At 41.3% G+C, this 72,089-nt stretch overlaps 1 pseudogene; it reads right to left on the bottom strand.

Moving 5' to 3' along the window:
- Nucleotides 1–47,988: 47,988 nt before the first annotated feature.
- LOC123862891 (ATP synthase membrane subunit K, mitochondrial-like) lies at nucleotides 47,989–48,175 on the bottom strand (annotated as a pseudogene).
- Nucleotides 48,176–72,089: the final 23,914 nt, after the last annotated feature.

Here is a 72,089-nt window from a genome sequence, read left to right as displayed (position 1 = left end):
CTGGCCTCCAGTCTGATATGTGGCCAATATGTTCATTTAAGTTTTTGAATATATAATAATATAGTTCAACATTTAAAAATTTTTACAGTGTCTCCCATCCCCAGCCATGCAGTTTCCCTCTTTATAGGCAAACAAGGTCATGGTGTTATCTCCCAGACAGACAAGCACTTGTGCATCTAGATTAATACTCTTCCTCCATTTTCATACAAGTAGTAACACAGCATACATACAGTTCAGCACCTCGTGTCTTCCTCTGACATATTTCAAACGCCTTTCCACATGAACACATAGACAACTGCCTCCTTTCTTTCGGGTGCTTAGTATTTCACTGGACAGTTAGTTCTCTATGGTGGACACGGAGGCTGTTCCCCATCTTTTCTGTGTTGCAGGCTGCAGTGAATAACCTTGTTTATACACCACCGTACTGTGTGTGAGCACAGGTGTGGTTGGCAGTACATGAAGTGGAATTTCAGGGTCAGACACCAAGTAGAGACAGCAGACAAACACATACTAATTAGATGTGTGAACTCGGGGAAGGCACTTGCTATTTCTGGGCTTCATTTTTTTTTTATGTGTAAAATAGGAGGGTTGGCCTCAGTGACCTGCAGGTCCTTTCCACCTTGGGAGCTCCTGGCATTCAGTACCTCCTACCTGGGAGGAATTTGGCAAGAAAGACTCTTGTGATCTGCCCACAGAAACAGGGTCCCTGGGTCTAGGCCACCACCACCACCTGGGAGCCAAAATTCATTCTGTGCACAGCCAGCAGAGCAGAACTTGAAGAGACAAGTCCAAGGGCCAGGACTGATGTCATTTGTCCTCAAGTCTCTCTTCTCTTTTGGCCTCTTTAAAGGTAGCTGCTTTGGTAGACTCTCTTGAAATCAGAGGGGACATGGAGGCATTTTGCCTTGACTTACTAGATTGAGGGAAATGAAAGGGATAAATATACTTAAGATGAACAGAGTGAAGTATCACCAGAATACTAGGGGGCGGGTAGGAGGATATTAAAGAGATATTTAGCATAAGATTATTCAACAGTGCAATCAACCAAGCAATGCATATTTTGTTGGTATATTGACTAAAAACAAGCCTGTCTGATGGCTTTGCCTTCACTGAATATTGAAATTATGTGGCTGCTAGGCTAAGTCTGAAGATAGCCACAGCCAAGGTATGGGCTTTCTGCATGTGCTCTGATGCTGTTATCATCAATCAGATTTGAGAATCAGACAAGATACTGACAAGACATTTGTCCCCCAAGATGCCCTAGGATCACTCAAGCAAGCCTTTTTGTCATGTGCAGATGAGGAAATGGAAAATAGAAATGGGTAAATATACCAGGACTGTGGTAACTGAGAAGAAAAGTGTCCTGGAAGCAGACCCAGACACTAGATAGGGTGGTGAATGGAAGGGGCAGTGGAATGTCCATCATGGTGGGTATAGCAAGGTATCTGAAAGGCGTAGCAACAATAGCACAGCTGACATGTGTGAGGGGCCCAGCAGTGCATTGAAAGTGCAGTGGTTAATTGGGGAGCAGGTGGACTCAGAGATCCAGGCAAAAGCTTTGGGGATCTTTGATAAAGGGAGGAGGACTGTGAGGACTCCCATCTCGGAAGGCCTGGGCAGGTTGATGAGACACAGATGTAGGCATGAGGGCAGGAACAAGGCAAGAACACAGATTCTAAGACTGAGGCCTCTCATGGGGACAGGACAGAGTGCATCTGTCAGAATTAGGACCGTACCAAGAGTGATCTGATTTTGAGCAGAAGCTCCTCGTATCACCCTGTCTTGGTTCATGATGAGCTCTAAAGACTTAGAGAAGTAAGCTTGCAGATGGGAATACTCCATCCCAGAGTGGGGAGAAGGGAATCAGGAACCAAGTGGTTCTGATTGCCTCCTAAACAAATCCCCCTTGAATCCTTCCCTCCTCCCTCTGCAGATCCACCACTGCCCTTGCTCAGACTCCCATGTCTCTCTCTAGGACTAATGCAGTAGCTCAGCTGCTCTCCCCTCCTCCATCGTTGCCTCCCTCAACCTGTTCAGCTGGCAGCCAGATCTGACCATATCCCTCCTCTGCCCCAAATGCTCAGTGGCTCCTCATGGCACCTCGTAGTGGCATATGAGCCTTAGTGACTGGTCTCTCCCTCCTTTTCAGCCTCACCTCGTGTGTTTGTGTTCTAGGAATATTAAAACATGCCATGGTATGTCTAGCCTCTGAAGTTGTGTTCACATTATTTCCTTTGCTTAGAACTTCCCTCTCTGTCTTATTTACTTGGATGACTCTTACTTTCAAAACTCAGTTTGCCTCCTCTAGAAACCTTTCCTCTTTCCTAAGAGTGGCCTGGTCCCCATAACCCCTCTATTTCATGGCTTCTCTGAGAACTTTGGAAAAACTTAGGCTGTATGTCCAAGGCCAGGGCCCCACTCCAGACCTATTAAATTACTAGGTCTGTCCAATGCATGCTGATACTTTTAGCTGAGGTCATAATGTCTGCATCTTATTTCCCAATGGTTCAGAAATGGTGTGTGTGTGTGTGTGTGTTTATATTTCTCTATTATCTATCTTCTATCATCATCATCTATCTCTATCTATCAAAATGTGTATAATTAAGCCTTTCTTGTACTGTTATCCTACCTTTTTGGTGTTTGAAAATTTTCAAAATAAAAAATTGAGAAAAAAATTATTAGTTCCATCCAGATTGGTCAGGCCATCTGTCCTTTTACAAAGCTCCTGAGTGGCGCTTCTGCCTGGAGCCGGTGAAGACTATGGCACTCATCATTTTGCCACATTTTTGACAGGCTCCTTGTTGTGACTCTGACTTGCGTAGGAGATGGCCAGACCCTGAGGGCAGGGGCCTCTGTCTTTCAGATGTTTGCATCCCCTTGTTTTCCAGCTATAGTATGTGCTTGGCATGTCTCGTGGGTATTTAATATGTGTTTGTTGAATGTAACTAAAAGAAAATTATATCCAAGGCAGATAGGTAATTATAATATTTCTTATTCATTTACTCAATCAATCTTTCATCACTTATTGAGCACCTATTGTTTCAAGCATGTCTGAGGCACAATGGACCCTACTGACATTTTGACCAGATAATCCTTTGTCACGTGGGCTGTCCTGTGCATTGTAGGATGTTTAACATCATCCTTGACCTTTACCCACTAGAAGTCAGTAACACCCCCACCCTGCCAAGTTGTGACAACCAAAGATGTTTCCAGATGTTGCCAGATGTCCCTGGAGGAAAAATCACCTTCAGTTGAGAAGCACTGATCTTCAAGACAGTCTGCCTTTAAGATGCCTGAAGTGTGAGGAAGGAAATAGATGCATACATGCAATGAAAGACAAGATTTGTAAGGACTGTGATGTATCACAGAATGCTGTGAATCACAAGAAGAGGAAAACATTAATTCCATTTGGGGGCATTTGGGAAGACACTGTAAGAAAGAATGGGCTCTGGATTTTAATAGCTTTACGGATGGGGAGCTCTTTCAGTGTAATTGCCTTTCCAAAGCTTCTGCCATCTGACAAGTGTACCATCAGTCTATGGTCAGCCATGTCTTCTTCTGGTCCTCATCACAGTCCCGGAAGGTAGACAGAACAGAGTTATTAGCTCTATTTTGTAGATAACAAAATTGAACCCAAGCTAGTCTGCACAAGTTGAGAGGCAATGAGGTGGTTCACAGCACTGACCCTGGAAACAGCCTGCCTAGGTTTGAATCCCAGCTCCACACTTCTCATCTGTGATCTCTGGACTTGTTTCTTTTTTACTAAAAAATATTTTTCTTGGGGAGCCTGGGTGGCTAAGTCGGTTAAGTGACCAACTCTTGACTTCAACTCAGGTTATGGTTTCAGTATAGTGAGGTTGAGCCCCATGTCAGGCTCTGTGCTGGGCATGGAGCCTGCTTAAGAGTCTCTCTCTCCCTCTTCCTCTGCCCATCCCTGCTCATGCTTTCACTTGTGTGTGTGCACGCACTTTCTCTCCCTAAAAAAAAATTCTCTATTATAGTTGACATGTAATATTAAATTAGTTTCAGGTGAACAACATAATGATTGAATAATTATGAAATATTCATCATGATAAGTGTATTACAATATTATTGACTACATTCCGTATGTTTTATTTTTCATCCCTGTGACTTATTTAATTTTTAATTGGAAGTTCATAGATCTTAATCTTCACCCCTTCACCCATTCTGCTCATTCCTTCACCCCTCTTCTCTTTGGCAACCACTAGTTTGTTCTCTGTATTTATAAATCTGTTTCTATCTTTATTGTTTTTATTGTTTATTTATTTGTTTTGTTTTTTTAGATTCACATATAAAGGAAATCATAGAGTATTTCTCTTTCTCTGTCTGGCTTATTTCATTTAACATAATACCCTCTAGGTCCACCCACGTTGTCAGAAATGGCAAGACCTCATTCTTCTTTATGGCTGAGTAAAAGTCCAGTGTGTGTGCGTGTGTGTGTGTGACATCTTCTTTACCCATTCATCTATTGATGGACACTTGGGTTGCTTCCGTATCTTGGCTATTGCTATTGTAGATATGGGCTTGTTTCTTAACCTCATCACACCATAGTGTCCTTATGTAGAAATCAGAGCAAATAATAGTTCCCATCTTATAGAATTGTTGTGAGACACTGACACGTGTCAAATACTTAGAATGTTGCCTGAACAATAAAAACTATTGTAGAAGGGTTTGCTACTATTATTATCATTATCAAGGCCATGCAGCAAATTGATGACTGATGTAAAATGACAATTTGGATCTGTAGTCTCTTTATCCAGTGTTTTCTCTATCTCAAAGTCTTCTTGCTATTTGAACAAGAAGAATCAATTACGGATCCACCAGCATTGCTAGAAAAAGCAGAACCCCTGACACCATCCCTTATCTAAACATCACCATCTAATAAAAATATCAGGCAAGCCACAGAAGCAGCAGTAGATTTTCTAGTAATCATATTTTAAAAAGCAAAAGGAAACAGAACTAATTTTGATAATGTATTTTATTTAGTCCAATATATCCAAAATATTAGTATTTCAATTTGTAACCAATAAAAATTAATGATATATTTACACTTTTTTTCCATGGTAAGTCTGAGAAGTCCAGGGTGTACTCATACAGCACATAGATTAGCCACATTTCAAGTGCTCCATATCCACACCTGATTTGTGTCTACCGTATTGGGAGAGTACAGGTGTTCTAAACACAGCCAAGGGCTTTTCTTTTCTTCTTTTTTTTTTTTTGGTGGCTGGATACTCCTATTATTTCAGACTGTGTCCTGGAGATGGCAAACCAGAGTAATGAAAGACTTCCTGAATTTTACTTGCAGGACACTCAATCATCTCCTTGCTTGCTTCTATCCTAACTTCATCAAAATAAGCCAATTATATATTTTTAAAACTGTGAGTTCAGTAATTAATCTTTTCATTCTTGATTTAACTTGAGTATGGCTTTCAATAAATCATGCCATAACATTCCAGATGCTACCCTCCAGGCAACTCATGAGAGCACACACAACCTCTGGGAACCCCAAGCTCCCACCCAGATGAAGCCTTGAGTGGCCTTCTGTGATCAGGCTGCCTTGCCATCTCTTTCCATGGCAAACACAGAGCCACCTGCCATGACTCTGCTGGAGATGACCTCATATCACCTGCCAATGCCTCTTGAGCAAGCTGGCATCACCCCTCCTCTGCCATCCCCGAACTGGGGAATGGAATGGAGGCTGAGAACAATGAGTGACTTGTTTGAAGCCAGGCAGCAATTTGTCACCGCAGAAGGGACACAAGCTGTCAGACCCCATGGGTGGCCTCTAAAATGCTCTGCAGTGCAAGCATTGCCTATTCCCAGCGCTTTAATAAGATTAGCATCCAGGAGGATGATAACTAAATTCTTACCATGCTTGGTGCCTTACTTAACTGATTTCACCTTCACAGGGGCTCTCTGAGGCTGTTACTTTTATTACCTCCACTTTGCAGATGAGGAAACTGAGGCACAGAGACTGCATGGCTTGCCCAAGGTCACAGATGTAAGAGGCAGAAAGGAGTCAAACTCAGTCTGAGCCCGAGCTCCTCACCTCACCACAGTGCACCTTTTAACTTGGGTTGACCCACCAGCATTTTCAGGGAATAGAGGGTCCTTCTCTGTCCTCAGTACCTAGAAGTGTGCAGGACACTTACTAGGTGCTCAATAATTGTCCGTTGATTGACTGACTGTCACCTATTTGCTGCTGGTAATGTCTCACCATAGCTCTAGAACACAATTCAGGCCGATGGTTGCTCCACTTGGCACCTTCTATCCTGCACTTGAACTGAATTTGACTTCATGCCTTGCCTCCTGGGTTGCACTTGGCTTATCTGTGGCCTCTCTGTAAATGATCTGAGTCCTGCTTTAAAAAGCCAGAAATGCAACTTGCAACTCAGGTTCAAGATAAGCCTAATCTTGGTGTAAGCACCATTGAGTCCCCTTTTCCTACCTGCTGAATGATGAGACTATGCCAGAGGATCTCAAAGGAGTACTAAGCTTTCCACCCCTTCCCTCTCAGCAGGTGGCAATTGAAAGGCTGAGGGTTGGAAGTGGACATAGGGTATAGGCTGATACCTATATGCCAGGATTTCTGTGTGCAAGAAAATGTGCACCCTGTCAGCCTTCAGTGCAGGGAGGAGAGCAGGCATGAGCTCTCATCCCATCCACAGGCCTTTAAAATCAAGCCTGGAAGTAGCAGGTTCCCATTTTCCTTCCTTTTCTCACCCCAGACCTAATACAGGTCTGCTTAACTCCAGGATCTATTCTGTCCATTTTGTTTCCATCCTGGCTGATGGCTACAGGCTATCTTGAGAGAAATCATCTTGTGCTCTCTTTCCACTCACTCACCAACACTTCATTTTCTGCATCTGAATGCTGGGCATAGTGATCACCAAGGGTTTCCTTGAATGGAGGAGGGTGTTAAAAGGTGCAGCCTTGGGCACCTTGGTGGCTCAGTTGGTTGAGTGTCTGACTCTTGGTTTTGGCTCAGGTCATGGTCTCCTGAGTTGTGGGATTGAGCCCCACTTCAGGTTCCCCAGTCAACGGGCACTCTGCTTGAGATTATCTCCTTCTGCCCCCTCCCCCAACTTGTGCTCATGTGCCTACATGCACTCTCTCTCTCAAATAAATAAATAAATCTTTTTAAAAAATGGTGCAGCCTTGGGAGGGAATGCAGGAAGTCCCTTGTTGTTTGGAAAACTGTAGCCTGGTTGCTCTATATCTCTCCCCATGCAGGTTGAGACTTCTGTCCCACAGGTGCACTCAGGTCTGGAGTATCCTGCTCTTGGTAGGAATAAGGAGACCCGAGAGAGAAGGCCTTGGACTTTGTGGGAAGAAGCCAGAGAGCTGGGCTGTGTGTAGGGAAGGGATGCAGGGCCAGCTAAACATAGGTCCATGTATAGGTTTTTTCCCTGAAGTTTGATATCTTTGGATTCTTAAATGGGGATGTTTCCGTGATACCACAGGAGAATGTTTGGCCAATTTTCCCTCTCTGTCACTCTGTATTTCTCTCTCACACACATACCCATACACACATATCACATCAAGCCCCAGATCTGAGGTCTTCAAAAAGAACATGAGGAATATTATTCAGCCATGAAAAAGAAGGAAATCCTGCCATGTGCAACAATGCAGATGGATCTTGAGGGCATTATGCTAACTGAGTAAAGTCAGACAAAGAAAGACAAATACTGTATAGGATCACTTATATGTGGAATCTAAAAAAAAAAAAAAAATCAAACTCATAGAAACAGGGAGTAGAAAAATGTTTGCCAGGGGCTGGGGAGTAGGAAGTTAGGGAGAGGTTCTTTAAAAGGTACAAACTTTCAACTATCAGATGAATAAGTTCTGAGGATCCAATATAAAACAGGGTGACTGTAGTTGATAATGCTGTATTATATAACTGAAATTTGTTAAGAGAGTAGAACATAAATGTTCTCATAATAAATAAATAAATAAATAAATAAATAAATAAATAAATAAATAAATAAAGTGCTGATATGTTAATTAACCAAGTGGTGGGAATCTTTTCACCATGTATATGTACATTAAATCTCCACAACAGGGGCACCTGGGTGGCTCAGTCATTAAGCGTCTGCCTTCAGCTCAGGTCATGAGCCCAGGGTCCTGGGATCGAGCCCCGCATCGGGCTCCATGCTCCACAGGAAGCCTGCTTCTCTCTTTCTCTCTCCCCCTGCTCGTGTTCCTGCTCTCACTGTCTCTCTCTCAGTCAAATAAATAAACAAAATCTTTTAAAAAAAATAAATCTCCACAACATACACTTTACATATCTTACAATTTTATTTGTCAACGATACCTCAATAAGCTGGAAAAAATAAAGGGCATGAGGGAAAACCTCTCAGCGGATTTAATATCACAATTCCAAACTTGATTAAACAAAGCCATCTGGAAACTCTATATCTCTCAAAGGTTGTTATTCTTTAACTTACTCAAAAGCAGGGGTTAGTGGTGCTAAATGCAGAATGACATTTAGCTAACTGAGTAACAGCAACCCTGGGGATCAAAGGCCTTAGTGGAACAGCCAACTTTTATCCCAAGCAATAGCAGTTCTGTGGTTTGTGGGACGTGGAGAGCTTTGGCTTGCCAGGTGCTACCAGACCTTCTGGGGACATCCTGGTTGATCAGTATACAGACTTCACACAAGTCCCTCCTTCACCACAGCCTGACAGTTCAATCTTTCACAGGGCTTCAGAGCTTTCATCGTCCCCCCACAGAGATAACAGAAATCAGGAGACTCAGACACATCCCAGACGAGAGAGACAAAGTGCAAGTCCCTCTAACAGGTTGTGGTGGGCTGGAGATGGAGGCAGGCCTGCTAAGGGGGTTGGGGTGAGGACCACCTACCACAGGTGGGGAAGCCAGGGCTGGGCTCCTGGAGAAGGTGACTCCTCATCGAGTAGGTATTAGTCAAGGCATCCCTAGCAAAGCAGACAGCCAAGTGTGTGGATGTGGTCAGTGTTGCTGGTGGGTCCAGTAGGACCCCCTCGGCAGGAGATAAGCTGCAACCCTAGGAAGCTGGTCATGGAAAGTCTTGTGTGCTGTGATCGGCTACTTGAACTCCATCCTGCTGGAAATGAAGCATCAATAGAGCATTTTAACTAAGGCAATAATATGGACAAATAAGAGTAATAGCTAACATTTACTGAATGAATACTTTTCGTCTTGTCAAGTGTTGTCCTAAGTACTTCTCATATATGTATTAACTCATTTAATCCTATAGCAGCCCTCTAGGGCACATACTAATGTTATTCCCTCTTCACACCGAGGAAGTAGAGGTATGGAGTGCCCACACAGTCACATGGTTCCTAAGTTATGGAGCTAGGATTCAAACCTAGGAAGTTTGGTTCTTGAGCCCACTCTCTTAGCCGCACTGCTATTACTTATCTTACAGTCATTTCTCTTCAAAAGGGATTTTAGGAGATTTATAATAAAACTACACCTATACAGAGTAAGCAAATTCACAATGAGATTGAAAATGAAAGAGAAAACAGATATTGAAAAGCAAGGACGTATTTACAAGAGTCAGGGTGGGTAACCACGCAACTTGAGCCCTAACCTCCATCTGAGCTCTCTGAAGAGAGAAATGCAAAACATGGCAGGACGCAACTCTCTATCTCCTTGCTGGGTGAGGGTGAGCATATATATTCATCTGGAGAGACACACTGATTCCTTGGACTGAATTCGAGAAGGAAATTTGTTGTTTAATCCCTGACATAAAGTGTGATATAAGATACCAAGTGTCTTAGTTTTCTGGGACTGCTGTAACAAATTCATTGCAAATTTGTGGCTTAAAACAACAGAAATTTATTTTCTCACAGTTCTGGAGACTCGAAGTCCAAAATCAGGGTGTTGACAGGGTTGGCGCCTTCTGGAGGGTCTGCAGGAGAATCCTCTCTTCTAGCAACTGGTGGCTGCTGCCAATCCTTGGCGTTCCTTGGATGCACACTCCAATCTCTGCTTCTGTCTTCCACGGCCTTCTCCCTGTGCTTCCAGACTCCCTCTCCTTTCTCTTGTAAGGACACTACTCATCCAGGATGATCTCATCTCGAAACCCTTAACTTAATTACATCCGCAAAGGCCCTATTTCCAAGTAAGGTCACATTCACAGGTACCAGGGATAGGACTTGAACATACCATTTTGAGGGGAAACTCTTTAATTCACTATACAAAGCACTCAACAGCAATTTTGCAAAATAATTAGAAGGTTTTTTTTTTTTTTTTAAATGGCGGTTTCTCACAGTGATAAAAGCCAAGGATCGAGTTTTGATTGCAATTTAGTCCACTCAAAATAGGTAGCTCCATTTAATTGGGCCACCAAAGGGGTTTATCTGTCTTTCTGAAAGTGTCCCTGAATAGAATGTCTTGTGAGTTACATGTCTTTGGTGCAGAGAACTTCACTGTGGATGAACTCAGGTGATAAACAGGACTCTCAGTGTGAAGCAAAGTTTTGGGCCAGAGCCTATTTGTAGAAAGTAAAGAAGTTCCTAACTAGGAGCATACATGAAGAATCACCAGGGAGATTTTGCAAAATACATGTGCCCCAATCCCACCCAAAGCAAATAATTCAGAATCTCTATCGTCCTTTCTCTTATACTGACTTTTTAATGGGAATCTCGGTTTGTGATGGAATAGGTGGGACAACCTGTTCCAGGCTGCAGCTGATTTACTTTCAGTCTAATGACGTGGGTGGGGGGCATGTGTGCTTTACATACTTTACTTTGTTGTTGTGTTAAAATACACATAACATAAAATTCACCGTTTTATAGTGTATAATTCAGTGGCATTTAAAACATTCAATATTGTGCAACCATTGCCACTATCTAGTTCCAGAACATTTTCAACATTCCAAAGGGAAACCCAGTACTCATTAAGAAGTCACTCCTTGGGCGCCTGGGTGGCTCAGTTGATTAAGCGACTGCCTTTGGCTCAGGTCATGATCCTGGAGTCCCTGGATCGAGTCCCGCATCGGGCTCCCTGCTCGGCAGGGAGTCTGCTTCTCCCTCTGACCCTCCCCCCTCTCATGTGCTCTCTCTCTCATTCTCTCTCTCAAATAAATAAATAAATAAATAAATAAATAAATAAATAAATAAATCTTTAAAAAAAAAAAAAAGAAGTCACTCCTCATTCCTCCCTACTCCCAGGCTCTGGCAACCACTGATCTGCTTTTGGTCCCTGGATTCCCTATCTGGGTCACTTTGTATAAATGGAATCATACAGTATGTGGCCTTTTGTGTTTGATGTCTTTTGCTTAACATGATTTCGTTGTTCATCCAAATGATAGCCTGCATCAGTGCTTCATTCCTTTTTATGGCTGAATAATACTCCATTGTATGGAAATACTATATTTTGTTTGTCCATTCAGTGGTTGATAAACTTTCAGGTTGTTTCCACCTTTTGGCTACTGTATATAGTTACAAAGATTTGTTCACAAGTTTTGTTGGCATGCCTTTTTCAACTCTTTTTTACATACTTTTTAAGGTAGATTTATTAATATCTTATTTTACAGATAAAGAAATTAGGCCTTAGAAACCTTATTTTTCCAGTCATGTATCTAGTAAGCCACAGAGGTGGAATATAAATGCTGGTTTCTGCCTCCATATTCTGGGCTCGCTCTACTGCACGTGAGCTGATCCTGAGAAGTCAGACCTGTGGTCCCCTGTGGTCACCTTGGAATTACACTTCCTTACTCTCTGCTGTCAACTTTGAAGAACTCCTTTTCAGGCACCTGAGACATGTTATGTCTGATGTGTACTTGTTCTCTCTTTGATGTCTCCATCCCAGAAGAGCAGCCAGGTCTTGAATTTATCAAGGGAGGAGATTTGTGTAAACAGCTCCTTGGACACGTTATTAGAAAGGATTACCGGAAGTATAGTTATTCTTTTAAAATGTGTAAATAAACACCCTGAATTGCTATTATGATAGAGTTCCTCCCTCATCATGATAAATGTACCTTATCCTCCTGGAATCAGCTCTTCATTATGCTTGTCAGTGTGGATGTAGGATTTATAGATGTTCACTTTCATAATCAGTCAAACATTAATGACAAAAGAAGACACTGGAGTTACTGTCATGTTGAGACTTGAGGAAAATGATGGGAAATGATGGAAAAAGGAAGGAAATGTGAAACCTCTCAAGAAGGAGCCAATGGGAAAGGATTTTTGAGGTGCCTAACATTTATTGGAAGCAAAGAGAGAAAACATGGTCCCTGCTGAAAAGTGAGAGTTTCCTTGTGATCTGACAAGGGCCAGCAAAGTTGGGGGCCAAGGCTGGAGTCATCCATGATGCTTCGGTCTTAACTGCAGGAACAGGAGCTTGGGGTTTCGGTATACCTCCAGGAGGAAAGTTCCCAGGTGGATTGAGGGAAGTTGTGTTTGAATCCCTGCCAGAAAAAATTCCAATATTCTCAAGAACCAAGTAGCCACTTAAGGCTTGAGAGGGTGTGGACCAGAATAAGTCAGACTTGGTTGTTGTTTGCCAAAGAGTTTGTTCAGTTGCAATATGGCTACAGAAAAAAAAAAATCCCAGAACAGTGGCTTAAAATGAGAACATTGATTGTTTCTCCTAGTTTCTGTGGGCCAAGAGCTGGGGGACAACTCAGCTAAGTGGTTCTGGCTCAGGGTCTGTCATGCAGGAGTGGTCAGTCAGCTCCCATTGGAACTGGAGTGGGAGGTAAGGTGTTGGAGCAGCTGTGGCCTGGCCAGTATCTTTTTCATCAGGTGGTCTCAAGGCTTTTCTATGGGGTCACACCATGTGGACTGGTTTGTGCTTTCCCACTGCATGGCAGCCTTAGGCTTCCTATATGGTAGCTCAGGGTCCCAAACTGAGTATTTTAAGAGAGATAGCAAGCCTGGTGGAAGCTGTATCACTTTCTATGACCTAGCTTTGGAAGGTCACATAGCATCACATTCACCACACTCCTGACCCCCTCCCAGAACACCCTCTAGACGCTTTCATTTCTTTGTGTCCCTCCCCCAATCATATTTTGAAAAGAAAGAATTTAATTTTATTATACTGTAAATTGTTTAAGACGCTGCCTCTGAGAAGCCCCGAGTTTCTCATAATCACCAAGTACTAGGCACTCACAAAGGAAAAGCACTGTTTTTGTTTGTTTGTCTGCCTACATATTACTGTAGGCAGAAAATGAGTGCTGCAGAGGAAATCTTACTTAGCTAACTGCTATTTTTTTCCTATAACTTAAATTAAGGATGGTAGGAAAGAAACAGGTAACATGCTTTCCTTAATTAATTGCAGTGAATATTGCTTACCATTTTCAGTATTGTTTTTTAAAATGATAACTTGCCCCAAATTAGCTACTCTTGGCAATACTGTATCAACTGTTATAGCTCATTTTTCCCATATTCAAGTAATTCTTCATTAGAAGAACTTAATTAGAAGTTCAGTAATACATAGTAGAACATATGTGTGTATTATATATATAATGTACATATAAAATATAATTTTTTCCTTCTGACAGTTATATGATACATTATGTTCTTTTTTCATTATTTTTTAAAAAAATAAATTAAATTTTTAGAGCAGTTTTAGATTCACAGCAAAACTGAGCAGGGAGGACAGAGGGTTGTCATATACCCCTTGCCTCCACACATGCATAGCCTCTCCACATCAAGATTTCCCACCAAAGTGGTACGTTTGTTACAATCAGTGAATCTACACTGACACATCATTATCAGCCAAAGTCCATAGTTTACATTAGAGTTCACTCTTGATGTACATTCACTCTATGGCTTTAAACAAATGTATAATGATATGTACCCACCTTTATAGTATCATACAGAATCGTTTCACTGATCTCGAATTTCTCTGTGCTCTCTGCCATCCTCCCTGGCAACCACTGATTTTTTTAACTATCCCCAAAGTTTTGCCTTTTTCAGAATGTTGTTTAGTTGGAATCATACAGTATGTAGCTTCTTTCAGATTGGCTTTTTATCACTTAATAATACACATTTAAGGCTATTCCATGTCTTTTCATGGCTCGATAGTCCATTTTTTTTTCTAGTGCTAAATAATATCCCTATTGTTTGGATGTACTACAGTCTATTTATCCATTCACCAGTGAAGGACCTCTTGGATGTTTCCAAGTTTTGTCAATTATGAATAAAGCTGCTATAAACATCAATGTGCAGGTTTTTGTGTGGACATAAGTTTTCAACTCTTTTGGGTAAATACCAAAGTGTCTTCCACCAAACACCAAACTGTCTTCAACGTGGCTGTACCATTTTGCATTCCCACCAGCAGTGAATGAGAGTTCCTGTTGCTCCACATCTTCACCCATATTTGATGTTGTTAATGTTCCAGATTTGGGGCTTTTTTTTTTTTTTTGAACATTGAAAGGAATTTTAATTGATTCATCACAAAGCATTGAGCAAGCAAAATAATGTTAATAAAAATTTTTAAATAAAATATTTGAAACAAAAACAGCAGTGCAGAAAACAGCATTAAAATGTTTGCATATTACACACATTTTAACACTTCCACATTCTTTTTGGAATCCAGGCTTTTAAATTTTGGGAACATGTTAACTTACAGGCAAATAAAAAATGCAGATGAACTGATTCTAGAGTTATAACCTGGAAAACTACTTCCCTAGAGTCCTACTGCCAGATAAGCAGTTACATGAATTTTAGAATCAAAACAATATTCTTTGCTCTTCAAAGTAAGTATCCAAGAATTATACTAGAAAAATGTGTGCATACTGAGGTGTGTTTACATAATGTCATCACATTCTCTGGCCCATCCACCTACATACATTGATTTACTGACCTCAGTTATATATTACTATTCACTTTGTCAGCAGGCAGCCAGACTCCTCAGAACAAGTCAGATGTATTTTAAACATGCAAAAGTTTTAAAAATGTAACCATATGAATCATCTAATCCAACTGGGGGTCCATTCTGTTAATGCCGTCAATCCCCAGCAGCAAACGCACTGAAGGTAAACAGCACAAATTAGCATTTTCACACTCCCAAAGGTCATGAAATGACAATAGTGCAATTACTACGTTCAATTGTATTCAGATCCGATGAGAGGTACATTTTGCTTAATATGATTTTCGAAAGGATTAAAACCTTAAACTACAGAATTCTGTTCTACATAAAAGGATATGGAAATCTTACTCATTCTTTACCATAAAAGAGGGGAAAGACCTCTTACAAATTAAAAATTCAAAATACTTACTGAATCTGTTCAAACTGAATTGCTCCAGCCAATACCTATAAAGTGAGAATTTTGTGTACAGAATTACCTTTAAAGACTGGGCATGGAAATTATTTGCCCGTCTCTAAATTTTGTTGTTTGCTTCTGACTGGGCATGAGGTAATCCTGGTGTAAAAGTGTGCTTTATAAAAGGTAAGTGGTCACATATCTGTTGGAAACCACCTTGCTTTGTCAATGTTTTTAATGTAGGAGGCATGTCATTTTCCGGTAATAGCTACAGAGTTTCATAATTAAGGATTCCAGTGCTAGTCAGTATATATTATCCAAAAAAAAATTTTTTTTTGAATCCCCAGATAATTTTCAACAAATTTATCCCTCACTTTTCAATTCATAAGGAACAAAACTGATACAGGTTTATGTGTATATGTGTGTCTTAGTATATTTATTTTGATACTTGCTAAATATTATATGATATGGGGCTGTCTGAACTCATCCACACAGTAACCGTTCTATAGTAGACACTGGCTTCAACAGATTTTGGGCTTTTTAATAGGTGTGTAGTGATTCATTCATTCTTTCAACAAATATTTACTGAGTGTCTACTATGTGCCAGATAATGTTATCAGTAAAAGAAAAAAAAAGATAATGTTATCAGTACTCACATCGCATCAGTGATCAAAACAGACATAGATCCCTGCTCTCATGTGAGTTCTTATTAAGCATGTTCTGTGTGCCAGGCTAACTCTAAGTACTTTTTGCATATGCGATCTCATTTAGTCCTCACAGCTAGACTATGAAATTAGTACCATTTTTATCCTATTTTATTCTGGCACAGAAAGGATGAGTAATGTGCCCAAGGTCACACAGCTAGCAGGAGGTAGAGCCACAATGTGTATCTAAGCGTTCGGGCTCCAGAGTCTCTGCTCCATGCTTTGCTGCCTCTAGATCTGGAAGGGATCTTGGAAGTCAGTTAGTTCATCCCCTTAATCCACAAATGCGGACTCAGAGGTGCCAGGTGATGAGTTGACTCCCCTAAGATCAAATAGCTGATTAATATCAGGACCAGGACTGGAATCCTCTCTTCTAGAACATGACTCTTTTCACTGTAACCCTAGATTATTTGGGCACAGAATTCTGTGATGGATGGGGACTTGGCCATAGCCTCATTTCCCTACCCCCACTTAAATGATAGTTCTTTGAAAGATTAGCTTCACTATTATTTTTTTCTGTATTATCTACTGACCAGTAGTCCTTGTTCTGTCCTCCACTGGTGGGTAGAAGATACTCACATTCACAAATGGTGTTTCCCAGCCCAGCCCAGCTCCTCCTCATCTGAAGGTGCATCTCCTTCCTCCAGAACTTCTGTGGGACAAATGTGGGTGTCTGAGACCATCATCACTCTTGTCAGTTTTTGTCTCTCTTTTTCTTGGCCATCAGGGAGCCCAGGTTCCCATATGACAGTGTGTCTACCATGGGTTAGTAAAGAGAGAGATTGCAGGGATTACTTGTTCCTTCTCAAACAGCCATCTCTGAGCATGAGATGCCATGGAGGAAGAGCACAGTAAGGATGGTGCTCTGTGTGTCTCTCGTTTCCCAGTAAGAATCCTCTTGGATTCTTACTTGAATAAGTAAGTAGATGTTATTTAATTTCTATGCCTTTAACAAGACTCTTCATTTAAATAAATCCACTAATCAGAAAAACAAAAGCCTTTTTCAGTGCCAAGGATACATATTTAGGCTTTGGAAATATATTCCCCTTATTTATGGATCATCTTGACTAGGCTCCAATCAGAAACTTAGGGAGTCAGAATCAGACACCTGCCCTGACCAATGATCATCCTATGTGGTTGTATAAGTTATACACTGTACAAGGTACCACATATAAGGATTCTCTATTCACATTGTAAATGTCATTGATTCGTATATTTATTACAACATCTCATTAAATGGCAGATGGACAGATTTTACTCTAGTATAATCAGTATATAATATTATGACATTTTTAAACAGAATGAAGCAATGTATTCTGAGAGAGGGGTACCTGTTCTAATTTGCACAATGATGTCCTATAGACTGCAGGTGGTCTAGACTGAATATCCAGTCCCCCACAAGTCATAGGCCTGGGATAGACAGACCAGAATGCAGAGCAATAAGGGGAAAGCGGAGCAATTGATTGCAGGACCTTGGTTAAGCTGATGGGTATGTAAATTAACACATCATTTCAGTAGTTCTTGAACTTGGCTACACATTGAAATTTTGGGGGGAGATTTAAAAAATACTGGTGTTCAGATCCTACCCCTAACAGATTCTGATTTAGCTGGTCTGGGATGCAGCTGAAGCACTGGGATATTTACAGTTTCTTCATGTAATTCTAATCAGCTGCCAAGGTTGAAACCACAGCATTATTTCTTGGATGGGAGACAGGTGAATAAATAAATAGATATGGGTGTGTGACTGGATGCATGGATGAATGATGGATGAATAAATGAATGAACTAAGGAACTGGTCATAGAAGTTCATGGCTTAATATGGTTGTGATGATATAGCATAAAAATAACAATTTATCTCCTTTGTTTGTTAGACTTGTCTATGGTTTTGTCAATGGCTTGCATGCCCCAAATAATAATAACCCACGTTTGCTAGCAAAATAACTGACTTTTATTTTTAAGGTTAACACTAACTCCTATTCACATTTTAGTCCTCTACTTGAAAGAAATTTCATCCAGAAAGACTTCCAGGACTCCTCTTAACCCTGGGTTGGAGCCTGCCCTCTGTGCTCCCATGGCCTCTTCTTCCACATCAGAGCATCCATCACCTGGAATTGCTAACTTGGCTCAGATGGGGAGAAAATGAAAAACACAGTCATGTTTCTGGGCCTCATGCTGCATGGCCTCACTCTGATTCAAGCATTTGAGGACAAGAACTTACTCTGACAAAATATGTGCATCATTCTCTGGTGACCTCATAAAGAAGATGATGCCTTTGGAGGATGCCCCCCTGCCCTGCAGTTGTCATTTAAATCTGCCATGTGTCGACCCATAGCATTCTCACAGAGAGTGACCTTCTCTATGTCCATTCAGATCAGGATAAGAGAATCTCAACAATAAGGGCCAGAGGTCTATTAGGAATATTCTCATCAGATTCTGCATTGTCGAGATGAGCAAATGGATATTTATTTATTTTTATTTTATTTTATTTTTTTTAAAGATTTTATTTATTTATTTGAGGGAGAGAGAATGAGAGACAGAGAGCATGAGAGGCAGGAGGGTCAGAGGGAGAAGCAGACTCCCCGCCGAGCAGGGAGCCCGATGTGGGACTCGATCCTGGGACTCCAGGATCATGACCTGGGCCGAAGGCAGTCGCTTAACCAACTGAGCCACCCAGGCGCCCGCAAATGGATATTTAACTGGCAATGACTTGCCCAGGGCCACACAGTGAATAAGTGACAGAACTAGGACTCAAATCCAAGTTTTCTGGCTTCAAGTCCAGACCATATTCAAGTAACTTTGGAAAATTTCCCAACACTCTAGAGCTTGGTCCCTTCTCCCATATGTCTCCAATGCTGAGGCTATCAGTCTGTGAGCAAAGCCCTACATCAAAGTTTATAGTGAGGATGTGGTGGGAGTAATCACAGGAGAGTAGTACTGGTATTATGGGCATAGTAACTCTCTGTGCAGCTCTTAATGATAATGTGTTCAGGGTGGGCTGCAGAAACCTTTTGGGAGAATTTGCCCTGGAGATTCAGAATTAAAAAGTTGTCCTTAAGGACAGTCTAATAAAGTCATGATGGTGTAAGGGGCAGGTCACTGGTAAATGTTCAGGAGGCTGAGAGGACAGGCTATTGCACCAGAAGGTCCCCCTGAGAAAAGAAAGGTAAGGACCTTTGTTTTTGAGCAAGAGATTGAACTGCCTATTTGTCCATGGGAGAACTGCCAGAGGCACATGAAAACACAAGAACAGGGTTCTCAAACTGGTGCTCTGTGGGCAGAATTTGCCCACAGACACATTTTGTTTGAGAAGCTTGGTGGTTTTTTAAAAATACAAGCCACTACATAAAAGTCAAAAGATATTTCATAAAATAGGAAGAGCTGGCAACCCTGGCCCTCATTCCTGTGAGGCATCGGTAGCAGGGAGGGAAGCAGTGGCTGCCCCTTGAAATGGGGCCTGAACTTTCCGGTGCCTTGGGCTCACTGCTCATTCATGGTGCCCCTTGAGTCCTATGACCAATGACCAGGACTCTGAAGGAACAACTCAGCAAGTACCTCCTACCTCTCTGTTCCACACCCTTCCATATCTGGCTTCTAGTTGGCATCACATTCTGCTTCATATTGCAGATTCTTGTATGCCTGACTGCCTCCCAATAGACTCCATCCAAGCTCTCAGAGGGCTGATGCATGTGTTATTCATTTTTATAATCTGAGGGCCTGTACAGTCGCTGGTACATAATAGGCCCTCAGTAAATGTTCTTGAAATAAATGAATGAGTAGTCAAGTTTCTAACTTAAAGTCACAACATAAATTTATAATATTTTCTCACATAAATTATTCAGGAGCTTGGTTTGCTACAAAACATTAAAAAGAAGCTTTGCTGAATAAAATTTCCTACGAGATATTGGACCAAGAAAGTTAAGGTAATTTCTTACTTTTCTTTAGCACTTTATTATAGGCAGGTTTCTTCCAGGTGAGGTTAAAGACAGTCATGCTGAAGATGGGACATGGGCCTTTTCAGATGATGAGGGCTCTGGGTCAGCCCTAAGATCTCATTATGTGAAAAGGCGAGAACGGGACAAAGAGCACACTGGTGGCAGGAAAACCAGTGGATTTAGAATGACACCAACCCAGGGTCACACCTGGCTTCATTGCTTTTAACCTTGTGTGAACTTGGGTTCATGGCTTTACCTCCTTGAGCCTCAACGGAAGATTACAGACTTCCTTCAGATAATTAAAAACAATTGTTTTCATAACTACTTCATGCATATGGTACAAAATTCAAAAGGTAAAAAATGAAAATTAAGTCTTTCTTACCCTTCTTTGAAGCCAATTAACTCCCCTCACAGAGGCAGCCCCTACTACCAGGTTTTTGTATATCTTCCCAGAGATAGCCTCTAAATATAGAATACATGTGGTTATAAATAAATACGTGTATGCTTTTCAAATCAACATTAACTATTCTATATCTCCTTTTTTTTCACTTAATATACTTTGAAGATCCTTCTGCTTCAGAAAGAGTGGCCTCACTTTTAGGGACTGTATAGCATTCTATTGATAGATGTACCATAAAATGATTTAAGCAGTCTACTGTCAATGAACATTTAGTTTGCTTCTAAGCTTTTGTTATTCCAGCTCAGCTAAAATGAGTACAACGCACGGGCACATTTTGCAGGCGTGCATGCATCTGTAGGATCAATCCCACATCCTGGGATTGTCGTGTCCTAGAATATGTACAGTTACATTTTGATAGATAGTGCCAAGCCACCCTATATAGAAGTATAATTCAAACTAACACAGATTTCTTAAAGCTCTACTGAAAACCTCTCCCATCTCTTTTCCTATGACAGGGATGTACTAAATGTTCACGGTCCTTTGTTTTTCTCTCTGTTTTGGTCATTGGCTGGCCATACTAATCTGTGAAATGGAAATAGTTCCAGCTTCCAGAGTTGTTCTGAGGATATATTTAGAGTGTTTGGCACTGCTCATCACTTCTCCCCTTCAGAAAGTTTCTGAGAGAATCCTCTTTGGTCGTCCACAGTAGGCAAATGCCAGGCTCTGACTGTGGCAGCAAAGTGTCCACACCAAAGGAAAGACTTCCAGATTGAGCCAGCACATTCTTGAGAATATATTGTTCTGAGCTAAATGAAAGATGTTCTTCTAACACCTCTGTCTGAATGTTTTACATTGTTAAATACTAATCAATTAAGAATTTCATTTAGGCGAAAGTAAAAAATGAAAGCGGTCATTCTTTGGAGTAAAAATATTGACTTATCACCAGTGAAGTGGAAAATGACTTGTTTCTCAGCCTCGAGTTAATCAAAGAGCAAATGCCATTGTAAATTGAAAAACAGCTCTTTGGATGGTCTTATATTATGATCACAATGACTCCTGATCTCTTGCTTGTCATCTACTATGCCACCCCATTTGAATCCTTCAGATTGATTAACTTTCTTTGTTCCCCATGTAAAGGCAGAGACTGTTATCAGTGACATTCTAATTTGTTTTCTTTTTCAAAGTCTCTTTTGGGTTAGTTCTCAACATCTTCCCCCAAATAGAAAAAGTATGGTCTGGTGAGGGAGGGCAGGGGACATGAGCCCAGCAGCCAGTCTGAGACGTAGGACAGTCAGCATCAGGAAGGAGGTCCTCTGAGAGGTTCTAGAAGGCCTTCTGGGACTTTGCCTTCTTTGGCCTGAGGGCAAATGATCAGGATGAGGATTCTAAAGAGCTCAGTGTGCACTTCAGCTTCCTTTCATCCTTTCTGGAAAAAAGGAGCTGAGTACCTTCAGATTCAAAGGCAGAAGACCTCTAAGTAAATGAAAAGATGATTAATTATTAAGTATTCTAATTTTACAATTTAAAATCTTTCCTAAATAATTTTTAGTATTGATTCAAATTGTTGTCAGGCATTGTGTTTTTTTAAATAGTGAAATGGTTTAGGTATTTCAGTTCCAGCTCTCACAGTAAGCTATTTTTATATTGATTTTTATCTGTGCCAAAATGGTAATAATAGCAAGCAAGGGAAGAGAGAACATATTATGGTGAACTGTATCCAAGTTCACCATTATTTCGTCTACAATAGCAGCACAGACTCACCCAATGCTGCTAAAACAATGCCCAAGGCTATCTTCCCCTGAGTGAGGTCTGGGGGACAGGGCAGTTTGGGATAGGTTGGCCTAAAACTAAAGTGTGTGTGTGTGTGTGTGTGTGTGTGTGTGTGTGTGTGTGAGGCGGTGTTGTTGCTGTTAGAGCAGAGATTCTTGACCTTGGCTGCACATTGGAATCATGTGGGGACCTTTCAAACTCCCCATGCCTAGACTATCCCCTAACCTAGACCAAGTGAGTCAGAACCCCAGTGGGTGAGGTGATAGTTGGGGAAGGTGAGTTGTCAGACCTGGGTGGGAACTACCATGTTAGAAAAGACAGCCATTTCTGAATTTCTCCGTGTTCCCCTTGCTCTGGGATCAGTGGGTAGGAGGAGAAGGGGAGAAGTGAAAAGAGGATGAACTGGGGGCTTTCAACCACCTTAGAGAATAAATACACCCTGCTGCATAGGTGTCCACTCTCCCTAGTGGTAGTGTGTGGAGGGAGCTCCAGGCTGGACTCCGTGGGTGTTAGGTAGGTCTTCTCCTGGCTTCCTTTGTAAAAAATATATATAAATGGATGAGGATATGTTTACATATATTTTCCATTTATATATTTATTTAAAATTCTACTATATTTATATATTATTTATAATAATATAGATAATATTAATATATAAAAAGGTGTCAGCCACAAAGATCTCTGGCACATTCTGTGTTTCATATTGGCAGGTGAAGGCGAGGCCAAACAATGACCCCAGATGTTTCTCCCTGGATCTCAGAGTGGTGTCCACATAGAGGGGTAAGGCCTGATGCCTTATTCTGAACATGTGAGGCTGAGTAGCCTGGCTTAGAGTGTGGGTCTGACTTCTGGAGATGGATTGGTGGACACACCCATTCCCCACCCCTTTCAACACACACATACGCACACTTGAGTTGCAGCAGAACAAAGATATGCTTGTTCGTTTGTAAAATTTCAGCATTGGTCTTGGTTGTTTTCCTCATACAGACTCCAACTCTGACCATTTTGTGTCTTTCTCTTCATGTTTAAATCCAGCCACACATATTTTGACATGCAGACTTTCTGTACAGATAGCCATGAAATCCTTCATCCCCACTTAGAGAACATTCCCTGCCCCAGGACATGGAGAGGGCGTAGAGTGATAATGATTTCTATCCTGAGACTGCTTGTGCTTAGCCCATCTTCTGCGGATTAAATTGAGCTTCCACCCCTTTACTAAGTTATACATACTGCAGAGCAGAGGTGAGAGAGCAGCAAGCCGTTAGCACCGCCTCTGGTGGGTGCAGGGAGACCATCACAGTGAAAGACCCATGTACTTTCCCACTCAGATACACTCGGGGCTGAGGGTAAGATACCTATGGAGTCGTACACACCTTATGTCTTAATACCTGGCAGTTTTACATGGAGATAAGAGACTCATAAATTGATAGAATTATCCTCATGCTTTCACAATTATGTCTTTATAAAGACCTGGGGGGGAGGAAGGCTCAACATTAGAATCCTTGGACTCCTCTGAGTTTCTCCCTAGAACATGATGGCATGGGGCAGCTAGCCTTGGCTCCTAATCCCTGCTGACAGACCACCCACCTTCCTTTCCCACCCTTTGGCTCTATTCCACCACACAGGGAGCCTCCTGCATGGAAGCACCCTCACTTACCCACCCAAGCTCTGTCAGCATTACTTGCTGGCAGCCTCACCAGGGCCTAGGTGGGCTTAAATGCTAACATAATCCACCCTTTGGAAGATGGAGCCACAGCAGAGGCCTGCACAGGCTTAGGAACATGTGGGGAAGAAACCACAGGATCTTGAATATCTAGAATGTGGTAAAGAAGGGAAGACATGGGCTCTGTGTGAGCCATTCCTTAGGTCCCGCGAGAAGGGAAATGGCTGGAAGAGACCCCAAGCTGGATCACCTACACCTGGGCCTTGGTGGGGGGGCCCTCTTCCCTTTGTGTCCCAGCACTACTAACCTCATGAAGGGAATGGGATAGTTTCACTGTTCTTGGTATGTCTCCTGCCACCATTTCCTAAACTACAAACTCATAGTCATCCCTGTATTTCTTCCAGTTATAAGATTCCTTACCCAAAACTCCTCTAAGCTATGCCAAATTGAGGAATTCTTAAATCCTTTTGTGATCATACCTTTACATACTGAGTCATAGTGTCACATGCGGAAAATTGAGGACAAATCTAGGAGATCTCAGAGCATTGGAGGTCTATGGTTTGTTTCTTGGGCTAAAGGACAATATTCCTTCTTGGTGTAGTTGGAAAGACAGTTATTCTGGTGTGATGCACTGGCGCCCAGGGTAGAAGCAGTCTGGCCCTTGAAGGCAGCAGCAGGCAAGGGAAACCTAAGGAAATGAACTTGTCACTCCTTGAAGACACCACCAGGTCCCAGTTTTCTGAGAGTTTCAGTAGCCCTAGTGTGAGGGAGGGGCCTTGCTTTTGGCAAGGTAGTAGGAGTGAGATGTCTACCAGAAAAATAAGTGGAAATCAGGCAGTTGATATTGGAGTCAGGACATCCTGGCTGGACACTTAAATCTCTGGAGATAGTATGGAGATGGCATTTGGTGCTATGGGAAGGGATATGTTCACAAAATTATTCATGGCCAAAACAGGATTCTTGATTACCACCTATCTCTTCTTAAAACTTGCTCTTCCTCAAGACTCCCATCTCAGGTAATGCTACTTGATTCAGCTATGGAGGCTAAAAGCCTAGAACTTTGATTCCTGCTTTTTCTTCACTTCCATATATCAGCTCCATTGGCAAGTTCTTATAGCTCCACCTCCAAAATATGCCCTGAATCTGTGCAGTCCTCACCATCACTTCTGCTTCCAACCTAGCCTAAGTCCCCATCTTCTCTCCTGGGCTCCAGCAAGAGTCTTCAAACTGCTCCTACTTTTCTACCCTTCCCCTCTAAAGTCCAGTCCCCAGTTAGAAGTTAGAGTGATCATTTTATAGAATAAATGGGACCATATAATTTCTCAGTTTCAAAATCTCCATAGCTTCTCTTTGCCCTTAAAATGGAATCTAAATTCCCTGCCTTGACTACAAGGCCATACATGATGTGACCCCTAGTATCTTTCTGACTTGATCTGTCTACCACTCTCCTTATTATTTACTCCAATTAAATAAAGTCACCAACAAAAGCATCTGGGCAGCTCAGTCGGTTAAGCATCCAACTCTTGGTTTTGGCTCAGGTCATGATCTCAGTCAGGGTCATTGGGCTCTGAGCTCAGTAGGGAGTTTGCTTCCCCTCTCCCTCTGACCCCCCACTTGAACACACATACACACACACACACACACTCTCTCTCTCTCAAATAAATAAATAAATCTTTTTTTTAAAACCACCAATATATTTTTAAAGATTTTATTTATTTATTTGAGAGAGAAAGAATGAGAGAGAGAGAGAGAGCACATGAGAGGGGGGAGGGCCAGAGGGAGAAGCAGACTCCCTGCCGAGCAGGGAGCCCGATGTGGGACTCGATCCCGGGACTCCAGGATCATGACCTGAGCTGAAGGCAGTTGCTTAACCAACTAAGCCACCCAGGTGCCCCATAAAATCACCAATATTTTTGATGCTCCTTGGATATGCCAAATTCATTACTGCTTCATGGTCTTTGCATTTTCTGTTCCCCTGCCTGGAACACACTTCTTTAAGATGTACACATGGCTAGCTCTTTCTCATCCTTCTGGTCTAATCTCAAGTGCCACATCCTTAGGCCTACCACCGTCTGATTTTATTATCTCCATAGCCAAGGTGACCATATTTCTTGGTTTGCCTAGTATAGCCTGGTTTATACCTGTTGTCCTAGCATATCTCCTTTCATTTTTTTTAAAAGTGTCTTAGTGTAGACAATAAAATATAGTCACCATTTTCATAACACTTTCTTTGTCCAAAATTATTTTTCTTATTTATTCATTACCTTATTTCTTCTCATGCTCCATATTGGCCCCTTACTCCCTACTCCCTGACCAGGATTCTCATCCATCACATAAACTGCTGTTTCTATAACAGAATCTGGCATATAATAGGCGTTCAATAATATTTGTTGAATCAATGAGTATGATAACTCAGGATGGTAACTCAAATATTACCCTGTTACTCAACAGAGGAACTAGAGGCTGAGGAACTGCCTATCTAATGGAGCAAAAATGTCTGTAGTAAACCCTGGGATGGCTGCAAGTGACCTCAGTCCTCCTAGAAGGGGGGAGGTGTTATGACCTCATGAAGTCAGCCAGACCTCATGTGGTGCAAAAATAATTAAAAAACTGCCCTTGTGGCTGTCTTTGTGTTATTACCTCTGCCTGGAATACTTAACTTGTCCCCAAAGGTCCAAGTCAAATACTACCTCTTCCATGAAAGCTTTTTCTGAGCCATTTTCTCTCTGCCTGCCACCCCCAACCCTGTCTACTAAAGACCCTTCTTCTCTGTGACCTGGTGCTCCATTCCCACCACTATGAGGCCCTTTCTACATTATCTTAATGGGTTTGAATGGCAGACAACGTTACAAACAACCAAACATTGAATGGTTCGACACAATAGAAGCTTATTTCTTAGCCATGCAAGACTCAACGTGGGGATTCTAGGTCAGAGATAGCTCTCCCTTACATCATTAATTTTGAACCTGGGCTGACGACAGCTCTGGTGTCTTCGGTCTTCAGTAAGTGGCTTCCAAGGCTGATGTCATTGTCTCAGTCCTCATCAGCCAAAATGAGGAGAGAATGTGAAGAAGCATAAGCAGGAAGTGTTTGCAAGCTAAGCCTGAAGTAGCTCATATTTCACTCATATTTCATTGGTCAGGTTCAGTAAACATGACCACACTTACCAGCAAAGGAAGCTGGGAAATGTGGTCTAGCTGTATGCTAAGGAAGGGAAGGAATTTTGGTGACTATCCAGCAGTTCCCAATATCACTATGGTTAGTCGTATCTCCCTTAGGCTAAGAACTCCTTGAAGGTACAAATGAGATCTTTTTTCATCACTATATAAAGCAGAATCTTTTTAAATGGAATTTTTATTTTGAAATAATTTTAGATTTATAGAAAAGTTGAAAAATAAGAAACAGTTGCAAATGTAAGCAACAGGGAGTTCCTGTATACCCCTCACCCAATCTCTCCTATTGTTAACAACTTACATTACCATGCACATTTGTCACCAGTAAGAAGTCATCATTGGAACATAACTATAAACTACAGATATTATTCAAATATTACCAGTTTTTTCCATCTCCCACCTCTTTCTGTTCCAGTATCTACTACATTTCATTTAGTTATTGTGTCTCCCCATTTCTTATGATCTCTGACAGTTTCTCAGTCTTTCCTTGTTTTTAATGATGTTGGCAATCTTGAGACAAACTAACCAGGTACCCTGTGGAATGTTTCCCCATGTGGGTCTGTCTGCTGTTTTTTTTTTTTTTTAAAGATTTTATTTATTTATTTGAGACAGAGAGAATGAGAGAGAGAGAGCACATGAGAGGGGGGAGGGTCAGAGGGAGAAGCAGACTCCCTGCCGAGCAGGGAGCCCGATGCGGGACTCGATCCCGGGACTCCAGGATCATGACCTGAGCCGAAGGCGGTCGCTTAACCAACTGAGCCACCCAGGCGCCCTGTCTGCTGTTTTTCTCATGGTTAGACTGGGGTTATGGGTTTCTGGAAAGAATATTAGAGAGGTAAAGTGCCCTTCTCATCATTTCACAGAGTAGTTTGCCAGATTTCTCCACTGTCAAGTTACCATTTTCCCCCTTCCATACTTTACCCTTGGTAGCATGTCACTAAATTCAGCCCACTCTTAGGAGAATGTGGTATAGAGTCCTATTAAATATATATATGTTTCCATTAAAATACATACCTATATATATTTAATGGAACTCTTCTGAAAGAAAGATTTGTCTTTTCTTTCCCTTTTATTTATTCAATCACTTATTTATGGTCAGTATGGACTCATGTATATTTATTTTATACTTTAGTTATAATCCAATACTATGTTATTTATTTTGTTGCTTAAATTATTCCAGTTTTGGCCACTAGGAGTTCTTTCAGTTGGCTCCAAAGTATCTTTGACTTGCTCCCATTCTTCATTTTCTGAACACTCCCTTTCTGATACTACAAGATGCTCCAGGCTGATCTCATATTTTGTCAGCCTTAGACCTAGAATGACTCATTTCCTCAAGGAGTCCTTTTATTGAAGAATGGTATTAGAAACCAAGATTTGGATGCTAGGAACACTCATTGCTACTGGAGCTTAATGGTGAAGTAGGATGTTTGAATTCACTGCTTTGATTCTGGTAACATTTAGAGCCTATGTCCTCTTATCCATTTTCCTATTTAACCATAGCAGAAGAGATAAAGTCATACTGCATATGCTAGCAAGAGCGTAAGATGTTACTTGCTGTTCCCAAATGTGTGACTACACCCTCTATTCTTACCCCACGTCATATGGAAGAAATTCTTCATATACACCTGGTTGGGCTCACCTTGATTAGGGGTTTGGCATCAACTTCACCTACGGGAGGGCAAAGAGACAGGCCATGCTGGTGGTTGGTGTTGAAGAATGGTGAGAGACAATCTTAGTGAAGTTGGTAACAGGCATGTCTACTTTTCTGTATGTCACACCGAACACCTGAACATTGGCCTTATGTATTTTTTCCTTCTTAGGCACCATGCCTCTCTGAAGAGGTCCAAACTCAAGTGCCTTCGGGGACCACATAAGTAATGTAGTTGAAGTGAAGAAAGGGAGAAGAATTGGATATACAAAAGAAAGGACTAGAAGGCAGCGGCAAAACTGAGAGTGCTTGCTTAAACTAAAGGCATGAAAATTATTATTTTTTTCTTTACAATATTCTGCTGGCCATATCAAACATTTTCTAGCTGAATTGGCTCTCAGGTACTCTGGGTGTGGGGTGGGGTGGGGGGGACATGATGCCATATTTTTACACAAAGCCATATAGGGTCATATAAACAAGACTGAGGCTTGTCTTTCTGGGCAATACTCGATCTTTGCTAAATGTTAGTTGCTTTCAACCTTAATATAGTTCTTCAGCAAGAATTTTCTTGCAATATCTGGAGATCTGGAAGGAGAGTGTTCACTTCGAAGCCAAGAGCTCTGGATCCCAGAAATTTTAATCACTTTTCAGTACCAATATAGCTAACCTCACCTTACCAAACTTGCACAGTTATAGTGAGGTTCACCTGTTGGCTTTCATGAAATGGGATATTGTTAGTTGTTTACACATACCTTGACAAATCAATCAGAATAGGATAGGTTTTGTTGCAGTAAAGACAACCCCCAAGTCAGAGGCTATACACCAGTTTAGATCTTGCTAAAATGACCATGCGTTTTGAATTATGTCTGTTGTCTCCTTAATCTGGAATCCTGGTTCTTGATCATGCTACATGTCCAAAGTAGGTCAGAAGAAGGGCTTAGCCCACTGTAAACCCTCAGAGACTCAAGCTGGCAGAGTCACCGTCTAGACACCATCTAGACAGCAGGGGGAAGGGAATGTGGTAACTGCACATTGACTTGTAAGGCTTCCACTTGAAGATTATTGGCTGAAGATAATCACATGACCACATCAAAATTCAAAGGGGAAATGAAGTGCAATGCTTAGAAAATGAAAGCTAGAAATAATTTGTAAATAGAACTAATGATTACCCCACTAAGGATCAATGTGTTATTTAGAATTTGGAAACCATCAATGAAGGTGAAGTTTATAAATGCTTCATTTGATTTTGTTCTGCATTTTTAACTAAATAGATCTTGTTTATTCTAATCTAATAAATCATGCTTCCTACTTCTAAAACACTCACAGGCCATTGTGAAAAAGGGGTGCTCTGGGAACTCCATCTATTTGAGGGCCTTGAGTTTGGTTGTATTCTTCTCTGCCTATATCTCACTTGTGATCCCACCTTGATTTCAAATTCCTTTACCATAGTTCTTATTACTTTGCAACCCATTTTTGCCTTTCCCTAATCCTTGCAAGTAGTAGCTATCTTACCCAATTCCTCTCTGGCCATGGGTCCTCAGACAGACACATCTCTTCAAATTTATCTCAGCCCCCAAATTCCTGTCTTTCAATTTCCAGATTTGATCCCACATTTAAGAGGATCCTCTTGAGTACATCAGAAGGGGAATGTCTAACATAAAGAAGAGTGTAGGAGCTGTGGATTAAATAGGAATGGGAATATGTAGGAAATAGTAGGGTATATAAAAGTTAGTACAGTGCAGACATGATAGAAGTTACCATGATCCCTGACACAAAATATTTGAAGTGCCCCACTGAGTGTGGTGCTAGTATTCATACTCTGAATGTGGTCCTGGTATTATTGATACTCTGAGTGTGGGCCTGGTATTGATACTCCAAGGTGGTGTTACCACTACTCAATTGTTACTTCCACTTATTTTAATTGTTGTTTCTTTGGAAAGATCCTTCTGATATCATTCAGTTGGCTCATTGTCCAAAGTACAAAAAGAAGGGAATCTTTAAAAGGCACTGGAATCTTTCTTTTATTGCTAATTTCAGAAGCTGATGATAAATGGCTTTTGCAGAAAAAATGGCATGAGCTGTTTATTAAAAAGGCATCATGGAACATGTACCTTGCTTGGCAAAGAACCATAATCTGACCCACAGGATTTGAGTTTCAAAAACTTAGGGAAGATTTTACATCACTAATGAGAGAGGAACTCCTTATCTAAATCATTGATGACCTCCAACAACCATATTAATTTACAATTATATCCTTTCACAGCTGCTAGGCATGGCCATCTTAGACATACACTCAGAAGCTTGGAAATTGGCCAAAGCAGTTAGGCAGTGAATGCTATTACAAACACAGACTTATATTTTTCTCAGTAGATTGTTCATTTCCTGCTATGGTTTAAATGCTAAGTGTGTAAATAAAAGGACAACAGGGTGACATAAAAATGGATATCCTATAATGAAAGAACTTTCTAGAGAATAATAAGCAATCTTGCATACCTTGGTCTCCTAAACTTGGAAGTCTGTCACTTTGTTGTTTAGAATCCTAGAGACTATGGAATTATATAAAATTTTAACACATTATTGGATAGCTGAACAAAAATCCATACATGAGGAAATAAAAAGTCTTTACTTTGCACCTTAGCCATTCCGCTACTTAGTCAAACCTTTTTATCAGGCCTGGTGCTTGGAAGAAAATGAGATTGATCCATGTGTTTTCTCAGTCCTAAAGGGAAAATGTTATCAAGAGTGAAATAGAGGAATGGAAACAGAAAAATTGGGAGAAATCATAGACCTGGAAAGTCTACCATGTGCTGACCATTGGAGAGTTAAGATTGTCTGTTGTCCACAAGTTGGTCATCTAAGTCAATCAAATCCCCATCCTTCTCTTCATCTTCTTTCTCTTACCTGAAGGCTTCTTATCCTTTGCCTATTCCTTGTGTGGGATACTACATGTTCTTTTTGGTCCTCTTCTCATACACAATTTTTTTCTTCAGTAATTACATATACTTCCACAACTTCAACTATCATTTCCAGGCAGATAATCCCTCAGAGTCAATGCCTTCAATCTTAATGCTTCTTTGGGCTCCAAACCCACATTCTAACAGACTTTGGATGCTCCATGTGCTTATTTAATGGATAATCTCATGTCTAGGCAAGGGTGCCTGGCTTCTGGGAGTCTGGAGTGGATACACATCATGAGCTTATGACTCATGTTCATGGGGCTGAGGTGGGAGATCCATGAGACAATGTCTTATAGAGAAGCTGGTTCAAAACATACAGATCATTTTGGAAAGATCTTGGCAGAGAAGGAGAATCTGAATATGACTATGAGAAAAACAGAAAAACCAGATAACCAAGAGAAACCAGGTGACTATGAGAGGCAAAACTTGGAGGCATTTACCCAGGTGAAGAGGGTAGTTGTGAAGTTTTCACTGGAGCTTCTGTGCTCTTATATGAGTCCGCTCTCTTGCCTCAATGGATTGGTCAGAAGTGGGAACATAAGTCAAGATAGATCAATGAGACCCTTTCCAGCACATTCAGAGTTAGAATCAAGAAGAATGCAAATAGCTGAATGTTATTGAATACTTAAGTAGAGAAGCAAGAGGTAGTCTACAGAGAAAGAGAGGGTGGGGGAAGATGCAGTTGCTTGAGATGGAAAAAAAGTTCATATCAGCATTCAAGTCCTTGATTCCAATTGATTCTGAGACTCCACTGTATCACCGCCCTTTTCAGTGCTTGGTTTTCCATACTATAGCACCAATAAAATCCACCTTCACTTGTAGGTAAGCTCAAGTTAGTCCTTGAAACTGAAAGAGTTTTAATGAACACAGTTGCCAGATCCTGTTGAAATTCTTCAGTGACTGGGTCACATGTTCCCGCTTTTCCATTTCCTCTGCTGGATAATGTGCTCATGGAGCACAGTGGTATTTTGCTTATCTATATGTCCCTTCCAACTAAGCACAATGCTTGACACAGAGAAAGTACCAAGAAATCATGCATTGAGATGATTCTCTGCAGCATACCCAAGTGGCCCATCTGTGTTTCTTCAGCACTCTGATTGAGAGGTGACCTGTGTGTGTCTTATCACCAGTGATTTGTAGTGGAGGCTTGACCAGGATATAGGAGCAAATGTATGACCTTCGAGGCACGAGCTTGATTTTGTTCCACCATCAAACAGCTTTCTATCATCACATTTGGTCCACATTTCTCAGCGCTCCTTCTCCATGCTAAAATGATGAAGCTATTTCTTCTCAATTACCTCTGTGTTTCTCTCCAATAGATTATTTTCTTAGACAAAATAGTGAAAATAACTTAAAACTCAGAACAATAGCCTAACATGTCCTCTCAGCATGCACCTCTTGAAGAAGACAGGAAATATGGGGAGAACAGGAAGAGCAGAATGCTAGTGGCAGGATGGGCTCTTGGGAAAACTGTCAGAAAGACACACATCTTATAGCAAGGTCTTCTGTCAGCCCCCTGCCTTCTGTCAACCAGAGGGCTGAGTTCAGCCTGTGCTCTTCTCTGACACTCCCTCCTCTTCTATTTCATTCCAGGGCATTCAAGCCCAAAGATTTGTTTTGGAAATGCTATCATTTGTTAACTTAGCTTTTATCTCGGTTGGATGCCTTTCCTGTTTCATTGCTTTCCTTTCAAGGAGGCAGAGCCAACACTTGACTCTGGGAGTTTTATTCAACACACCCCTGTTGTTAGATGAAGCCAAAGAAATTTTGATTAACAAACCTACCCAGTTCTACGATGGCCTAGGGTGTGTTTCTGCTTCCCTCTGAAAGAGAGATGAAGTGAATGGAGCTTCTGTTTGGAATGCTGGTCTGGTAAATAAACCCCAGCAGGGTGGAGCAAGGGGAGGATCTGCTTGTGTCCGTGTGGGGAAGTACTGCGGTTATCAAAGTTGTTCCAAAGGGTGACGCTAGAGTCCTGAATAGAGTAACAAGATCCTTGTGCTACCCAGGCCTTTTCTGATGATGGTCTTCCCAGGCAATGCAGAATTCCTTGCTGGGATTCTGGGGGCTTGAGAGATGAGGAGGGGAACAAAAGGCAAGTCAGCAATTCAGAGATAAGGATGACTAGAAAGAATTAGTTACAGATTACTAACGAGGAGCAGGGCTGTTGGAAATATTGATCATCATCATCATTATCCTAAAACTTTATATTTAAGTAGTATTTTTTATATTTTTAAACATTATTTTTACAATTTACTTTCATAATTATCAACCTACTTGTTCTTTAAAAACCTTGAGGGCTAGAACTATTCAGGGAGGGGGAGACCATAATATAATGGGATTGGTAATCTATATATGTCCTAAAAGGCTGAAACCATCAGCTCAGGCTCAATACAGATAGGAAAGAGAGAATCGAAGAGTTAAAACTTAAAAACTAAAACATCATAAGAATTAGAGAAGAATATAGAAAACTAATTTCAGCATCTTGATGGGAAAGGGAGGCAGGTTTTGCTTATCAATTCACAAAATTCAGAAGCCCTACAGGAGAAGATTAACAGATTTGAAGACGTCAGGTTTTTTAAAAAAAAGTGTTGTTCTCTTATCTTTCATCATGAGGCTTTCATTAGCTGTTTGGAGATACTTGTCCATCTGCTCACAATTGTAAGTATGAGAAAGAGCTAATTGGAAATTGAGCGTGCGTATAAGGCTTGTTGACTCAACTTCCCTGTTGGGGGAACTAGATGGGCCATTTATTGAAGAATTCCCAATGTCTTTATATTAGTTTCCCATTGCTGCCGTAACAAATTAGCGCAAATTTAGTGGCTTAAAACAACACGAATTTATTATCTCATAGTCCTGGAGGCCAGAAGTCCTAAATAAGTCTCACTGTGCTAAAATGAAGATGTTGGTAGGGTTGTGTTCCTTTCTGAAGGCTCCAGGAGAGAATTTGTTTTCCCATCATTTCCAGCTTCTAGAGGCTGTTTGCATTCCTTGCTCCTGGCCCCCTTCCATCTGCAAACCCAACAATGGCAGGTCAAGTCTTTTTCACATCTCATTACTGTGAGCTCTTCTGCCTCCCTCTTCCACATTTAAGGACCTTTGTGATTACATGGGTCCACCCAGATAAAGGATAATATATTTTAGAGTCAGATGATTAGCAACCTCAGTTTCCCTTTGCTATATAACCTAACCTATTTACAGATTTCAGGGATTAGGATACAGGCATCTTTGGTAGGCCTTTATTCTGCCTACCGCAAGTATGTGTACACTCATATTGATGAGGGATAGAAGGAGAAAAATGCTCACCTTTAGCCTGGAAAGCTCACCTATAGCCTGCTTGTTCTAATAAGGATCAAATACATGCTAGTTGCTACATTCTTAAAAGGTCTCATGACCGCCTGTATATATCACTGATAGTTAAAATATCTAGCTGAGTGATCAGTGATTTTCCACCAGGGAAATCTTGCTAAAGTAGTTTTATGAATAAAAATTCTAAGAAGGCATTTATGATCTAACATTCCCTGCATCTCCTTTCCCCCTTGAGCACTAAGCATATAACCACCAGCTTCATATAGCAAAAGTACAGCTCTTTCTGCCCACAGGCCCTGTCCCTGTGCTGCTTAAATGAAATAAGTTGAACCATAAAACATCTCAAGAATTCTTTCTTGGCCATCACACTCAACAATCCCACAACATTTTGTCTGCAAATGTCCAGAAAGAGACTGGAAGGATATATACCAACTTATACAGTGAATAAAATAACAGTGGTTGCCTCTGAACAGGGGAATGTAAATTGAGAGAGAAATAAGGGAGAACTGTGATATTTTACCTGCGGATTGTCACATTTACTTTGGAGTAACAAACCTTACTTAAAAAAATTTAAACATATTAATAAAGTATTATCAAATTTTAATTATTTATATTTGTCATTTGAACACAATGTGTGTGATAGTGTGATATAACAAGAAATATATTTTGGGGGCACCTGGGTGGCTCAGTCGTTAAGCATCTGTCTTTGGCTAGGATCATGATCCCAGGATCCTGGGATAGAGCCCCACATCAGGGTCCCTGCTCAGTGGGGAATCTGCTTCTCCCTCTGTCCCTCCCCCCACTTGTGCTCGCTCTCTCTCAAATAAATAAATAAAATCTTAAAAAAGAAAAAAGAAATATATTTTGGTGTTCATTCCCTGCCTCTGGCCAGAGTTCCTAAAGCTCTTGTAATTTCCTAAGTGATAATGATGTAAGAAAGACATTAGGGTTTGAAGCTGATGCCCAAGAAAGAATTCTGGAGACATCTTTGGTGCCAAAAGGTGGTTTTATTAAAGCACAGAGACAGGACAGAAAGAGCTGCACTGGGGTCATGAGGAGTGTCCCATTATATACTTTCAAGTTGGGAGGGGGTTAGGGATAGCATAAGTCTCTAAGGAATTTGGAAGCAAGGTTTCCAGGACCTTGAGGGGGCTAGCTATTGTTAGGAGAATGTCATTTATTACTGTCTAATAAAACCTTAGTCATGAGACCCTTCAGATGTATATCATGTATATGGGTGGGCCATATGCTTGGGGGATGATTGCCGACACATATCTGGGGGGGGGGGCGGGTAGAGATAAAGGAAGCTTCCAAAGGAATTTTTATATGTTAAGGTAGACTTACAGGATCCTGGGGTTAGGGTTAAGATTGCCTTTTGCCCTTCGGAAAGTATTAACATTGAGGCAGCTGAATTCCTAGGGGAATGTCACTCTGCCTGTTTCAAGGACTTGTGAATGGGCTGTAAGTAGTAAGGAAATTTAACTTTCTTTTGCCTTTGTTTCCCACATCAATAAGAGCAATAGGAACACCTTTTGATATAGTATTTGGTTTTTGTCCCCTGTTCTGAATAAGCTTCAGATCTATCAGTGTGAGAAGAATATCTTTTGTTATTCATAACAAGCCCCTTTCAATCACACCTGAGTTTATGTTAAAGAGGTTACTTTTGGGAAGCCCCTAATGATGGGGAGATTGGTTGACAGAGTAAATCAACCATTTGATTAGAGGGTTGGAGCTTTCAGCCCCAACCCCCAACCTCTGGAGTGGGGAGAGGGGCTGGAGGTTAATCACTAATGAATGACCAGTGCTTTAATCAATTATACCTGTGTAATGAAGTCTCCATAAAAATCCTAAACAATCAGGTTTGGAAACCTTCTGGGTTGGTGAACAAGAAGGCATCCACATGCCCTGGGAGATGGTGGAGCTGAAAGTCCAGAGAGACAGAAGCTCCAGCGCTCAGGACTCTTCTGGAACTTGACCAGTGTATATCTTCACTGGGCTCTTCACTTGCATTCTTTGAAATATCCTTTGTAATAAATCGGTAATAGTAAGTAAACCATTTTCCCAGGTTCTGTGAGCCATTGTAGCAAATTATTGAACCTGAGGGGTGGGGTCAGGGGAACCCCTGATTTATAGCTGGCCACTCAGAAACACAGATGACAACCTGGGACTTGCAACCTGGGGCTTGCAAAGTGGGAAGTAATCTTGTGGGATTGAGTCCTTAACCTGTGGGGTCTGAGCTTACTCCAGGTAGTTAGTGTCAGAATTGAGTTAAACCGTAGGACACCTATTCTGCTGAGAACTGGAGAATTGCTTAGTATGGAAAACCCCACACATTTGATGTCAGAAGTGTTGTGAGGTTAGAGGACACCATTTATTTTAATGTACAATCTTAGTTTTACTGTAAATTTGCAGTTTGTAGTAAATAAGACTACACTTAATGGGTTCTACAGCAGAATTATTGAGAGATCAATGTATAACTGAATAAAAACAGACATATAAGTAGAATCTATTAGCAAAATCTGCCCCTTGGATTTGTTAATAGTTACTATAGAGGTGTGCGGTATATAAAGAACTGTCTTATCTGCTCTGGGAAGTACTCTTGAGTCAGATGGAATGGAAGGCGTGTATAGTGTGAGATCAGTGTTGAAGTTTACAGAAAGCTGAAATAGCTTCTGTATCACAGTCTTCTACCTTGGTTATATATAGCTTGTTAGTTATCACATTAGGTGCTTCCATTTTACTAGTCTTATGGCATTTCCCTCCTTTTTGTTTCTGATTCACCATCCTCTTTAGTTTTCTTTGTCTTCATAGTCTTGTACTTTTTCTCTTAGTCTAATTTGCCTCTCATTTAAGCATTTCTTTCTTTTTTCAACTATTTTTATAGTCCTTGAATCATTTAGATTTGATTAAATATTCTAAAATACATGAAAGTTTTTGCAAAAATATATGCTCACAGATGCATATAATTATCAAAAATACTTTTATGTGCTACTTTTAAAGTAAGTGACACTAGCTTAAGGTTACACAAAGCTTAGGTTACACAAAGAATTCTAAGCTTACTTTAAAAAACAATACTTGAACACATATAATTCTTCTATCTCACATCTATGAAGGTAATTACTTGTAAATTAACAGGTGTGATTTTCACATGATCATAGGATGCCTGAATGTTCATTGGCTAGTGCGAGCATGTGAAAAATCACATCAAGCTATGCCCTAACTCTTTGAAAAACTATCGTTTTTCTTTAATTCAAGAAAGAGAGAGAGAGAGATTTCCAAATTCAGAAGAATTAGAGGTTGGAATGGGTCAGTATGTGGTGCAGTCTAGAAAAATGACTGTCCAACACCAGCAGACCAAGAATTGTGGGAGCAGAGGTGATGGTTAACTCTACTCGTGGTACAGGTAGCCCTTTGCAGCCATCCCACTGAGACACTGAGGAAGACCTGCAGCAGGGAATGGAGAAGCTGTGACTTGGAACTGAGGTTAGAAACAGTATCCTGCAGGGAGGAGTTTTCATTTCTGCCCAAGCAGAAAGAATAGGAGGGGGAGACTCTCCTGTTTTCAGAGAGTCCAACAGTAGGAACACCATCCTGCAAGGCTCTATCTGCAGGGGCAAGGAAGGATATGTCGGTGGTCCTAATAAGTGGTAACAGCTATGACCACAGCAAAACCCTCAGACTCTCTTGACTTCATGGCCCAAACAACCCACTGGTATACTCAACCCTTGGCCATTCATTCTGTAAATATTTGATCCGATCTACTTATTTACAATCATAACATGCTCTTTGACAGTCTTTGTGTTTTCTCTACATTGTTTTCTGTCTTATGTTGTCTTATTCAGGAATAAGCTTGTGTTTTTATAACTTCTTATGAATATGCAACATGGACCATACACAAAATGAGACAGATTGCTGATGAGGATTGGAATTAGAGAAAGGGGAGCCTTTAGGCTCATGCATTTGGACAAATCTCAGAGAACTGAAATATTTGAAGAGAGTGAAAAGGCTTTTTGTTGTTGATGTTGTTGTTGTTGCTGTTTTCCAACAAGCACAAGATATTTTGTATCCAGTACTCTTGAGTAATTTATTTTACTCAAATAAATAAAAGGAAATGGAGTCAGTATATCCAGAAAAGATAGAAAAAGTCTAGGTAATATTCCAATGAGAGATGCAAAATTGAACATAAGTATTTAATTCCATTTCCTCTGAAAATCCCACTAAGACATCAATAAAGTGATTTTTAAAGCATAAACTCACAAGGAAAAGAAATGGAGGAGAAGACCATGGCAACAACATTGTGGAAACCAGGATACTAAAGGAGTGAGTGATGGCTGACATTAGCAGACCACAGAAGCCTGAATTCTGAGCTGCAGAAGAAAAGGTAAGAAAAAACCTGAGCAGATCTCTCAATGAGCTCAGGATTCAATGGCACCATGACGTCTAGAGGTAGGCGTGTGGGTGATTAAAGACCAGATTCATTTAAAAAGCAGTTAGATCCTGAGATCCTTTCCCCAAATTCAGATGACTGGCATTTGCCTCTCCTCCATCCTGGATGAAGACTTGAGATTTATTCTCTGGATACTATAACAGAGGGTCTCTGGCCTGAGGGACTTAAAGATACTGACTATTGCAGTTATGGTTGCTGCATAATTACCTCTCGGCCCCTCAAAAAAACCCTAAATGGAATAGAACAACCATTTTGTTATACTTGTAGATTCTGTGAGTCAATTAATTCAGGCAGTGTGTGGCAAGGATAGCTTCTTTTCTGCCCCATGTGTCTGGAGCTTCTCAGTTGGAAACACTTAATGATTTGGTGCTGGAATCATCTGAGGTGTCTCCACCCAACATGTCTGGCAGTTGATGCTATTGATTAGGGCCTCAGCTGGGCTCAGTGGCCAGAGTACCTATCCGTGGTTCCCAGTGTGGTCTCTGCCTGGGATGGCTTGGGCTTCCTCATGGCATGGTTGGTGGATTTCTAAAGCAAGTGTCCATGAGAGCAAGAGAAGAGGATATGGCTTTCTTGTTATCTAGCTTCTTTCAAGATATGGTATTCCAAAGAATGAACTCTGCATATGGTTTTGAATTATCCACCTGTATCTTAGAACAACAATAACAAAAAATACATTCTCCATACTGGGGGGATTAAATTTTTTTCAGAGGCTGCTTCGGCTTTCCAACTCTGAAAATTAATCTCCATAGAAGCCCTATTTGACTTCCAAAATTATTTTTGCAGAGACCTCAGTTCATGTAAACTCAGTCATACTGACTGCCTTCAGAGCTCAATGGGAATGGTTTCCCTGCATTAAGTTCAATTGTTGAGATGTTTTGATCACTATAAAACTGACATTATTCAGATAAGCATTTACTGAATATCTTTGGTCACTTTATATTTATCACTTAAGAGTCTGCTAATCCTGGGCGCCTGGGTGGCTCAGTTGGTTAAGCGACTGCCTTCGGCTCAGGTCATGATCCTGGAGTCCCGGGATGGAGTCCCGCATCGGGCTCTCTGCTCGGGAGGGAGTCTGCTTCTCCCTCTGCCCCTCCCCGTCTCATGCTCTCTCTCTCTCATTCTCTCTCTCAAATAAATAAATAAAATCTTTAAAAAAAAAAAAGAGTCTGCTAATCCCAACTGCCTTATAGAGTGTTCCAGCAATTTAGATATCCTGACTTGAGGTGTCTTAATTTTAGTCAGAAAGTATATAGCAGGCAAGTGAAGTGATAAAGAAGCCCTGCTTTTTACCCAGCCATCATCTTATAAAATATATTATTAAAAAATACATATGGGAGCACCTGGGTGGCTCATTCTGTTAAACGTCCAACTCTTGATTTTGGCTCAGGTCATGATCTCAGGGTTGTGGGATCGAGCCTTGCATTGAACTCTGGGCTCTGTGCAGAGTCTACTTGAGATTCTCTCTCTCCCTCTCCCTTTGTCCCTCCCCCTGCTTGTGAGCTCTCTCTAAATAGATAAATAAATAAAAATTAAATCTTTAAGTATATATATATATATATATATGAACATCAAAGAACACTGTAAATGTGTTATTTTTATAGAGCAAAATTTAAAGAAATAAACACCTATGTATAATTTTAGCATCTTATTGACCTAAGCCTCATTGATACATTTCCTAAAATTTGTTGTATCTTTTTATAGACAAAAACCCTGACTTTTTTCTCTCCCTTTTTTGATTTTTCCATTGAAGTCTCTGAGCTTATATGAAGCTTAACTCTGCAATGGAATAACATAGATGTACTTACAGCAATCTATAGTTGCTCTCTGTCATTTTAGTCTTATTGCCATTCATTAAATTGCAGAAGAACTGTGAGCAGAGAGAGAAAAATACAGCATGACTTCTCTCCTCCTTGGAGGGGTGCCTCTCTTCCTTCCACAGAGTGAAACCAGAAAAACTAACACTGCGGTCACATTATAATCACACAGCAGTATAAAACCCTTTTCAATTAGGAAAAAAAAGTTTTCTGAGAAGCTCTCACTCCTTTCCTAAATTCATAAACAACTCTTCCCTAGAACCTGAGGTGATGCTTTCAACAACTCAATATATGTTTATGTAATTTGTAAATGAATTTTCATCCTTAGCAAAAACTTTATAATAAACAACTGTCAGTTTCAAAGTATAGAATAGTTTAAACTTGATTTCTATTTATTTAAAAATTTTATATGTTTTTTTTAAATCACTTTTAATCTCACCTTTTATGTAGTGCCTCTGTATGCTGAGTTCTGTTTGATTGATGAGACATCCTTCTAGTTTCTATTTTTGCCCCACAGGCCCACCTCCAGCTGCTGGTCTCCCCCACCTTTCTATTCTGCCACAGGTTATAGGTCCTCTCTTGGGTCTTTTCTTCCAACTCCACTCCCATCCCCAGCACACACAGGTCAGCTTCCTACTTTAGACAGGGCAGTGGTGGAGCCCACAAGAGAGGACATGTCTTATCAATTAGTTCTCCGAGTTGGAATCAGTTGAGATAGTCTCCTTAGCCCCTCAGTTCACCATTCCCAGTATGAGAATAAACAGGTTCCATGGGCACACCTTTGAAAGGAAGAAATAGAGAGATGAAGACTTCCTACTTGATCTAATCCAGTTTAGGGATGGTGACAAGCAAAGACACAGGGATGAGCACCAATTGTTAGGGGGATACCAATGGACCAAGACTGAAAATACAAGAGGATAAGCTTCCATTCAACGTGGGCAAAAATGGTTCTAAAACCAGACTCTATAGTGAGTTTCAGTGAGGAGATGTGATAATGCCATTGAGAGTCCTACTATTGCCATTTCTTGAGATGTCCTCAGGGACACAGAAAAGAGTCCGGGAGACTGTCAAATGGAGACCAGTTTCTTAATGGGCATTAGTTACAGCATTAGCAGAAAGAATGTAGATATTAAAACACACCACTTTGACTTCACTGGGGAGCCAAATCACAATCAGGAAAAATAATTTCTTATTCTCTGTGCCCAGATCACCACTCTTACAGTAGTGGGGATAAACTTGGCTACAACACACTCTGAGAGAGCGTATTTTACCAGATTGAGACAATCCCCAGTCAGCGTTCTCTGCCATTGCCCTCACTGCACTCTCCTCTGATGTCTGCTGCCTTGCCTTTCTTTTCCACTTGGCCATGAACTCTCTGAGGGCAGGTACCATGTTGAACTCATCTTAGCCCAGTGCCAATACAGTGGCTGGCCCAAGGCAGGCACCCCAGACGTGTTTATTAAATGAAAGATTTGATGGGCAAAAATGAAAGTAGGTAAGATAATTTGTTTTCTAAAGTCTAAATTTTGAATTGGCAGCTGTCTTTGCCACATATAAAGTCATTGTGTTTTTTCTTTTTCTTTTTTTTAAGAGTTGTTTATTTTTATTTTTATTTTTATTTTTTTATTTTTTTTTAAGATTTTATTTATTTATTTGAGAGAGAAAGAATGAGAGAGAGCACATGAGAGGGGGGAGGGTCGGAGGGAGAAGCAGACTCCCTGCAGAGCAGGGAGCCCAATGCGGGACTCGATCCAGGGACTGCAGGATCATGACCTGACCCGAAGGCAGTCGCTCAACCAACTGAGCCACCCAGGCGCCCAAGAGTTGTTGATTTTTAAAATTTTTTTAATTTAAATTCAATTTAGTTAACATATACTGTATTATTAGTTTCAGGGGTAGAATTTAGTGATTTAACAGTTGCATATAACACTCATGCTTATTATATCAAGTGCCCTCCTTAATGCCCATCACCCGGTTACCTCTTCCCCCCACTGCTCTCCCCTCTAGCAACCTTCAGTTTGTTTCCTAGAGTTAAGAGTCTCTTATGGTTTGCCTCCCTTTCTGTTTTCATCTTATTTTATTCCTTTTTAAAGATTTTTTTAAAAAGTAATCTCTACACTCAACATGGGGCTCAAACTCACAACCCGAGATCAAGAATTGCATGTTCTACTGACTGAGCCAGCCAGGTGCCCCTGAATTTAGAGTCATTGCTTTTAAAAAAGTATCCCCTCTTCAATTCAGGAGCAAATTCTCCTTTATTTAGAAAGCCATTTCAAAGAATCTATCAAGCCTAATCCTGGAGCTATTAGTCTTCTGCAGTTTGGAGTTTGAAGGACTTGTGTGAGGCAGGCCTAATTTACAAGAGCTGACCCCATTCATTGGACCAAGTGGCCGGAGGAAGAGGAAAGCCAGCGGGAGCCAGGTAGGAAGATTATTGTATAATGTAACAGGAAACTGTGGAATTAAATCTATACTGGTGAGTGTCAGATGGACAGTCTGTCCAAGGCTTGCATGCCCTTCTCTCCCTCTAGACTATCAGCCTCTTAGGGCAGGAATCGCGTCTTCTCTGCATTTCCAGATCCTGGTGCAGCTGAAGCAGAAACATCTGAAGTTATTTCATGTTTTGAGGCAGACTAGGAATGGGAAAGCCAATACTCAGGAATGATTAGAAAGTGGAGCTCTTTCTCATTTGGCCCTTGTCAGTGGGGGGAGAAGGGAGAGAAAAACTTTTGCTAAACACAACCTGTATGCCAGACACTGTGTATAATATTTTTACATATATTGCAGAAGGCAATTATTTCCAAAATTTTTGAGACTTGATTTGTCCCATATTAACAATATTTCTGAAGCTTGACTATCTTAACTCCAAAGAGCAAAATAATAGAAAAATAATTTTCCAGGCCATAAGAAGTGGTAAAAATTTTTTTTAAAGCATTGTGTTTTCTTTATTTCATATAAATACATCTTGCAAATCAGTTGAAGGATGCAGCATGTATCCAACATTACTTTGCATAGATTAAAAACATCTGGATGTATCTGAAAAAGGGAAAAAAGGAGCATCTTGTTAAAACCCTAAATCTTTACACATGTAAGCATGCACTGAGGTTGTAGGAGTGAGGGCAAATGGATGAGATGTGAGGCACCTGATGCTCAAAAGAGTTTAAATACTGTTAGTTTGCCCCTCCTCAAACATCAAATAGGGACTGGAATCTGGAGAGTTAGGACTCAAATCAAAGTCTGTCTGACTGCAAAAACTATACTACTATACTCTCTTTACTTTACTCTGGGAGATTCATTGATAAGAACAACATGATATTCGAGGAATCACTGAGCAATGGGTAGAGCTTTCAACTCACAAACTGGAGTATACAGATGTCCCTGCTTCATTTGTCTGTAACGCAATAGAATTTATTCGACAAGACCTCATTCTGCCAGAGGTAGAACTCTTAGTCAATCCAGGTTGCCTCTCTCCTGACTTCTCTGGCTCCATCCCAGTCCTGGGATGACTTTGGAGTGCAGGGGGCAGGGGGAGGCACCTGGTTCTTAGTTGTCCACTAGATTTGGGGCCACTAAGCCATCTATCTTGCCCTCAGGTCATGCCCAGCATTCCTGTTTCATGACAAACACCCTTCATGCCTAATGGTTCTCTCTGCTGCTTTTTGTGCCCCATCTGGGCAAATGAGTCTCATTGGGCAGCATGTCTGGGGATTGTCTGGGACCAGTCTCCACTTCTGGGCCATGCTGCAGCTGGGGGACTCTGTGAGGCTCTCTGAGGCCCTGTCTGCCCAGATGTACCAAATAGATATCTCTTCTCTGAGGTATCTCTTCTCATGACCAGCTACATTTGTCATGTACCTGGATAGCAGGCCACAGGTCTCCTCTGCCCTCAGATCCCACCTTCTCATCTGAGGGTTCTGTCTCTTCCACCTGGCTGTACAGTAAGCTCTTTACAGGCAGGGATTTTGTTGAATTCACCTTTGTATTCCAGTGCTTATCATAAAGTCTGGCAGACTAAAAGGCTCTCTATAAATGCTTCTTAAATTAATAATTGTCACCTTCCTAGATGTAAAACTATGTCTACTTTCTCCTGTTGTGTTATGGTCTGTTTTCATAGCTTAGCCAATATTCAATAGGTATATAATAGGGTGGACAGCATAGACTTTAGATCATGAATGTCTTCTTTTAAGGACTGGCTTGTCACAACTTAAAGCAACAACCACATTCGAGGAAGTCAGCTGAGTGTTCCCTAAGGGTAGATTCTAGCAGATTCTGTTGGCATCTCATCCATTTGCCCTCACTCCTACAACCTCAGTGCATGCTAGCAGAATTCCAACTACCAATACTTGCATTCCTGCAAAGCTTGAGGGCTTTCCCCAGCCACAAAAGTCACATTGCCCACCTGTGCCACAGGAAGTGCCAGGGTATTAATGCCCTCCAACAGGGGCTGTCAATCAGTGACTAACAGGATTTGGTCAATAAATATCCCAGGTCCCCTGTCCCTAGGGTCAGATGTCTCTGAGGCAGATGTCTACACCAGCTCCAAGTGATTTTCCCAGGGTACCCAGTGCCAGTACCCATAGTGGTAAGCACCCTTTAGTGGCTTCCTGCTCTTCCTTATCTCACCTTCCCAGTCCTTTACTTCCAGAAAAACTACTTGCACCTGAATCTTTGTTTTGTGGGGCTTCTTGGGCAACCCAACCTAAGAAACAGATTTACTAAGATCCTGAGGTACCTTTATGTTCTGAATATTCTGGATTTTTTTTAAGAAGTGATATATAAAAATAATGGGAAGAGTGTTGAGGGAAGATTGCTGTGGGTTGACTATGAAGAAAATTGCCCAACTTTTCTTGGATAGGGCTTGGAATGGCTTCAGAAGTGTTTCTTGTAGGCATGCATTTCCTGCTGGCTATATGTGAAAATATTGTAATATTTAAATATATAGAGTATATATATATATACACTATATATAAAAATACTATATATTTTTTATATATATCCTCTTTTAATGATATAATCTGACTGTAGGCAAGAATTTTTCATATCAATGTTCAATGAAGTATTTTTTATAATAGCAAGATACAGAAAACAACCTAATTGAGGATCTAGTTAAATAATGATGACAAAATATGGTGTGTCTACTAAATGGAATATTATGCATGGCCTTAAAACATGAAATGCTAATCATATAGACCTGCGTGTTAAAGACAATTTCTTTATCCACTGCTAGGAGTGAGGGCCCTTCTGCTTACAGTTCCTGTAGCCCCTTCATAGGGATGACTTCTGAGAAGAAGGCCCAGAAGAAGGTGGAATCGGAAGGAGAACAGATGTACAGTCTGGCCAAGTGGACAGAACCAATATAAACAGCACAAACTGAGGGAATGGAATGAAAAGGAACTGCATTTGCCGAGCTCTGCTTGCCGCTCCACCTCCTTGGGCTGTATGTGCACCCTTGCCACCAACAGAGAGGTGATTACATGTCTACTAGGTATTGTGTGCTTGCTACATGCCACATACCACCTTAACTATTTTAGAAACATCATTTATAATATTTCCAACAACCTTCTGGGAAAATATCACTATCTCCATTTTTTTCAAATATGGAAAATAAGGATCAAGATGGTGTAAGCAACTAGCGTATGATCACTCAACTGTTACACAGAATTCAAACTCTAGTGTTTCTGTTGCTTAGAAAATGAGGGCTAAGGGAAAATGACCTTTCTTATGTGACGGAGAAGTGATTGCCAAGCTCCAAAATAAGAGTAGGGAGATGTGTAACTGCAGGAACTTAGAAAGAAAGTCCTAATCCATGCTGGGCTGGCTCCTGGTGTGGCCACCTGCAAGGTAACCTTGTTCTCATCTTGTTTCCTTTAATTATGTATTGAGCCGACAGTAGACTTGCCACCGAATATGACACAAAAGCTTGGCCTTTGCCTGCAGTTGAGCCAGTTCTTAGGGCAGCAAATAATCACCAAACAGGAATTCCAGCTCAGAGGTGTGCATCCAGCCATGTGCCAGAGGCATCTGCTCCTGTGGAAGGATGTGTTTTCTGGCTCTAATGAGGTGCAGCAGGTTGGCTGAGTTGGCTCTTCACTGAGTGGAGAGAGTAGATTGTGAACATCTCCTCCCGAGTCTGTTCAGTGATGTCCCAAGTGTAGCTTGATACCATCCATGGTGTGGATATTTGCACCACAGAGATTGGCAAACACTGTAGGAGAAGGCTTCTATCTCAGAGATCCATTGATGACTGGGCCTCTCCCCAAAGGACCAGAGGCCACTCATTAGATACTGCTTTCTGTCTGTCCTGCTGTGGCAAAGATAAGGTGGTAACACCATGTGTAATATCAACTGAGTCGACAAACCGATTGGGATTCTAAGGAGCCCATAAGTATACCTTTTCCCCAACCCAGTTCTGAACCAAATGTAGGTTGGTGAATGTGGTTTAGGTGCAGCAGAATAAGCTTCCTAATACTGTACTCCAGAATCAGGCAGACCTACACAACTGTCACAAGCCACCAGCCTCCCATATGGAGCTCTCCTTCCGAAGAACTTATAGCACTGAGAATCAGAACAGAATCCTTGCTTTCTGTGAGCAGCTGACTCCCTAGAATAAGGATAGAGGAAAAGACTGAGCTCTCTTTGCCTGGTTTCCCTCCCAAAGTTACCAGTAAGAGTAGTCCCTCCTCTCTGGGGGAGGTTTCAAGGAGGGAGCAGGTAGACAGTAGAAGCATTTCTTGCATTGAGTGCCCACCACATGGAGGGAGATATCAGATTAGGGAATAAGCACTGTTCTACGAAAACCTAGAGACAACCAAGTCAGAAAGTGATGAGAAATGTATACTGGATTCTTTTTTTTCAGGTTCATCATTTGTTGTACAAATTGAGTATCACATTGTGAGCTGACATTAGCTTGTCCAGGCATGGGAACTTAACAGATGAGGTACAGACTGTTTAGAGTTCATATGAGGCTTTCACAGCTGGAGATTTTTTAGACCTTAACTAGAAGTATAAAACTATCAAAGCAATGCCTCTGCATGTGGCCAGTACACAATTCATTCTCCTTTTGGGAGTATAAGAGTTGAAATATTTTTTTAATACCAGTGAAATGGAATTGGGCATCAGTTTCTGGACCTGCCATAATTTCAGTCTTGCAGAAGGCACAGATTCTGCAGCCTATGTACCCCTTATCCCAGCCAGAAAAAGCCCTATAAGCTGGATTCTGTGAGTCTCAGTCTGGACACTCTCTGCCTTCCCAGTATTGAGGTTTTAAAAAGTATCAGATTGTCCTGCATCTTGAGGAATATATAGTGGTGTTCTTATCACATGTATACACACACACACACCCTTCTGACTATGACATTGGAGTTGGAGTCTACAAAACAATTGTAATCTATACAAGCTTTTTATATTATTGGTCTTCTCCAACCCTGAGACATCCTGTGTAATCTGGCCAAAGGTGAGAAATTCTTATGGGACTCGTCTGAGAGTAAGCTTTGCTTTCCCCTCTGCTCTGTGGGACCTTTTCCCAGAGGCCTCTGGGATGCCTGGCCTTTACCCTGATACCACTGATTTCCAGTCTCTCCATCAGTTGTGAGTTAACACAGCTTTACAGTGGCTGGTCAGCATGCTACCTGAGGGCTGGCATTCTGTAGTGTGTCTTTACAAAGTTTTCTTTCGTGCATAGTCCCCTGGTTCTCATTTAGCAAATGTGAAAATATTCTGCCCTTATAAACTTGCTTGTGTCCTGCCTGCTAGAGCAGTGTAGGCCAGAGAAGATCTGGACTGGTTTTTGGCTGGTTTCCAGACTTAGCTCTTAGCTCTAGTTCCATTATAGAGATACTGCCCCAGAACTGCGTATCCCCTTGAAACAATGAAAGGGATATAACTCTTTCCATAGACCCTTAGTTTAGTGTGAAAACAATACCTTTTTAATGGTATGCTTTTATATACCCATGCCTATTAGTGCTTTATTATTCAGAATCTTACTAGGTGGTGAAAAAATCTATGATAATTTGCTGTTTGGGATATGAATTTGAATCCTGTGGAATTTCTCTAGTACAAGTTGGGTCATTGGTATCAGCCTCCTTCCACTGGCCTCACAAGTTTCCTTCTGTCACAAAATGATCTAGAATATCTTCTGGGTCTAATTATATTTGGATTATCATTTCTAAAGCTTTGGAGTTTAATTAAAACTGAAATGGGAGTATACTTTATATTTCATTGGTTGGATCCTTTCTGATTGATTGCATTAGATTGTTAATACCTCCAGAAGATTTTCTTATTTTATTGAACATAAGCCTGGACTTTATGGTGAAACTCAGTATTTGCCTGTTCATCTATTCGGTAACTTGTTTATTGAATGCCCACCAAGTACCAGGCTCTGGGCACACTCAAGGAGTGGGATGAAGAAAAGGACATGCTGGTGAATCATTATTGTGTAATGAGCATCACAATGGTGGGTTACTAGAGACAGTGGAAGGATGGGAGAGATGTTGAAGACTGCCTGGGTGCGTCGTGAAGCACGTGAGTCAAACTCGAAGAATGAGGTAGGGTTTTCAAGAAGACACAAAGGGCAAGAGCCTTCCAGACAGAGTGGAAGGCTTAGAGAACATGGAATTAAGAGAAGTAAGAGAAGTCCAGTATCGTTGGAGGCCAAGGGCAAAGGAACCAGGGAGTGAGGCCACCAGTGTGCCAGATCCTGTTCCAACTGCTTTATATTGATTATCTTGCCTAATTCTAACAACACTATGGGGGTGGTGTTCTTAGCCCCATTTAATAGAGGAGGAAACTGAGCCTTAGAGTGGTTACATAACTTGCTCAAGATTACTGACTTTGTGGATGTTAGAGCTGAGACTTGACCACAATTTGGAGATGGCATTACTAATCACCATGCAAAACTGCCTCCCCGATGTTTATCTTCATGCTTCAGCTCACAGACAAACTTTTGGTTTTCGGTCCCATCAAGTAGCTGCCAAAGTCCCTGTTTTTAATGAAGATACTTTTTCCCACAAGGTCAGCAAAGATAGTTGGTGTGTGGAATGCAGCCATTTTACCACATCATCACTCCTCGACTGAAAGAAATGCAGATCAAACCCCATTCTTCTGAACATGACAATTGTATGGCAAAGGAACTTCAAGCTCAAATCTGAGGTTCAATAATTATCACTAATCAAACTGTCGCACCACCAAAACTCAGGCACACCCTTAAAGTAGCTTCCATTTGAGCTGTTTGAGAGTTTGAGCTGTCGAGGGAGTTCTGGAGAGAGCTGTTTGAAACTAGAGGAATGGATGTGTTTATTAAAAAGTGTGAGAAAAACGGGTGTTAGGGCATTCACCACTCTGCTTCCCAGGAGTTTCCACTCTCCTGATACCTGCTCCTGTGCATGAAGGGCCAGCCTGGAGTGATGGAAATGTCGGTGAATGTTCCTGTAGTCTTAGATCTTAACTCTGCTCACTTAAGACCCTGTGGGGGCGCCTGGGTGGCTCAGTCGGTTAAGCATCTGCCTTCGGCTCAGATCATGATCCCAGGGTCCTGGGATAGAGCCCTGCATCGGGCTCCCTGCTCAGCGGGGAGCCTGCTGCTCCCCCTGCCTGTGTGCCTGCACTCTCTCTCTGTCAAATAGATAAATAATGATAAAAAAAATCTTAAAAAAAAAAAGATCCTGTGGGAGTTTGGGCAAGAAACATTCTTGTTTTGATTTCCTTGCCTGCATAGAAGAGTGGTTAAAACTACAGCTTCTGGGGCCAGACTTCCAGAACGGAATGCTCGCTCTGCCTTTCTCCAACCGTGTGCGCTTGGGCAAGACCCAGGGCTGTGTATTGGTTTTCACTGCTGTATATCGGGGATAGAAATAGTACCGACCTTGCGGGTTGTTGGGAGAGTAACTGAGACATGCACAGGGGATCTCAGAATGGTGCTGACAGAGAGAGCACTCTACGTGTTAGCTCTCATTACTACTGTTTTCTTCTAGTTCTGGGCTTCCCTGCTCCATTCAAGGTAAAGCAATCCTTTCTGGAGAAAATCATTCTTCTTTCTCTTTAAATTTTTCTTTCTACTTAAGGAAGGCCAACTTCTGTGTGTACACCTGTGGCATTGCATCGACCTCCGGTCTGGGCATGGCATGTCCGGCACTTTGCTGAGCTCCTCCAGACCAATGGGAATCCATTTTGTTCCAGACAAACAATGGTGACCTTATTTCCTGTTTGCTCTGTGGTGAGAATTATTGTCTCTTTGCTGAAACCAAACATTATGATCTTTGTATAATGAAAAAACAAATGTCGATGAACTTCTTATTTGTTTCTTTCAACGAGGAGAAACTTATTTTAAGTTGGCAAATTCTGCCGGAAATAAATCCTATCGCTATAGAAACCATGCACAATTACCCCTAAAAAGTGGTTGCTATATATGTTCTTTAAATGTACATGCGTGAAGCATTATATTTTAGCACATATTCGACTTTCAGTTCTGTTTCCATAGTGTTAGACGAGAACCCGTCTGCTGACTGCTTCTCTTATTCAGTCTTTTAGGATTCCTTGCTATCTTTGGGATATGAAATTATGTGGTTAGGACCACAAAAATCTTATGATTAGTTCTGGCTATGCTACTTCTGTCCATGTGTCCTGGGGCAGGTTTTCCAATCTTCCTGATCCAAAAAAATTAGACATTCTCTGGACTATAAAAATAAAGATAATGTCTCATAAGATTTGTGTGAAGATCTTCATAGGTACTTAATACTTTCTAAAATGTAAAATAGTTTTGGCTTTCAGAACATCTATCCACTGCATAAATTACATATCCCAAGTAATGTCTGGAGTTCCTAGTTCTTCCTTAGCATTCAGTTATGAGAGGTCGAAGACATGTGAATGTATACAAGATGAATTCAGACCTACCGGGATAAAAACCAGCAACACTCCTTGCTATCTATGTAATTGTGGGCAGGTGACATAACCTCTCTAAGCTTCACTGTCTTCATCTTTAAAATGAAAAAAAAATGTATATCCAGTGTTATCGAATTGATTAGAAAAAAAATCGTGTGTCAAACACAGTTCTTGACAGGTAGTAAGCACTTAAAAATGGTACTTGCTGCTGGAAATAATGATGTTGTGCCCAAGCTGACACCATTAAACAAATTCCAAACTACTCAGCAAGAAAAAACTTGGAACTTGCTCTACTAAAGGGAATACCATTTGCCAGCACCTGCAAATTAACCATTCCTGAAGAACCTTTGTTCACAGATAACAACTACTCATGGATCTGCCACAAATATTTACTGAGCACTACTATGTGCATGGATCAGCAAAGTGAAATGGCTATTTTCTTTCCTTCATTTCCTTTCCTCCCCCTGCCCTCCCCTTTCCTTCCTTTTCCCTCCTTTTTTCCTCCACTCCCTTCCTTCTTTTCTGTCCCTGATTTTAAGGACAATGGAATGCCAGTGGAAGAGCAAATCGTTCATTTAGAACTGGCAAATCTCTCAGACTGTTATGCCAGGAGCCTCATTTGGAACTGAGAGCACTGAGGTAACAACATGGACCTCTGGATGGTTGCTGGGTCTGAATCCTACCTTGAACTTCCTTTATGAGAAGCAGCTGAGCATTTCTTAAGCTTTCTCTAAGGAGAAATGTCTTGCAGGATGAGATGATGCAGTAGAATTAATAATGCCCTCCAGAAAGGATATGTGGAGGATATTTTGAATAATGTTCTTCTTCATAAGGAAATTGGATGAGAATAAATTTTTCCCTGAATAGAGTGAATGCAGAATCCTAGGAACTCAGATACAATGAAGTATCTGCTAAGTGAATAAATTGGCCAGTGAGGAAAAAAGAGGAAGGGTTTGCGAAAGTAAAAGATGGAGAATGAGAAGGAAAGATTACTTAAAGTTCCTAAATACCCCATAGCTGCTTACCTTTTCTTCCTTGAATCACACCTCCTGGCTTTCCTCCCAAAACAACCTTCCTGCACTGCACCTGCTTAGTCAGAATAACACACACACACACACACACACACACACACACACACACTCTCCAGCTCTTAGTCCTCTATGCCTGGAAGCCCCACCACTGAACCTTGAACGAGGACTCGGACTCAGTAGACCGGAATCCCTATACACATCGCTGGTACCATCTCTCCAACATCAGAGACCCAACAATCAACCACAGAGTTCCAACAGAACTTGACTACCTAAATTTGGTTTGCCAGGTAGTTCTTTTTGTGTCCTGGATGATCCCGTTCAGCTGGATTTATGTGAAGATCAAGGCCTTGTGGGGACATCTAGGAGGCTCATCTTCTCAACTCCCACCCATTTCCCAGAAGCCCTCTTCCAGAGTTGTTTCATGAACTTGGTCTGCTGAACTCAAGGGAAGAGGTGTTCAGGTAACAGCTCCAGGTACGGAATGTGCCAAAGGAGTAGGTTTTTAAATTGGAGTGAGCCAGGATAGAGCTAAGATATAAGCCAGGGGGTCAAAAATGGTAGAGCCAAGCACCAGACAACCTAGAGCCAGATGGGATGTCAGAGCTGGTGGTCAAAGAGAGCTGAAGAGAAAGGAGGGGGCTGGTATCAAGCCCAGACAATGTCAAACTTGGGCAAACCACCTTAAAAGTGGGAGAAAACACAAAATTCTTTTCCCAGTTTGTTCATTTATTTGTTTTAAAATCTATGAGTCTATGAACTAAAGCAGAATTTACCTCAACCTGAAAACATTTTATTTTTTTTCCTGGAGTCAGAATCTTTGATTAGTTACCTTAGGTGTGGTCAGGCCAGATCCTGGGTATTCAGATGGTGAGACAGTGTAGCCTAGCAGGTAAAGGGTGGTCTGGGTCTCACTCAGACCTAGATTTGAGTGCTAATTCAGCCATTTGCTGCTGTGTCAACTTTGGCAAGTCACTTAACTAACTGCTCCAGATCTCAGTATCTTTATTTTAAAGATGGGTATTCAGAGGATGGTTGTGAGGCTCAAATGAGATGAGATGAATGACACATCTGAAATATGTGATGTTCTCAATATGTGGTAGCTGCTTATGGGTGTTGTTGAAATCTATGGCATCTCACAGACCCCAACAGAGATCTCTCTGTGAATTGCTTCTCCTGCCTTTGGAAGGGATTCAAGGAAAGGGTGAGCAACCTTTAGTTCACACTCATTACTCTGAGCCAGGGGCATTTCATGGAGCTGGGAATTAAAGTATCTGCCATGGCTTTGTAGGAGTGGCAGGTGGCCCTGCTTCCTATAACTGTGCCTCAGGAACAACGGGAGTGGCAAAGTGAACTGCATCAGAGGCTCCCAGTTTGTGGAGAGCTGTAGCCCCATTTTTTGTTTTGTTTTGTTTTTTCTTGCCCTTTGCTTTTTCCTTTTAGACACACAGGTGCCCGGCTGTCTGCTTAGAGTTTGAGGAGCAACAGTGTATTCTGTAATAATGAAATCCAGCCATTTCTCTCTGCCCACAGTGGAAATCTTAATCTCAAGTATAACACTCTGAAATGGCTGTGCTCCCATTTCAAATCCTTTTTGTACTAGATAACTTCCTGGTTCATTATTGTCTATCTGCTGAATGAAATGAAAGGAAACACTCTTAAATCATGTCTTTGGGATCTTCTTATGGAATGGAATTCTTTTAGACCCATAGAACCAAATAAACAAACCACTACAACCAAAAACCAGCAAAAAAGAAAAGTAAGGGCTTTAGACTCATTAGCAGGCCATGATCAGATCTGTAGCAGGCTGGACAAAATGGTAAGAAATGAATGCAGAAGATAATTGGCATAATGGGACCTTCCTGTGTGATAGGTGATGGGCCCTCAAGAGCTGATGAGACTCCACTCAAGGCTCGGGTATAAGGGGCATCGAGCTGGGGCAGTTTCCTATTCCAAACAGGCAGCATTAACCACCAGACCTCAGACACCAAGAAGCTGCATCTACTTATTCATGTGTGTTCTTGATGCTGGTAGTTTGCTGGTCTGTTAAAGAGTGCTTTCTACGAATATTAGTTGTCCTTCTAGTCCAACCTTCTAATCCCATTCCAACCTTCACAAACTGGCCACGCTCAGTACAAGAAAGACCTGGGTTGATATTCTGACTCTGCCATTTCATGATCTGTGATCATGGGCAAGTTATTTAACCTTTTAAGAGTTTTCTCATCTGTAAAGCAACACACATTTCAAAGAGTTTTTCTGAACATTTGAATGACATGACACAAAGGAAGTGTGTAGAACACCCAAACAAGTAGATGCTCAGTAAAGGTCAATATTTTCCCACCTCTTCCACAGGAAATCAGCTGGCATGGCCCTGAGCCTCATCTATAAATTGACACTACCTGCATTGTTGATTCTAAGATACCCTTTTGCACTTTAACATGTTATAATTGGCAGCATCTACAGTCTTGGATAGCCAGAGGGCAGGTGTGACATGGCCAACTGTGTCCACAGACCACTTTGAGGAGTGTCTCAAATGTAGGTATCATATAACTCCATCCCTAGGCCATACTGTTAGGAGCAGAGCAAGAGCCAGAGCTCAGCTCTACAGACATGTTCTGTGAACGGTGACTGACCTTCTAGAAGTTTCCCTGGCTTGAGACCCTTGAGACAAGAAGACTCAGCCAATAGTAGGACAGAGAGGAAGCCAGGAGAGCCACAGAAAGAGACAGCAGAAACCACCTGACTGTAGAAGCCAAAAGCAAAGTAACAGAACCTCAGAAACAAAGTAGCAAAGGAATAAGAAAGCAGGAAAGATGCAAAGATGGAGGCCATCTGAAATAGCCCCATTTTCCTCCAGTCCAACCTAAAGCTGGGATTCACTGTCATGCATTCCTCAATTTTGCATTACTTACGAGATTTTTTACAAGGAAATAAATATACTTCTTAGCTAGCTCTTTATAATTTTCTTTTCAACTGAGTCAGTGGTCTTTCTTCTTAAAGCATCTTTTTTAAAAACCTATAGAGACTAGGCTTATAGCCAATTATAATACCTAGGGCAATTAAATAAAATAATCAAAACATTTTCATATCTGCAATTCACAATAGCCACAAAGACACTGTGCAGATTGCATTTAATTCTCAGCAAATTGTCTTAGGCAACGATTCTCTTGCTTATGAATTTTGGGAAATGGTTATTTCCCTTAATGTATTGCATATTTACTATAATTAAAAGCAGATACATTTTGTTCTCAGTTTAAGTTTCCAAAAGCACAGTCTGTATTATGTTGATGCTACATTTAACGTTTGCAACACATTTATAACTAAATCTATGTATACTTTGTATATATAACTCTACATTTTCAATATAATTATACATGTGTATGCATATGATGCATATGCATCTGAATATAAGAGGGAAGGGAGAAACCCACTGAATAGTACCCTGTGACAGGCTTTGAGCTAGATATTTTATATTTATTATTTTAGTATTCACAAAAGTTGTAGGAGATAGATTTACCTTTTATAGCAACTTTGGTCATTTTCTTGATTTCTGGAAAATTGCTTTCCAGGTCTTTTAGATGCCATTTCTAAGGGACAAAAAGGTTGGTGTCAGATTCTTAAAGTTGGTATCATCCTTTGCAGCTGCGCCCTAACTGGCTAGGAAGTAAGTAAACAGGCCAGTGGAGACATCTTTGAGTCATTGTAATGATTTGCTTAATTCTAAACAGAACTAAATTGGAACCAATTACCTGGAGAAGGAAGGTACAATATATCATTATCAACTCCTGGCATCATTCAGTTACCTATTTCCTTTATAATTAGATACTTTCAATGTGTGTTTTTTGAGACTTTAAGTAGGTCTGCTTTTTCTAATCAATTTAGGTGTTCTTTACACAGGGACACATAATAATAAAAGATGTGCTAAGTTTTGTCAGGATGGGAGGTAGTTAAGACATACATAGGAGCATAATATGTATTTCCTACCTTCAGGAAACTTTAGTCAGGCTGGAAATATATAACCATGAAGGGAAATGGCTATTAAGTTAAGGCAGCCTTTGATATGGTATATGAAGGCTTAAAGCAATAAATAAGTCCTGTGAACATACAGAGGAATGAAAATGTATCTATCAGGGGCCTGGTAGGAAGCAAATGTCAAATTCAAATTGGGAATTAGAGGAGACTTTAATTTTTTAAAAAGACTATTTACAAAGGTAAGTGTTGGCTGGAAGAAAACCACAAAGAGAGTTTAGTATTTATTTTTTTTAAAGATTTTATTTATTTATCTGAGAGAGAACAAGCACACAAGCAGGGGGAGGGGCAGAGGTAGAGGGAGAAGCAGATTCCCTGTTATGCAGGGAGCCTGATAAGGGGCTAGGGGCTCCATCCCAGGACCCGGAGATCATGACCTGAGCCGAAGGCAGATGCTTAACAGACTGAGCCACACAAGCGCTCTGAGAATTCAGTATTTAGAGAGTAAGGGAGCCTATCCACAGCATTCACTTTCTGGGGCTCAAAGCAGGTTGGAAAGTGGATCTGGACGGGCAAACAGAAACCCTGAAAGTCACAAAGGCCTGGAATGATTTGAGGCTGCATGGAGGTAAAAATGGACCTCAGCTTTAAAAGAATAGAAATAGAATATATAGGGGCGCCTGGGTGGCTCAGTCATTAAGTGTCTGCCTTCAGCTTGGGTCATGATCCCAGGGTCCTGGGATTGAGCCCCACATCGGGCTCCCTGCTTGGCGGGAAGCATGTTTCTCCCTCTCCCACTACCCCTGCTTGTGTTTTTTCTCTCTCTCTCTCTCTGTCTCTCTCTGTCAAATAAATAAATAAAATCTTAAAAAAAAGAGAAATAAAATATATAGGTGTAAGAGGAGGGAACACAGGACATAAACGTTCAGCTCTGGGAATGTGCACACTCTGGGGTGACAAGGGGAGGGGGAATAGAGCACAGGATTACAAGATAGTTTGGGGCCAAATTGTGAAGGCCTTGAACGTCAAGCCAAGGAGCTTGTACGTGATCCTGAGAACAACATCCTGAATGTTTTTAAATCAGTAATGAAGCCAGCATCTTAGAAAAATTAATCTACACCAGTCAGAAAACTGGTTTGGAAGAAAGAGGCACAGGGGCAGAATGTTCAGCTGAGATACATAACAGCCCCGGGTGAGGTAATGGCAGGCAGTGGGAATGAGAAGGTGAAGAAACAGGAGACAGAATGAAGGAGGACAGAATCCTCTTTAAATCAAGGCTAAAAACCTGCCTCTGGGACTTTCTTTCCTCCCAAATGGTAATCCTGATTGAGATATATCATCAGTAAGCCAGGGCAAATGCTCTGTGCAAGCTGAAAAGGTGCCCATCAAGTCAGACTCACAAATGTAGGGCTGGTTTGGGTGTGGGCAAGACTTGACTGGGACCCACAAAATGTGGTTTGAATCACTCTGCTCTGCCACGCATGCGCTGGATGTCACTGAGCAGATTGCTCAACCCCTCTGAGTGTCCAACTCATATCCTCAAAGTGAGACATTAACACCTGTGGCATTAGGGTGGTTGTGAGGACTCAATCAGTGAGATTTGTGGGTTGCCCACAACCACACCAGGTGAGGACTACTTGGGGTTGGGGTGGAGGGTTACTGTTCTGCCTGGTTCCTCTGAATGCATTGTCTCTTTGGGCAGGACAAGCAGAGAGGAATCAGGCTTTTGCCAAAACACTAATTCACACCCCTGATCTCTTCCTTGCCAAAGCTGCTGTGTGATCAGATTTGATCGATTACTCTAAGCCTCAGCCTCCCAATCATCCCTCCACTGCTGGGTAAGGCAGTACATTTTATCTGACAAGTTGTGTGGCTTTTTTTGGTTTCGTTTTGTTTTTAATCTCGGTTTATTTTCTTCTCTCAGCCCATGGCCCTAAAAGGTTTTTTCTGTTTTTTCCCTGAGCTTGTCACTAATGCAAGTTTTGGCTGAAGATAATTTCTCCCAATGCTTGGTACTTTTTGGCCTGAGTATTTAGCAATATGTTGAAATACAGATTAATGCAGAGAGCCCATTTAAATAAAATGCATGTGAAAATTGGTTATTTTTGCATTTTTGAGGTTTTATGCAGGCATCTCTATGGATTCCCCCAATGAAATTGCAATTTTAGGCAATTTTTATAAGTAATTCATTTTCTTCCCTTCATAGAGTGTATAAAGATCTGATAATAGCTATAAAATAACATGGCCACACTGAGAGGTAGACACTAAGTAGCAGGCTAGTCTCACTCACCAGCTAAAACTCAAAACTATTAAGTCTGAATTCATGCTTTCACAAATTATAAATGACCTCCTGCCATGGAATTCTATGGTTGGCTTTGAATAATTGAAAGCATTACTTTAATCCCTTTAAGGCAAGGGATCCTCATTAGTTGATCCCAATGGATTGGCAATAATTTGGCGGGGGGAAGAACAGAAAGTGGTAGTTTATAGCAGAAAATCTGAGTTTCATGGCCCTGACTTTTCTGTATTTCTCAGTGGGTTGAACTTTTCGTTCAACACTTAATTCATAAACTTCAGCAAAGCCCCTGCTAAACCCATAGACTGTGCAAGATACTTGGGAAGAAAGGCAAGGACTTACGGCTCCTCTCCTGTAAGTACTTACTAGGGACATAAGACCCAGTTGGTAGTGATGAAGGGAGGGCTGTCCTCTGCCTCACCTTAGTCCATAGTCATACCACGGACCTGGCTGTTTCATGCATCCCACTCTCAGACTACTGACCCTACTTTCCACGACACTTCCTCCAATAGTCCAACTCCAATAACTTCAACCTCACCAGGACCTATAATCCATCCTTTCCCTGTCCCTTGCTCCCCTAAGGTCTTGCCCCTTACTCAGTTTATGTTTTATGGCCCAACATTAACAATCACTCACTTGTATTCACTGTCTTTATTCACATTCCCTTTAGTTGCTTTTCCTTTGGTTCTTTCCTTGCATATGCCAGCTAAAACCCTGCTTAACTCCAACCTCTATCCTACTCTTCACCTGCACCCCAGCAGCTGACAGTAGCTGGAGGGAATGTCCACAGCCACACTGTCAAGTCTCGTATTCAACTCATGATTCCCAGCCTCAGTGGGTCCTTCAAGCTGCTGGCCATCCTTCTGCATTGTAAAGATCCGTTCATTTCCCATGTTCTTTTCTCTCTTTGAGCCTGTAGTGCCTCCTCCATCCTAGTACCTCCCTTTCCCTCTTGTTCACTGGAGGGAAAACCAGAAACTCTCAGAAGAGAACCTCCCTATTCTCCCAACTTCCACCTCCACCAACTAACTGTATCTACACCTAAATGTCCTGTTTTCTCCCATGTTGCTCTGGTTGATACTGTTGGACTCCCATCTAATGCTAAACCCTTCCACTGTGCACTTGATTCCATTCCTTCTTGCCTAGCTATAAACGTATTTCCAGCAATTACCTCTTTTCTTTCTTGATTGACAATAGTTCTTTTCCTGTGGAGTCATTCCCAAAAATATACAAACCTGTGGAATTACCATCTACCCTACACAAATAAAACAAAATCTCCCTTGACCCCTCTTTGCCCTATAGCTACTGCTCTCTTTCAAAGCAAATCTCATATTTCCATTTCCCCTCTCTCCAGTCTTTCTTAAATACACACCAGGCAGTCTTTCATTCTCAACCTTGCTCTCCCAAAAATGTTTTTATCAAGATTTTAATGACCTCCACATTACCAAATCCAAGAGCCAGTTTGCAGTCTTCTTTTTATTCAACTTAATGGCGGCATTTTATACAGTGGATTGCTTCCCCTTCTTCAAATATTTTCTTCACTTGGCTTCTAGGACATCACTCTCAGTCCCCCACACTGACTGCTCCTTCTCAGTCTCCTTTCCCTGCTCCTTCTCATCTTCCCAAGCCCTGAAAACTCTTTCAGTGACCTCCAACCCCACAACTTTACATTTTATTTATATGCTTTTGACTCCCAAATTCATGTTTCAAGATTAGGTTTCTCCCTTTAACTCCAGATTCACACACCCAACTGCCTACTGGCTCTCCACTTGGTCCTCTCATAGATATCTCCGACTCAACTGATGCCAAAATGAACACTGTTGTCCCTCTACCCAAAATTACTTCTCCCAATCTCCCTCATCCTCCCATGTGGTCAGACCAAAGAACTTGGAGTCATCCTTGACTCATTTCTTTCTCTCATATCACATTCTCAAACGATCAGAAACCCTTTTTGTTCCTTCTTCAAAATATACCCAGACTCTGAACACTTTTCACCACCTCCATTACTACCATCTTGTCTCTCACCTTTTACTGCAAAAGCCCCTTAACTTAATCTCTCCTTCTGTCCTTATTCCTTTGAAATCTATTTTCAACACAGCATATGGAGTGAGGCTTTACAAAATCTAAATAAAACAATGTAACTTCTCTGCTCAAAACCCTCCCATGGATTCCCAACTCACTCAGACTAAAATCAAAGACCTTCTCATCACCTTCCAGATGCTACCTCTCTGCCTTAATCTTCTATCATTCTCTCCCTGGCTCACTCTGCTCAGCCACACCAGTGTCCTTTATAGAACATGCTAGTCCTTCTCCGGCCTCAGGGCCTTTACACTGGCTAGATGCTTTATTCTGAAATTCCATCCCACAGGTTCTTCATGGCTCTCTGCCTCTACTCCAGAATCACTCAGTGAGGCCTTTCCTGACCACCTGATATAAAAGGCTTCACACTCCAGCACTCCCTTTTCTACTTGCCCTATTTTTTTCCCTCGCTCTTTTTCCATAGCACTTATTATTTTTCCATAGCACTTATTATTATTTGACTTGGTACATATTTATTAGTTTATTAATTATGTCTCTCCTCCTGCTATAATGTAAGCCCAGTGAGAGCAGAGACTTTGTTCACAGCTATATTTCCAACATTTAGAACAGTGCCTGGTACAAAATAGTTTATCCAGAAATATTTGTTGAAAAAAAAAGAATGAGTGAATCAATACATTTGAAAAAAAAATCTATGGCCTGAAATACTGCTATTTCAGAGAAGGTAGAATATCATAAACTGAAGTCAGGGAAGGCCTTGATGAGATGGTAAATCCAGATACTGTAGATTTTGATAGGGTTAGAGAAAAGCATTCAAGTGAGAAGTGGGTTAAAAACTAAAAGTTGAAAAAACCTCCAACAACATATATTGAGTACATACCATATGCCAAATACTTTACATTTGTTTTATCATATTATCCTCACAATCACTATAGCAAAGAGGTGTTATTACATCTATTTATAAGTGAGAAAACTTTGTTTAAAAAGCAGCTCTCCCTAGAGAATCTCCCTCTAGAATCTGTAACTAATAAATTGTAAGCCATTCTTGCCATTGAGGTTTAGTAATCTAGACTCCATTCTCTTTTTTTTTTTATTTCTTTGTTATCATCACTATTACTAGTGTGACTTAAGCTCATGCACTCTCCACCTGTCATGTTCCCTCCCACACTGCATGATGATGACCCTTATTGGTACACAGTGAAGTGATACATAAGAAGTTGAGGTGCTGGGGTGCCTGGGTGGCTCAGGCGGTAGAGGTTCTGATTCTTAATCTCAGCTTAGGTCTTGATCTCAGGGTCGTGAGTGTAAGCCCTGAATTGGGCTCCATGTTGGGTATGGAGCCTACTTAAACAAAAAAAGAAATAGAGGTGCTAACAAATGCACTCTCAGATTCTTCTCATTAAGCCAACAAAGATTAATCCTCTCTGAGCTTACTTAGATCAGAGGCACCACAAACTTCCAGCACTGTGCAGGCCATTTCCCTGGTGGTCATCCCAGCATGAAGTGTCTGTTTATTTCTTTGCAGAGCCTAAATGGAATATTCCATCACTGGAAAATAAAGCTTCAAGTTTAAATTTGAAATCTTTATTCCTATCTGGCAAGTTGGTGATATCCTTAACAATTTGGAAGGAAATGATATTTCTGCTGCCATCAGCTACAAAGTGTTGGAAGCCCACAGTGCTTTTTATCAGATTTACATGGATTCCAGGTGAATCTGATCCAGTGGCTACAAGGAGTGAGTATTAAGCTAATTGTTATTCTATCCCCTCAGAATGTCTCTGATATGGAAAAAGCAACTGAATCTGAATACAGTCAGAAATTAAAATAAGATTTTGTTCACCATTGAAATTCATAGAACTGCCAGGGAGGGGAGAAAGGAAATTTTTTGTTGTCTTTTACAAAATCCATTGCCTTCAGAATAAAGTAAAAAACAAAAAACATAACAAAAAAAGTGCTTGCTGGCTGGTTTTGCTATGGCAACAAACAACCCCAACATTTCAGTTACTTACAACAACAAAGGTTTATTTCTTACTCATGTTGTATGTTAGTTATGGATCATTGTGGGGTCAATAGTGGGTTTGCTGCGTGGGCCATCTGCATTCCAGAATTTAGCTGAAGAAGCAGTTTCTCCATGAGATAAGCATTTTGGTGGCAGAGGGAAAAAAGCAAGAGAGCTATTAGAAACAAAGAATGGCTTTTTAGGCTTTTACTCAAACATGGCATATGTGGTCCACATGTCATGGCCAAAGCAGGTCACATGACCAAGTCCAATGTCAATGGGGAAGAAGTGTGTACTTTTCTGAAGGAGACACTGAAAATCCCATGGCAACAACTAGAGATGTGTACTTCTCTTGCAGGAATGAAGAATGGAGAGTTGAGAACCTTAATAAAATCTTTCACACACTCATTATCCTAATATCCAAAACTTACAGCAGAGCCAGCCTCATCTCCTACCATAGCCCTTACTTGTCTGTGTGCTGGACTCAGCAGCTGGCCTCCTTTCCCCTAAACACCATGTACTTTCACACTTCCATGTGTGTTTCTCAGCTGGGAATGCAATTCCCTCCATTTTCTGCCAACTGAAATTGCCCTCACCCTGCAAGGTCCAGCTCATATTTCACCTACTTTATGAGGCCTTTCTCAATCCCCCCATTAAAATTAAACACTCCTCTCTTGGAGTTCATACGGCAGACTGGTTGTATGTCTCTCCAGCTCTAATTTTAATGTTCCTTGGAAAGTCTGGATAAGAAGCTCCTGGAAGGCAGAACCCAGGAATTCTGTTGTGGTAGAGCTGTTCTCCAGCCTCTTTGGGGTCAGAGTCTTGACCATAACAGATGCTTAATAAGTCCCATTAAAACCCTACATATTCATCATCAGGCTTATCCATAATGTGAAGTTACAAGTCTTTTTTTTATAGGAGGTGTATGTGGGCAAACCACATAGAGGACTCTTTGGGAATTTTCTTCAGTTAGAACAGCCATGAAGATTATCCTATTGGTCCCACAATCTAGACTCTACCAGTCATGTGTGTGTGTGAGTGTGTGTATGTGTTCCCTACCTTCCCACCAATAAAACATTATGGGCACTATGTTTACACAGCCACACTGTTTCCCTTGCTAATGATTGGTGCATTGAAAATTGGTGTTTCTTTTCCTTCTTTATCATCATCTTCTCACATTTGGCATTCCACGTGAAGCACTTGTCCATGGGAGGTCAATAGGAGGGGTGGCAGAGAAAGGGCAGACCATGGGAGAGGTGCTGTGTTGCAATGGAAAGAGAAGGAGCTTATAGCAGAGAATCTGGGTTAGAGTCTTGTCTTTGCCCCTTACTAGCTTTGTGGCCTTAGGTAGGTCACTTGATTCTACTATCCATTTAGTTTTCTTATTTGTTTAAAAATTAAAACCAAAAAGAAAATGAGACAAAAAGGAAGTTAGGAAGGGATACTGTATTAGCATAAATTAGCATGTGTGAGTGTGTTGTATTAGCATGACTGTGTGAATGAACCTGGAGCCCAATATCGACATGGTATGTTTGATACTTAAAAAAAAAAAAATGCTGTAGGACTCCCCATTTCATAATAAATCATTGGCACCCTTGATGTAATTACCCAAATGGTCTTGATGTATCACCAGTATGAAATGGGCCATTGGCTTCCAACTAGCTTAGCTTCCTTGGCCTTATCCCATTTGTTTACCCTTGGGACTTAATAAATCCATGTGTCAGATGGGTGTGTGGACATGGCAGAGAAAAATAAACCCTAACTTTCTAGTTCCTGGGGAAAAAGCCAGACTTTACTGGGAAGTTAAGAAGAGACTTACAAGCTCCTGACCCTCCAGGTCAGTTATGTGACAGCTACGCACTCCACTTTATGGTCAAAATATGAAACATCTATGATCAGAGAACAAAACTCTCACTTTCAAACATGCCCTTTTCTTCTTACTACTCAATAAATGTGCTGGATTTTATGAAAGGGGTCTGGACGGTTCTTTGAATAGGTTGACATTGTATGCAAAACTGTTCTTCTGTCCTGAGTTTGTGCAGAAGATCATAGGTTTTATCAGATTTTAGAGGAGATTTCATATTATATGTATATACATATAATATATATTGTATACCTACACACACATATCCTATTGGTACTTTATATATGTTATAATATGTAGAGATAAAGATAGATAGATATAGAAGGAGGGAGGGAGAGAGGGTGAGAGAGAGGGAGAGAAGGAGATTTTAAGGAATTGGTTAACACAATTGTGGATGATTAGTGAGCCCAAAATCTAATGGGTTAGGCTGGCAGGCTGGAGACTCAGGGGAGAGTTGCAGGTCAAGCCCAAAGGCAGTCTGCTGGCAGAATTTCTTCTTGCTTGGGGAAGGTTAGTCTTCTTTAATAAAGTAAAGACTGACCTTCCCCAAGCAAGGGCCTTCAACTGACTAGATAAGGCCCACCTACATTATGGAGAGCAATCTGCTTTACTCAAAGTCTACCAATTTAAATGTTAATCTCATGCAAAACACCTTCACAGAAACATCCAAAATAATATTCGACCAAATATCTGGGCACCATAGCCTTGCCAGGTTGACACATAAAATTAACCATCACAGTAATATAAAACAGGAAATAGCCCACTGACATGAAAAGTAAGAACAGAGAAAAAAAGGGAAACTTTGAAAACATCTAGCAGGTAAGAAAACCAAGACTCAGAGATTAAACACCACTTTAGCCAGAAAACTGGAGCTAGATCACAGGTCTCTGACTCTTTCTATGACTGCCTAATTCAGTATTGGTTATTTAATACAACATGAAATACAGTTTAATGCCCTTCTATGAAAGTCAGACAGGGTCAAGTTTAGATCTGGGTTATTTGCATGGCAGTTGCAAAGCAAATTACAATTAGACCCACGTTTCCTTCTTTTTCTTTTTCTTTTTTTAAATTTAATTTTATTATGTTATGTTAGTCATCATACATTACATCATTAGTTTTTGATGTAGTGTTCCATGATTCATTGTTTGCATATAACACCCAGTGCTCCATTCAATAGACCTACGTTTCCTTCTTAACACAATGTAAGAATATATAATTTGTGACAATAACAACACAAGGGGATGGAGCTCATTAGAAAAAGAGTTTCTTGTATACTGTCGAAGCTAAATCAATATTAATTCAGCCCAGATTTTTATAAATTTAAGATGTTATTTGTAGGGGAATCTGGGTGGCTCAGTAGTTAAGCGTCTGCCTTTGGCTGAGGTCATGATCCCAGGGTCCTGGGATCGAGCCCCGCATTGGGCTCCCTGCTCAGTGGGAAGCCTGCTTCGCTTCTCCCTCTCCCACTCTCCCTGCTTGTGTTCCTTCTCTCACAGTGTCTCTCTCTGTCAAATAAATAAATAAAATCTTAAAAAGAAAGATGTTATTTGTAACCTGCTTTTTCTGAGGTCGCCCAAGCCAAGCATTTGATCTAAATGTATAAGAAAAAATTTATGTTTCAATGGGGGACTATGTCTTGCCTAAAGCACAGCCTTCTGGGTTGTCTGATTCTGATTCCATGGGAGCTCTTTTACTCTGAAAATTGTAGATAACTGATAGCAATGCAAAATAATTCTTGTCTATAAACATGCAAATGAATTTTGTCCCCGAGAGAGAGGATATACTTCCCCCATTCCAAGAAAAGGGCAGGTTTTGTTTTTGTTTTTGTTTTTTGTAATTCTAAGTCATCTATTCTTTTTTTTTAAAATTTTTTAAATTAACATATATTATTTGTTTCAGGAGTACAGGTCTGTGATTCATCAGTCTTACACAATTCACAGTGCTCACCATAGTACCTACGCTCCCCAATGTCCATCACCCAGCCACCCCATCCCTCCCACTCCCCTCCACTTCAGCAACCCTCAGTTTGTTTCCTGAGATTAAGAGTCTCTTATGGTTTGTCTCCCTCTCCGGTTTCATCTTGTTTCATTTTCCCTCCCTTTCCCTATGATCCTTTGTCTTGTTTCTCAAATTCCTCATATCAGTGAGATCATATGATACTTGTCTTTCTCTGATTGACTTATTTCGCTTAGCATAATACCCTCTAGTTCTATCCACATCAGTGCAAACGGCAAGATTTCATTTCATTTTTTTGATGACTGCATAATATTCCATTGTATATATATATACCACATCTTGAATAGGGCAATTTTGCCTCCATTTGCACTTTAATTTTAACACTCCTTTATATAAATTTGGAGCATAAATTTGTGCTTCTTTGACTTCTTTAATCCAGTTATAACATCTCCCTGGTTCTCTCAATTAATAAGTCAAACAAAACCTTTAATACATGTTCATTTTATAGCTCTATGAGAGACATAATTTTGTCCTTTTTGGGGAAAATTATCCTTTAATGAATGTCATGTCTTTTCCAGCACATGAAAAGAATGCTCTGCTGGAGTAAAATCGACCCTCTGCAAAGCGTCCATTCAGCTCCACTCTGCTCTAAATTCTCACATTCAAAAAAAAAAAATTGTTCAATTAGGGTTTCACAGAGTTTACTGCATTAAAATCTGGAAAAAATAGAAGTAGAAATAAAGACTCTAGAAGCAAAAGAAAATAGGTTGGGGAAGAGATGGAAGAGCGTATGAGCCACTTAGTAAAGGATCTGGGAAATTAGACTGGCCAGGAAGAAGGATAAAGGAAAATAGGATAAATAGTGGCTCAAAGCAATTGCCTCTGAGACCCGCCCAAATCATCAGTTATCCCTCTACTGAGCTGTTTTAATCACCCCCACACTCCACATAAACTTCTAAAATGGGTTATTAGCAAATGTTTGGGGTTCCATTCATCTCGGAATGTTTTAATTGGCACAGAAGCCTGAGCTCCACCTCTCCTAGGAAATGGCTAGGGAGGATCTGGGTGAGAAGTGCTCAAGAAGAGGACAGAAAAAACGGAAAAGGAAAGGACTCGGGCAAATCTCAGTTCTGAGGTCAGTTCTGAGGTCTCTTCAGTCTCCTCTGCTCCCCCTGTAGCTTGGGTCCCCCAAAGCCTTATAAGCATGTTGGCACAAGGAGAGCGAGGCAAGGGAAGCATAAGACACTCCCCCCAAGCTAAACCCAGGACCCCCACCTCCGCCTTGCCCAGAGGGTCTGAATTGTTTTTCTGCTGTCTCCACTGCTAAAGTTCTCCTTTTGTGTTTGTCCCTGCCAGGTCACCCTGAGCTCCCAGCTTCTTGATGGCTTTGCTGGATGTCTGTTACCATGGCTACTACTTGTTCTAACAATGCCTCCGCCATTATCTCTGTTATCTGTTTTGGCTACTTATTTGTGGGTCCAGCTGCTCATTCCTTCCAGACAGTAGAGCTTTTGTATGACTCCAAAGGACACATCACTCCTTAACTCCTCACCACCCTCTCTGGTGAAGAATGTGGGAAAAGCTCCTGGGGACTGAACCACAGTTTACCTTTTTTACTGTACACCTATGGCCACATCTCTAGTCCAGATCCCCATCATTTGTCTTCTGGGGCATGCAACAATCTTCTAAGTACATTGCATTAGCTTGTGGGAGTAAATGGATCCCCAAGTTTTAATGGTTTATCACAATAAAAATTTATTTCTTGTTTCAAGGTTGATGTGTCAGCTCTCTCTGACACAATATTTCAGAGATACTGAGTGATGAACACTTGTTTGTGTTGGATATGTGGCCTCCGGGGGCTCTGTGGGCGTGAAGACTCCAGTTAGCAGAAAAGGGGAACAAAAATGGAAAAACGTGCCTGGGAGTCCTTTCTGTGTCAGGCCTGGAAAGGGCACACCTCCTGTCTGCCCTCCTTCCCTCAGAATAAACAGTCATGTGGCCATACCTAAGTTCAAGGGAGTCTGGGAAATGCAGACCACGTGTGTGCCCAGAGAAGGAGAGAATGGCTTGGCGGGAACTGGGGGGCAGTGGAGGTCTCCACTGCAAAGTTTCCTGCCTCCAGTCCTTTGTACCAGCCCCTTTCCAAGAGGTCGAACCTGCAGAGACCCACAACTATTGAGTAGTAAAGCCAGCAGCCAGCCCGGCTTTGTTGGACTCTGAATCCCCGTGCTTCCGCTCTACCTTTCAGCGCCCCATAGTAGATTTCCCCTCCTGTCTTCACCTCTTCCTTGCTCTCTCTTCTTTAAATCTCTCCACATTCTCCAGAGTGGGGAGGGTTTCTCATAAGGGGCATAATCCATTCTTTCTTCACTCAACAGAAACCTAGGTGTTGGTGTGAAAATCTTTTCTCTTTCCCATGGCTTCTCAACCTTCTCCTTCCCAGACCTCTTCCTACTGTTTCACCACTGAGTTCTCAGCTTTGCAAGCCCCCACACTGCCATTGACCATGTGAGGTGCCATTTAGCTCTACACCAGGTAACTGATAGAAAGGTCTGCCCATCCACCGTCCCACTGAGGGCTGGGCCTCTCTCTCCTCTGTTACTGCTTATCTCTGCTGTTCCCCAGTCTCTGGTCTGTTGGTCAAAGCAGTCTCAGACCAGCCCCGAATTCATGTGATCATGTAGGAGTCGAAGTAGACTCCACCTCTCGATGGAGGCAATGGCAAAGAATTTGTAGCAATCTTTAATCAGCCATAAATGGAATAAAAATGAATGATAATAAACATTTGCATAGTGCTTTGGAGTTAGGATATATTTACAAATATTGTCTCTTTTAAGAAGGATGGTCTTTATATTTTCCCCCCATTTTTCCAAATGGGAAAAAACCATGACATGGTGGAGTTGAGTGTCTCGCCCAATGTCACTTGTCTAGGAAGTGACAGAACAGGGGCTTGTATTAGTTCTCCTGTCTATCTCGTGCTTTCCCCCTTACATCCCACTGCCTTGTTCTAGCCTTAAGCAACAGGGAAGGGACTCTTTTTACTTCCCATTTGCATTTATTGTGGCAACCCCAAATAAAAATGCTAGAGAGCTAGCAAGAGAAATTGAAAAGCTCTGAAAAAGGGATTGAGCAAACAGATGGGCTGAAACACATATTTTGACTTCCAGTCTTCACCGAAACTACGTTGAATATATTAAGCAAGAGGCAAAGCCCCAAGAAAGCTATTAACCACCATGTGGTATGGACATGGTCTACATTTATCAAGGAAATGATTACAGACATTTTAATGGTGGAATCTCACAGGAGAGGAAGAGTGGATCTGATGGATCTTGAGCTGATGACCCCTAAAATTAGGTACAAGTGTATAAATCTCAGTTTGTTATTTTGAAATAGCATCTTAGTGCCAGGATGGGGCCATGCCAACCACTTTAGTTGACAGTGAGAAAAGAAAGAAGAAATAAGCAAGGAAGGACACGAAGGAAGCAGGAAGAGATGGTGGGGCAGCTTAGAGAAGCGCAGACCTCATCTAGCTAGCCAGGTACACTGCCATTCCCTCAGCCATAGTGAGGACATAGCTCTGCAAAAGGCTGCCCTGGACAGTTGGGCAGGTTGTTCAACAGAAGGGCACCCTATAGAGGGGTAGTGGGAGCTGAAATCCAGCCTGCATTCCACTTGCCAACCATGCATTGTGGGCAGACCGTGCCTACTCAGGGTGGGAAGGGAGAGTTCCCTGATTAACTCACAGGCAGGTTTCCTTCCCAGCATCCATGTACTTAGAGTGGGCGCCTTTTTCTAATTTTCCCCAAATGTACCTTATATGCTACCAGAGGCCTTGCCCCAGCAGCAGAAGAGCTGCTTCCTGTGGTATAGGCTTTGATTTTATAAATTAAAAAGCCATGCTCAAGTGATGCTCTTCCAGAAGCCTGTCATCCTTGACCTTGACTTTCATGAGGCTCACACAGCAACCTCACAGCATGAAAACAACCCAGGCTGTATGGGCTTGTTCCACTGGCTCTTCCATGGGCCAATGGATAGGACATTTAGCTTTTCTGTTTCTCCCCTTCCCGTCTCTGAAATGAAGATGCTGAACTGAGTGACACTGGTGTCCCTTCCCAGTTATAATAGGCTGTGGCTCATAATTCCGTCAATGGCAATAAGTCTGGGAGTGGGTCAGACTTGAAAGTCCAGTCTGGGTTTTTCTCTGGATCACTTATCTTCTTCTGTCTGGCCATTTGTTAGTCTTGACTAACACTGTGTTCAGCGGACTACAGGTATCCAGAGAAAAAAGATCTCAGCTTGAGATAGAATGAAGACTATTAAATACAAGCAAACAGTAGGTCTTTTCCTCTCCCTCAGTTCTCTTGCTTGTCCAAATGCATGCGTATACATGTATGCACACACACGCAAGCACATGCATACACATGCTGAACTGGGACAGGCTTCCCTCACTTCAAAGCATAAACAATAAGCTATTGTTTTCCACATATAATCATTTAATGCACTCTAATCTATTCCTCTAAAACCCAAAAGCAACTAAAGTGTAGAGAATCCATACCCAGGGCATTCTATTTGCATATTTCCATGCATGATTTTTGAAGGAAGTAGTTCATATTGATAAATGAGTTGGTTTGCCTCCATCGCTTTCTCCTCACAGTAAGTACTATCAAAAACCTCATAAATCATTCCACACCTTCCAGACTCATCTTTGTAACACAAAAGGGGCCCTGTACCACTCTGAAGCCTTCTATTTATCTCACATACACACTATGCATTTCCTTTATTTATATTTTTCCAAAAAGCAACAATTCCCCAGCTACCCGAGGCAGACAGACGCTTGATTCTTTGTGCTATGAGGAGTGGGAGAGAGAAGAATAAAGGTGGAGAAGCAGGCAGAGAAAGCCAGACTTGTTGGATTCTGAAATGCATGAAAATGAGGGAGAGGGAAATTTGAGGGGGGGGGGCAGGGAGGATGAAGGGATTCGATTAATACTGATTAAATTCTTATCCGGTACCGTGTCTGCTGCT

The sequence above is a fragment of the Mirounga angustirostris genome, unplaced genomic scaffold (genome assembly GCF_029215605.1).
Source record: "Mirounga angustirostris isolate CCGP_5_RB_7025 unplaced genomic scaffold, mMirAng1.0.hap1 SCAF_1, whole genome shotgun sequence".
Lineage (NCBI taxonomy): Eukaryota > Metazoa > Chordata > Mammalia > Carnivora > Phocidae > Mirounga > Mirounga angustirostris.
The sequence above is the reverse complement of the archived record's forward strand: the minus strand, read 5'-3'. Positions and strand labels throughout refer to the sequence as shown.